The sequence below is a fragment of the Pollicipes pollicipes genome, unplaced genomic scaffold, assembly GCF_011947565.3.
Source record: "Pollicipes pollicipes isolate AB1234 unplaced genomic scaffold, Ppol_2.1 Scaffold_3447;HRSCAF=4054_pilon_pilon_pilon, whole genome shotgun sequence".
Taxonomy (NCBI): Eukaryota; Metazoa; Arthropoda; class Thecostraca; order Pollicipedomorpha; family Pollicipedidae; genus Pollicipes; species Pollicipes pollicipes.
The window spans coordinates 38440506-38511377 of NW_023596297.1; the positions used below are offsets into that span (position 1 = coordinate 38440506).

At 52.9% G+C, this 70872-nt stretch overlaps 3 protein-coding genes across 4 annotated transcripts; 2 read left to right on the forward strand and 1 right to left on the reverse strand.

Moving 5' to 3' along the window:
- Nucleotides 1-7229: 7229 nt before the first annotated feature.
- Ilk (integrin linked kinase) lies at nt 7230-19699 on the forward strand. 2 transcript variants are annotated; one of them, XM_037214562.1, is made up of 10 exons: nt 7230-7316; nt 7811-7916; nt 9768-9933; nt 10748-10889; nt 11739-11870; nt 12478-12673; nt 13302-13545; nt 14075-14174; nt 16374-16496; nt 17680-19699. In XM_037214562.1, exons 2-10 carry the CDS (start codon nt 7828-7830, stop codon nt 17835-17837), a joined length of 1350 nt encoding a protein of 449 aa, XP_037070457.1. In that variant the 5' UTR covers nt 7230-7316; nt 7811-7827; the 3' UTR covers nt 17838-19699. The 2 variants fall into 2 exon arrangements, with proteins under 2 accessions (XP_037070457.1, XP_037070458.1); XM_037214563.1 differs by having other exon boundaries at nt 7234-7296.
- A 1416-nt stretch (nt 19700-21115) lies between these two features.
- On the reverse strand, nt 21116-41816 carry Nrt (Neurotactin). The gene is made up of 9 exons (XM_037215622.1): nt 41619-41816; nt 37723-37812; nt 28533-28655; nt 27398-27557; nt 27027-27186; nt 24586-25364; nt 23276-23526; nt 22676-22847; nt 21116-22040 (listed from the first exon to the last, which is right to left on the reverse strand). Exons 2-9 carry the CDS (start codon nt 37810-37812, stop codon nt 21772-21774), a joined length of 2004 nt encoding a protein of 667 aa, XP_037071517.1. The 5' UTR covers nt 41619-41816; the 3' UTR covers nt 21116-21771.
- Nucleotides 41817-62528: 20712 nt separating this feature from the next.
- LOC119092526 (uncharacterized protein K02A2.6-like) lies at nt 62529-64923 on the forward strand. The gene is made up of 3 exons (XM_037215486.1): nt 62529-63221; nt 63744-64383; nt 64853-64923. Exons 1-3 carry the CDS (start codon nt 62529-62531, stop codon nt 64921-64923), a joined length of 1404 nt encoding a protein of 467 aa, XP_037071381.1.
- The last annotated feature ends 5949 nt before the right edge of the window (nt 64924-70872 follow it).

Here is a 70872-nt window from a genome sequence, read left to right on the forward strand (position 1 = left end):
GGATCGACACTGTGCTTTGCGACATGGGCAGCTCTGGATCACCACTTGTACTTTAATGTTTTTCCTTTTTGTATCAAGTAACGCTGGAAACTATCAGCTGTCCTTTTTCGGTACACGGTAACGCTGTACACGGTGAGTGCAACAAAACCCTTCCTTTCAAGGACGCTTTTGGTCACACTGTGGGGTTCTGCAGCTTTTCTCAGACTCACTCCCCCTTCTACAACATCTTTGACAGCCAGCAGCATTGAATCATGAGATATGTCCGTGTACCCCATTTCTTTTCTAACATATACACGTGGCATGGTTCTGAAAGAAGAAGAAAAAGGCGAGTAAGTTTCAATAAAAACAGCTATATTAATTTATAGGTATGCATAGTATTATGCACGAGTGACATTAATGGTTCCTGCAGGAGAATTGGGACATCTGCATGGCAATAGGGGTGGGTGTCCCGATTCTCCCGCAGCGGACGCTGGCTGCTAGACGAGTTCTTCGCCGTTCGGCAATTGGCTTATATAATTTCAAATGCAAGCAAGAAAATTAACATTATGTGAGCTTACAATGTGAAACAGTTAAAAGAAAAGATGGTTTGACATGAACAGCACACACAACTTGAAATAACACTCGAAAAGTATAGTTTTGTGGCACTCACCGTGTACAGCGTTACCGTGTACCGGAAAAGGACAGTTGATAGTTTCCAGCGTTACTTGATACAAAAAGGAAAATCATTAAAGTACAAGTGGTGATCCAGAGCTGCCATGTCTAAGATATTTGCGTGTCCCTATTCTCCTTCGTCCCAATTCTCCCGTCTCTCCCCTACATAGGTACATATGCACCCATATATATATATATATATATATATATATATATATATATATATATATATATATATATATTACGTATAATTTACTTTGAAACGTAATGACAGAAGTGCAAGGATATTTTCGGAGGGGGCCCCACAATGTTGCGTGTAACCCCCCCCCCCCCTTGACGAAATCCTGAATCCGCCTCTCAGGCTATGTACGCTTTCCTTTGGGCCCCATGTGCCCGGGTGCGCTCAATTACTCAGGGGCCCTTCATATTGGTCTCGGGTTCTTTCCACTTGCTCGGAGGGCCTTGTACTATTGCTGGGGCCAGTACGTCAGGCACTGAGCCACTCGATGCTCAGGGGCCCTCTCCACTGATCTAGGGTTTTTCCCCTTGATCTCGTTCGCGAAGTACGCTTCGCTCCAATTGCGGCATTTATATTCACTCCATTAACCCGCCCGGGTACTCTTTATCGCACAAGGGCATTCATACACGCCCACTGGTCTTGGGTGCGCATACGCACACTGAGCACTTTGCTCAACGGGTCCTATGCTCCACCGAGGCCATATGTTAGCCTGCCGGGGCATATCCGATCGTTCGGGGGCCTAGCACGTTGGTCTTAGGTTCTTCCCGCTTGCTTTGAGGACTTGCTCTGAGGACAAAACCCACACTTGTTGGCGCAAGCCTCTTCGTTGGCCTGCCGCGGCACCCATGATCGGTCAGGTTTCGTCGCTGTTGGCCTTGGTGCCTTTGCCTTAGAGCGGTAGTCGGACATGCGCCGATGAATTTGTACGCGCAACTGTCGAGCATAATGCTACATGCTGCCAAGGTCGTCTGTGATATTTCGGTTGGTTATTGCATTTGTTACACCGTGCATCACACTCTTATCCATTTCATAAAATGCATTTTAGTGCTGGGATATTTTGTACTCCTTCAGAACAACGAAAGCAAAAACTCTGGGTTAGTCATCAGCCATCAGCTGATCACATCGACCAGCCGGCTAGCGGTAAGCATGCTAGGAAATAAGTTTGTGCCTGTTTATTATGGTATCTAGCAGCCAACTGAAGCTTGTTTTGCAAAGTCTTTCCGGAAAGCTCACCCTCGAAATGATGAGATTCACCATGGTCTGGAACAAATGAATAAGCTCCCTGTATGTTCATACGTAGCACGTCTAATTTTCTAGGGATGCGCACAGTAAGATGGGTTTCCGGATACAAATAGCATACTAAGAATCTTTAAAGTCGATGGCCGAGCTTCGAGATTTTTGGGGGGATCCTAAACTCTATGGGAGGCTCCACAATGTTGTGTGCCTCCCCCCCCCCCCCCCAGACGAAATCTTGGATCCACCTATGGACATTGCACTGTGGCACGTGCATTTCAATTCAATATTAGCTTGTACTTTCCCTTTACGAAATGTTTTATACTCATAGGCTGCAGACACGTGATGGCCCAATCACCTCCTAATCCGGCTTTGAGCCCCAGGCACGGAGGCATTGAATGTGCTCGAGCAGTAGTGGGAATATCGCCGAGCGGTCTTTTGAAGTCCCAGGAGCATCGTACCAGCTTTGTAACAATGTAATTCAACCGATGTGGGACCACTTAATTACGGCAAAAATTGGGAGGCCCTTTAATGAAAATTTACGTACACAGTATATTTATTCTGCCAAGAAGGCTGCTGGAATAAGAGGGACTGACCTTAACCTTATCCGACCATAGATGGGGTGTCCTCCCTCCCCCCCCCCCCCCCTCCACCCCCGGTGGCGTCGCCCCTGCTCAGGCCCATGCCGACACCATGCCGACTGTGCGTTACGGGTGGTGTATGACCGACATATCGGCCGCTATCAACTCAGGAGACCCCTGATCAGCGCACAAGGCCTTCTGACTGGCATTGGAGTGTCCGGCCCTGCGGGTCGGTGTCTCTGAACGCAACTTCCAGCGGGCCTTTCGGGCCCTCAATCGCATGCATCGATAGGCCCGAAGGATCCCTTGGACGTGCCCTCGTGCCCCACTGGGCGCACGTGCCTCCCGGACCTCCCGTCTGCGCTACTGGATGAAGACAGGTGTGGCTCTAGAAGTGACAGGCCCAGAGACCGATTTTTCAGATAAAGAACTCTCGACCGTCACGACAGCATGTCGGTTCATCGAGTGACGTCAGAGAAGAGCGCGGAGCGTCAGTGCTTCAAGCGTTTGAATATTTTGACTTAAAACGCTAATTTTAGGCAAAAATAATTTGTCTGAAATAGAATCTATGCCTTAAGCTGGTATGCATGGCTGCTTATTTTCACTCACTTATTTCTTTCATCCAACCACATTTTAATATGGTTCTATTTAATCCCATATAGTGGTATGATTTGATGCAGTTTAATATGGCGCTATTCAGACATGCTGTATCGCGCGGGGTGATGCCATCAAAAGTTAGGGCGAGCCAGGGCACTGGTCCAGTGAATTGGGCGAATTGAAACATTTTTGGGTGGTCCGGTGGTCCTTAGTGTTCTGTCGGAAGGTGGGTACCCGAAGTTGCATTTAAGATGTTATGGCTTGTTAGTTCTTGCAGCCATAACTGTCTGGTGCATGTTGATTCCAGTATTGCATGGTGTGCGTACAATATTTGATAATTCAGGTCAGGAGCATAGTTTCCTTTCCAGCGCGGGGGGAGGGTTGTTCAACCCTACCAACATGGGTTTCAGTCTGCCCCTCCTAAATTTTTGAAGAAAGGGGGCAGTGTGTGTGTGTGTGTAGAAACCTATTTGTTGGTGTGTTTTGGAGGCAGGCTATCATTTTTCCACTGTACCCCCCCCCCCCAACTCACTTTATGAAATAGTACGCCTGCTTTAGGCTGCTTCAGTAGGTGTGAGGCTTACACCAGTGATGCTGTAGCTTGCACCCCAGCTGATTGGGGTTTCAAGTTCTTTATGACCTTTTGGAGCCTGTTACATTGGTTTCCTCCCTTCATGTTTTGCCATTGTGCATTTAAGTTTTCTGGCTAGGTAGTATGTACAGATGATTTATTTTAGGGTGGTTCCTGCTTCTTTTTATACCAAAGCAATACCAGGATCATATTTTACATATTCCCCTTACTTGTATACATTTTTTATAGTTGCAGAAAGAGGCAAGGTAGTAGTGGCGAGGGAACAATCATTTTGATGACTCATCTAGATAATTACTTGGTATTCATGCCTTTATTCCTCAACATTGATGCTAATGGTGGGGATAATGCATGCAAGCATAACACTGATATAAGCAATTAATGCTCAAAAGTAAAGGATGGTAAGGACATGTTAATTACTTAATTAAAAAAGCAGTTGCCAATTCAGATTAGTGATATAAAATAATAACCCATGGTGTATTGTTGAACATTGAATTCAACACCAGTGGCATTTGGCATTCACTGGTGAATTGTTTGAAGTGGTTTCAATGCTTATATATATTTAGATATATTGATATGCATATATTTATGTACATCTTATATTAGCCTGTGATGTGTTGCACAGGTAACAATGGCAGGATTGTCAGGCAAAAAACATGCATGTGCATTGAACATCACAATGGTTTAATGCATACACAACACACATATTGAACACACCAGACAATTCCAAGCAATAATGCATGGCCCACCCCCAATACCACATACATATGTTGTGTTATTGCACTCTCTAATGTGTAAGGTGAAGATATGTTATTAAGCACAGTATGTCTCTTGGAAATGCTTAAATACCAGAATTTTTAAATAAAGAATGAATATGTCTAACCCAACATGCTGCAATTGAAAGCCAAAGCCATAGGTTCCACACTTGGAGCTTGTACAGTTGCATTCAGCGACATTTAGATAAATATATCCAGATGGAAAAATTCCTTGTAAAACCTGACTTCTCAGTCATATGAGATCATTGATATGCATATGACAGTGAAATTTTGGCTTTCAATTTTAGTATCTTGGCAGAGCAAAGTTCTCATCTCCTTTGAAGATCTAAGAGTCTTGACACATTTGCAATAAGCTTCCAGTGCTAATTAGCATCACCTCATCATATACATTGAATATTGTGAAAAATCAAAGTTGTCTATATTACTGGAGTGGGTCATGTGTCATTGCATGTGCTTGTGTGGTATTTCAATTTGATTGTGTTATGTACATGTGTCAACCCATCATGATGTTCATTGTACATTTGTTTTTTTCCTGATGATACAGCTGTTTACAGCCACAGCCTATGGTTTGTTTGGAGGAACACGGAGCATTGCATGACCTCATGTTAAGCTTACTATCCTAAAGTGTCTGGGTAAGAATTGATATGACTGGGGCTTTTTCTTCTTGACTTATCATTTGTGTTCACAGCTTGAAGACATTGTGCATTTGGCTCATGGCAGGGTGGGTGTGGTCCCCATCAGATGAACATCTTGCTGTCATTTCAGTGACCCCTTTATCCACCCTACAGGATGATTATCCCGGTGCGGTGCTTCACCTGCGGAAAGGTGGTCGGCAACAAGTGGGAGGCATACCTGGGCCTTCTGCAGGCAGAATACACAGAGGGGTGAGATTTGTGCTTGTGGGAGGATAGAGATACATAAATAGCTTGATAGATTGATGCACATGTGTATATGTATGTATATATATATATATATATATATATATATATACATATATATATATATATATATATATATATATATATATCTATCTATCTATCTATCTATCTATATATATGTATGTATATACAAAAGATAGATAGATGATTAGAAGCTTCCACAATGTAGAATTTTGAGCTCTGCATCAATGTACATGCAATAGTCATAACAACAGCAATATGCTATGCTCCCAGAGCACCTCAGGTGGGCCTTTCTATCCCTGTGGATGAGCCCTATGCATGGAAATTTTGCCATCTGTTTGATTTACTTGTTTGCTGTAAACTAACAATGTTCTGGTGCAAGGGCTATGAATACATTGTTGAAAACATTATTTGAAGACAATTGAAAAGCACGACCTATTCTTGTGTGGCATAGTTTTTACGCATATTTGTTTGGACAATCTCCAGTAATCTTTCTTCCTTGTAGCAAAAGTCCTTGTGGTGTGGCGAAGGGAGGGGCGAAGGCTCCCCACTTTTTTCACCGTCAGGCATTAATCCTCCGAAGATGCGTGGCGGGAATGGACGTCAGATGTCTTTTCCACCTACCCCCCCCCCCCCCCCGTTCCACATACGCACTTTCCCGAATCATTCCCGCGCCTGTGTTGGCCATGCAGTACATACGATGTACACGTTGGAGAAAGCTCCGATTTCGACTTTTTCGGTCACATTTTACATTCCGTACCAAAATATTTAGGTACCGTGAGCCGTCTCTAGATGCAATTCTGCAACAGAAGCTGACGACTTTGGTCGTTGATGTGCAGCACCGGCAAACACCGTGATTGATGCCTGTTTTCTTTGCCGTCATTGCAGCGATGCATTGGACGCGCTCGGTCTGCGCAAGTACTGCTGCCGCCGGATGCTGCTGGGTCATGTGGACCTAATCGAGAAGCTTCTCAACTATGCCCCGCTGGAAAAGTCATGATTCCGTGACTTCTGCGTTTTACGTCACAAGCGTCCGCATTGGAGGAGGTCCAAGGTGTCTGTCTCGCTCATCTCATCGCCAATAAATGACTGTGTAATGGTTCACCCTTTCCTGGTGGAAAGAACGGTACAAGAAGAGGTCGAAGCTGCGCACCGTCAGAATTAATGGCGCGGTAACCATAGAGGGTTGCGGGAGACTACCCCCCCCCCCCCCCCCCCCCCTATAGAGAAAGTGTGTGAGCTCGCACTCTCCGCCATTCCCTGTTTCTTTTCCCTTTCTTCCGGCTTAGCCCGGCAGCCAAGCGGGCTATCGGTATAGGGGTGTAGTGAGGAAGAGAAGCTCTCCTTGCTCTTGCTTATGGACACCAAATCAGCGTTTGTCTTGGGTCCCGCTGTGAATTTCGAACATCCCAAAAAAGGAAAGTGGTTGTCACCATCTCCGCCCCTTTCTCCGAACGCACACAGGGACGCTCACAGGATTTTGCTGTGCGGGTGAGGCACAACTCTTAGTTTTTGCCGAAAAATGTATAAGAGCGCTGAAGGTGCTCCAAGTTCGTCGCAACATGGGCAGCTAACCACAACTTCGTTTGATTGCAGGTTATTTATTTTGCGTCTGCCATAATTTTCCATTGCACGTTTACCCGCATGCATATCGATTCATGCAAAAATTTAACAGGGCTTTATATGCACCGTTCCCCCCGAAAACGCCGCACATGCATGACCCATCCTGCAGCTCTTGCAGCCCCACACTCATCCCACATGTATGTCTAGATGACCCACGACATCTATCCGCGTGCTTTATGACAGAGATGTGGGGTTCTTGCTAGAGGAAGAGTATATAAATGCCACATGCGTCACATTTGTAGAGTATCGTAAGTGTTATGCAGAACAGGCAGTCCGCGGACTGTGCCCCGCCCTTGGCTCGCGCTGGGCGATTGTGAATTTGACACCTGTTAGTTTTAGGTTCCCTAGGTCCGTGCTGGTGCCGCATGCATGAAGTTGAACACTTAGGAATGAACATCGTGATGTGGATACCCATTTACTTGAAGGCTACTGTGCTCGGGAGAAAATAATGGTTTTCTTGTGCATGTGTTGAGTTGTCTTTGCATAAATGGCTTACAGCTTTCTGCTTTAGAATTAAATGATTTTTTTGTAGATAGAAATTAAATCATGAATGTATTCGGTCGGTCCTCATGCTGACTCTATTTGATTCATATCAACTTCATAGGGGTTATGTATCATGTCATGATTTATCTTTACTTTGGTGTACAAAAGAATCAACTTAGTTGTGACTCATTGAAATGATGTGACTTCTGACCTAATTTATGTTAAATTAAATACAGGCCTCCCCAGGACTACTCAGTCATTGCTTGTTCTAGCATGGCAAATTAGACACCAGGTCATAAGTGTACTTAATGCAAGTTTCCCCATCTTATGCATTGCAACATATTGGTTTTTGTTGACAGGTTTCAAGACTGAAGAAATGGATGACATATTTCAATATGTGAGGGAGGGCAATCCCTTCCATGTTCGAGTATGGCTTGATGATACAGAGCATGACATGAATGAGGGGTAAGATGTGACTTATCTTTATCTTATTGGTATATTTGTATATTTTAGTGTTAGTGTGCTTGTGTTTGCATGAAATTGCCATGGCACGTTTGATTTTTTCTAGCATGAGTGGTTTATTGTGCTGTGAAGGCATGCTTTGTTAAAACCTGATAGTTTTAATTGCATTTGGGTTTGTCAATTACAAGTTAAGCTTGTATGTGGACTTGAGCTCCCCATAAGTTGAGAATGTGTCCATGCCTTGAGATGCTGTTTCAAATTGTTCTTAATTATGTCTATTCCATATGGTTTATTCCAGGTTTGTAGGATATCAGGGGTGTGGTTTCCTTTTTGGTCGGGAGGGCTTTAGGTGAAACCCCCCTGTTTTGGTTTCAGCCTTCCCCTAACTTTGGGAGGAAAGTAGGCAATATCTTGGGATTAGCCAGCTTTTTGGTGTAATTTTGGTGTAGACTGGGTCATTTTTTACTTGCCAGTCCCCCCCCCCCCTATCTTATTTTGTGACACTATGCCCCTTTATGATATGCACCATTATAGGGGGGCTTTATGTATTAGTGCCTGCCTTAATTATGCTCGGAAAGCTTAGGATTAATCGAACAAGTGCACAATGTGTTGCAATGGCATCAGTTTTGTAACCTAAACAGTTATGGGTTCACACTGTGTTTACATACATATGTATCCATGAGAAACCAAGCAAAGTGATAAATTTGACAAGGAGCTCAGACTAAATTTATAGGATGGTCTCTTATATATTGATAGATTTAACACCAAAACATGACATTATAGCACAAAGAGAGAAAGCTTTATTAGAAAAGGGATGCTAATGGAATTGGAGGCTTAGCCATGCCTTTCTGTGCATTTAGCTAAAACACCAATGTTTTCATTGATCCTGATCCCTTGAACCTGTAACAATAGGGAGTTAAGATGAATGTTCCCTCCCGAGCAGTATTTTGGGGACTAGAATGATGATCAAGGGTAGAGGTATGACATTTGACATGTCTGATTGCAATTTCTTGGATATGCTGTGAAAACAAAAGCAGTCAAACCCAAGTCATGCCTGGTCACAGACCCATGGCATCCTTTTTGAAGGCTTCCAAAGCCTTTGTGCTCACAATTGTCAGCTTTTGCGATTCCTCAGTAGCAACTGGTACATAAGTGTCATTGGAGTTATATGGATGGTAGTCTGCAAATGTGTGAACCAATTGGTAGGCCAGCAATTGTTTCAAGTATTGGTGAGACAAAGGATTTATGATAACTGTCTTTATATTGACTTAGTTTTAAATCATTTCCTACAATAAAGCATATTCCAAAGGTTTTGCATATCCATTTTATAGAATAGAATCAGTCTGTACTCCATTAACAAATTTGTTACTTTGTGGTCCTTAGTATCATATATGTAGCAAGGTTTATCTTATGTAGATAGTTACTGGTCAATCCTAAGCAGCCAATCTAGATTCATTAATAACTAGCTTATTCACAGGTTTGTGTTTCACAGCTCTGACCCAGTTTGGGGTCAGATGGTGCAAGCTGCTCATCACCCTCTTGCCAGCTACACAATTGAAAGTGGCCCTCACCTAGCAAAGGTTAACACATGGACTGGCTGGATGTGAAGCCAAATTTTGCAGGCTTTTGGAACTACTGTTGCCAGTGCAGGGATTTACTTATTTTTCTGGTTACATTCCACTGGTGCAATTACTTGGGCAGTCAGCTGCCATTGATATGTCACATGCAGATGATGTGGCTCTTGTGGTGCTAATTATGGTATTTTCCATGTGTTGGGATGTTCATGGTGTTTGGCCCTGCATGTCATGTGGCAGCATGCTGACAGCCACCCCCTCCCCCCTCCCCCACCGCCAGTGATGACCACGGCTTCAGTCCCCTGCACTGGGCAGCCAAGTACGGCCACGTCGGCATCGTGGAGATGCTGATCCAGCGGGGTGCGCGCATCGGCGCCACCAACATGGGCGACGACACGCCGCTCCACCTGGCGGCGGCGCACGGCCACCGGCCCGTCGTGCAGCTGGTGAGCGGACACCGCCTGCCGCGGCCGGCGCGGCCACCGGCCGAGCTCTGCGCTACCAGAAAAATCAACTGTCTGTCTCCTTGTCAGTTTACTCACGTTCTGGCGCGACTTTATTTGATATTGAATCTCTAGCTCATTTTTGACAACTGAAGCCTGCATCCAAGTCGACGTGATATTGTGCTAATGGGTATTGTGGGATATGGCATGTGTAGGCTTGTGTTTTAAGAACTCTTTTAAACCCCAAAGTTTGTTTTTGTTGGTTTTCACAGTTTTGTAATTCTCTAGTGCAGGAGTGTGAACAAAACAGTAAATACTCATGCTGGCTGCTGTCAAGCCAGCATGCTCCAACTGGTAAATGGTTGTCCTGGCTAATTAAGACTACCTTTGCTTGTTACATGCTATGTCACAGCTGTCATGTGAGCTCTGTACTGTGCCACCTCAAAATACTCATTCATCGAGCTTATGTGGGCCAGATTGGCATTGTGAAAGCATGTGGGAGAAATCAGAATGTCTGTTTTTAATTTTGGTTCATCTATTTCTTGGTGAAATGATTATGTTCATAACTGTTGATGTTTATCAAGATCATGGCATTGCAGAGGCGTTTGCAGGTTGTGACTCCAGTATTGGTTTGATCTGACATATTTACTGCCTGTGGCCTCTTCTTCATCTTTCATGGCTACATTTTTGATCACTTACCTAAAAAGCACAGCACCAGGAATCGTGCCCAGACGCATTTTTCTCTCGCCGCGCGGGTGCTGCCCGGCCACCTGGCGGCGGTCGTGTCTACCCGTCATCACCTGCTCTGTCCCGACAGCTTCTGCGCTCCAAGGCTGATGTCAACCTGACCAATGAGCATGGCAACACGCCGCTGCACTACGCCTGCTTCTGGAGCTACCAGGGCATCGCCGACGACCTGATCCAGGCCGGCGCGCTCGTCACCATCGCCAACCGATTCGGTACGGAGCCGCCGCCTCGTTCGCCGCGTGGGCCGGCCTCGGGGCGTGGCCTGCTCGGTGTCATTGCACCCATCAGTGCTCAGTGTCCCTGGCATGGACAGTTTGGAGAATGACACCTATTTCGACGAACCAGATGTAAAGCTGACATTATTGAGCTCTATCATTTCATGACAGTTAACGGCCTATGGCCGATTCTGTATGCTGTCGCATTCCATAGACACTAAGCACGTGACAGTTGGTGCCTTGTCTAATGTTCACAAACACGGCGGCGAACCATGATGCATGTATTCATGCCAAGTGGCAACCGCCCTGAACCGAGGATGGACATCTGGTGTACCCATCCCAAGGGGTGAGGCGACTGGAAGAGCTGGAATTGGGAGGACGCCCCCACCCTTTTGGTCCTGGCAACACAGCTTTCAGGAGTTTTCTGACTTCAAATGCTCACTTTTGACCCCTCCCCATGTGTAAAATGTGTGAACTTCAATGCAAGTGTTCAAGTGTTCCAAACAAGAGAGACCAGCATTGACCACGGGCTCCCTGTGGAAGCTATGACCGAACGGTGCCGGTGGCGCGGAGCGTGTCAAGGGTCCTGTGAAGCAAACATAGCTGGTCATCTCCAAAGGGTCATGCTGGTGACAAGTCCAATAGTCGTGCATTGAATGTTGCACTCACGCGTGTGGCACGTCTGTACGGCGCGTATAGAAGACCTTTACTTGTTTCCAGCTAGTGTCTGGAGACAAGGCTTATGGTATTGTTATGTTTGATATGTCCCTGTGATGCAGTGGAGGTTCTCACGCTGTAGATCAATGGCACCAAACCGGAGTCTCTAAAAGCCGTCCGGCTTTGCAGGCAAGATGCCGCTAGACTGCTGCAAGGGCTCGATGGCGACCCGTCTTCACGAGCTGGCCGTGCAGACTGGCCAGGAGCTGCGCCGGATCGAGTACAAGGACCAGAGCTGGCTGGGCATGAAGACCAGGAGCCGTGAGTTATCGTCGCCGAATCTGCGCTGTCTCACCGCCGCGTGGCTTATTCTGCCGCGCACTGCCCCGCTCTCCAGATGTCTGGTAATCTGTCATATTTATCTGTATGTTCCTCTGCATTCCTTCCCCTGGGTCAGGACGTGGACAATGGGGTGTACGAATGCCACATTCACAGCTGTTTGTAGTGACCCGACCTGACAATGCTATTGGATCACTCAGCATCCATGAATGGCAGTAGTCGGTGTCGAAGTGTTTGAGGCTGCGCCCCTGGGTTGCACTAAACACTGCCTCGGCACGTGTTCTGAGTGGCGGCTGGCGTCACCCCTCCCGGCTGACGGCGCCACCTGCCCCTGGCCCGTACTGAACACCCTTCGGCACGTGTTCTGAGCGGCGGCTGGCGTCACCCCTCGCGGCTGACGGCGCCACCTGCCCCTGGCCCGTACTGAACACCCCTCGGCCCGTGTCCTGAGCGGCGGCTGGCGCCACCCCTCCCGGCTGACGGCGCCACCTGCCCCTGGCCCGTACTGAACACCCCTCGGCACGTGTCCCGAGCGGCGGCTGGCGTCACCCCTCCCGGCTGACGGCGCCACCTGCCTGCCTGCCGCCAGGCGACGCCACACTCTCGCGCCACAAGGGCATCGCCATCAACGACCTCAATCTGCACGTGAAGATCGCCACGTCGCCGACGGGCGAGACGTGGCGCGGCAAATGGCAGGGCAATGAGATCTGCGCCAAGATCCTGGCGCTGCGCGAGTGCACGGCACGCATCAGCCGTGACTTCAACGACGAGTTCCCCCGCCTCCGGTGAGCCGGCGCCGCACGCTCGGGGGTGTGTCGGCCGACGTGGACAGCCAGCCGCACGGGATCTGTGGGTGGTAAACGCATCGCGTGACTGACGCGTCCTTGTCTGTGCGGTGTCTTGAAAAGCGCCCGATGTGTGCCAATTAGTGATTGCTCTGGTCAAGGGCTGTGGTCCTAAAGCACTGGCGCAGTGTCTGGCGAAAATGGCTTCACTCAAGTCGATACCGGTGTAATGTGAGTCAGTTTTCCCTGTGCCGTGCCATTACACTTATTTGTGGATCATCGCCTGTGAACTCGTTAACCTTGGTTGGCCTGCGTGGTCTGTTTCGTTATTGCATTGATGCCTCGCGATCGTGCCTCGCGGTCGTCGGCGTTCTTCCAGCGCGTTTAGTGCACCCCTTCTGACCTTGGCCCGTGTCTTGCATACTGGTTGACCTCGTTGCATTCTATGCCTTTGCCTGTTCTGAGTGACCTTAGTGGTCTTCGGGTGTGTGTGGGGGGGGGGAAGGGGGGGGGAGGCGTACGGACCCCTGCTGGTACGTGGCTCTTGGGGTGCCACTCTTGGCCACCATCAGCATTCACGTCCGTCTGTTCCCGTCGCACACGACCATCGCCATGTCGCCGCCGCCAGGATCTTCTCGCACCCGAACATCCAGCCAGTTCTGGGCTGCTCCAACTCGCCTCCCAGCCTGGTGGTGGTGAACCAGCTGATGCCGCACGGCAGCCTGTACGACGTGCTGCACCGGCGCACCAACATCGTGGTGGACACGGCGCAGGCGCTGCGCTTCGCTCTGGACGTGGCACGCGGCATGTGCTTCCTGCACAGCCTCGAGCGCAACGTGCCCAACTTTCACCTGAGCAGCCGACACGTTATGGTAGGCGGCCGGCGGTGACGGCGACTGGACTGGAACGGTGACAGGAGACTGGGCTGGGAGGTGGCGGGCGGTGACGGGTTACTGGACTGGAACGGTGACAGGAGACTGGGCTAGGAGGTGGCGGGCGGTGACGGGTTACTGGAATGTTTGCTTTCTGCGGAAGGCAAAAGTAGTCATGATCAGTGCTGATCCCGTACTCCTTGTTTTTACGGGGCTGCATACTGGAGCAAGGCTCAACGCATTGTGTAGCGTGAATGCTGTTAACTTGGGATGTCCTGAATGTCCGACGTAATCTGATGTGCTGAGGACTATTGTTTTTGGTGGGATTACGCCTTTCCTAGGTGCCGCGCAAATAGGATTGATTTGAAGAGATCGATAAATTCTATCGCGTTCCCGCGTGTGCCCACGCCTTTTCAAAACCGGTTGGGAGCGATTCCAACCCTCGTTCAACTTCCTCACCCCTCCCGGCGCCGGCGTCTAAGTGCGGAGGACTCTGTGTCCCGCCCCTGACCGGCTGTCCCCGCTACAGATTGACGAGGACATGACCGCGCTGCTGAATATGGCCGACGCCGAGTTCAGCTTCCAGAACAAGGGCAAGGTGTACTACCCGCAGTGGTATGCGCCCGAGGGTGAGTCTGCGGCCGCCGATGCGGTCACCGGCCGGGCCTGGGGACGGTCATCGGCAGGGCCTGGGAACGGTCACCGGCCGGGCCTGGGAACGGTCATCGGTAGGGCCTGGGGACGGTCACCGGCCGGGCCTGGGAACGGTCATCGGTAGGGCCTGGGGACGGTCATCGGCAGGGTCTGGGGACGGTCATCGGTAGGGCCTGGGGACGGTCATCGGCAGGGTCTGGGGACGGTCATCGGCAGGGCCTGGGAACGGTCATCGGTAGGGCCTGGGGACAGTCATCGGCAGGGCCTGGGGACGGTCATCGGCAGGGCCTGGGGACGGTCATCGGCAGGGTCTGGAGGCTGTCATCGGTAGGGCCTGGGGACGGTCATCGGCAGGGCCTGGGGACGGTCACCGGCAGGGTCTGGGGACGGTCATCGGCAGGGTCTGGAGGCTGTCATGGGCAGGGTCTGGGGGCGGTCATCGGCAGGGTCTGGGGACGGTCATCGGCAGGGCCTGGGGACGGTCATCGGCAGGGCCTGGGGACGGTCATCGGCAGGGCCTGGGGACGGTCATCGGCAGGGTCTGGAGGCTGTCATGGGCAGGGTCTGGGGACGGTCATCGGCAGGGCCTGGGGACGGTCATCGGCAGGGTCTGGGGACGGTCATCGGCAGGGTCTGGGGACGGTCATCGGCAGGGCCCGGGGACGGTCATCGGCAGGGCCTGGGGACGGTCATGGGCAGGGTTTGGAGGCTGTCATGGGCAGGGTCTGGGGACGGTCATCGGCAGGGCCTGGGGACGGTCATCGGCAGGGTCTGGGGACGGTCATCGGCAGGGTCTGGAGGCTGTCATGGGCAGGGTCTGGGGACGGTCATCGGCAGGGCCTGGGGACGGTCATCGGCAGGGTCTGGGGACGGTCATCGGCAGGGTCTGGAGGCTGTCATCGGCAGGGTCTGGGGACGGTCATCGGCAGGGCCTGGGGACGGTCATCGGCAGGGTCTGGGGACGGTCATCGGCAGGGTCTGGAGGCTGTCATGGGCAGGGTCTGGGGACGGTCATCGGCAGGGCCTGGGGACGGTCATCGGCAGGGCCTGGGGACGGTCATCGGCAGGGTCTGGGGACGGTCATCGGCAGGGTCTGGGGACGGTCATCGGCAGGGCCTGGGGACGGTCATCGGCAGGGTCTGGGGACGGTCATCGGCAGGGTCTGGGGACGGTCATCGGCAGGGTCTGGAGGCTGTCATGGGCAGGGTCTGGGGACGGTCATGGGCAGGGTCTGGGGACGGTCATCGGCAGGGCCTGGGGACGGTCATGGGCAGGGTCTGGAGGCTGTCATCGGCAGGGTCTGGGGACGGTCATCGGCAGGGCCTGGGGACGGTCATCGGCAGGGTCTGGAGGCTGTCATGGGCAGGGTCTGGGGACGGTCATCGGCGGCGGCTGCCAGTGGGCAGATTGCCACGGTGGTATACATGGTTGGCTGTGGAATGGGCGTTATTCCGCGTGTGGCCACAACTCCGTGTTGTGGCTGGAGGTCTTTCAGCATCATTGTAGCGTGAGATTGGGTAAGTGTACTAACGGCTTCAGGCCGGTGCCTATGTCAGTGTACTAACGGATTCAGGCCGGTACCTATGTCAGTGTACTAACGGCTTCAGGCCGGTGTCTATGTCAGTGTGCTAACGGTTTCAGGCCGGTACCTATGTCAGTGTGCTAACGGTTTCAGGCCGGTACCTATGTCAGTGTGCTAACGGTTTCAGGCCGGTACCTATGTCAGTGTACTAACGGCTTCAGGCCGGTGCCTATGTCAGTGTACTAACGGCTTCAGGCCGGTGTCTATGTCAGTGTGCTAACGGTTTCAGGCCGGTACCTATGTCAGTGTGCTAACTGCTTCAAGTCGGTGCCTGTGTCACAAAGTCGTCCGTAGGTTGACGTCCTTACGTTTGTAATTCAGGGGTGTGAGCCGGCACAGAGGCAGCGTCCCCAGCAGAGTGAGCACTGGCGCTGCTGCTCCGTATCGTTTCGAGGTGGCACTTACTCTGCATCGGGCTCAAATCGGGCCCGACCGGTTGTGATCGAGCTCGATTTGAGCCCACCGTGCAGCCCGATTGTGTGCTACGCCATATGTTGGCGCTGTCAGCAGACTTGACCTGACCTGACCTGACCCAGCCTGCGTTGGCGTGCCCCGGCTGTCCTGACCACACGGCGTCGCCGTCCGCCGACAGCTCTGCTCAAGAGTCCGTCGCAGATCAACCGCCACGCGGCCGACATGTGGAGCTTCGCCGTGCTGCTGTGGGAGATGGCCACGCGGGACGTGCCGTTCGCCGAGTACTCGGCCATGGAAATCGGTGAGTGGTGGGGAGCCGCCGAGCCTGGGCAGGCCAGGTCGCCGGGCCAGATCAGATCAGGCCGTCGAACCGGATCAGGTCAGGCCGCCAGGCCAAACCAGGTCAGGCCGCCGAGCCCGGGCAGGCCAGGTCGCCGGACCAGGCCAGGTCAAGCCGCCGGGCCGGATCAGGTCAGGCCGCCAGGCCGGACCAGGTCAGGGCGCCAGGCCGAATCAGGTCAGGCCGTCGAACCGGACCAGGTCAGGCTGCGGAGCCGGATCAGGTCAGGCCGCCGGGTTGCCGGTAGTGTAGTGGTCGATGCATCTGCGCTAACCAATGCGCGTCTGGAAAACCAGAGGTACGGGGTTCGATTCCCCGCGGTGCCCGCCCTTCCTGTCGGGGTGAGAGGTAGGCGACGCCATATAGCCTCAGCAGCTGAGTGCGTCGTAAAGCCCCAATGGCATGACATGGCAGGTCAGGCCGCCAGGCTGGATCAGGTCAGGCCGCCGGGCCTGATCAGGTCAGGCCTTTAGGCCGGATCAGGTCAGGCCGCAGGTCAGGCCGCGGGGCCGGATCAGGTCAGGCTGCCAGGCTGGACCAGGTCAGGCCGCCAGGCCGGACCAGATCAGGGCGCCAGGTCGAACCAGGTCAGGCCGTCGAACCGGACCAGGTCAGGCCGCGGAGCCGGATCAGGTCAGGCCGCCAGGCCGGACCAAATCAGAGCTGAGGCTACTGGGTGGCAGCTGGGCTCAGCTGGGCCCTTTACCGCAGACAGTGCTCATGTGGCAAAGTCACGTTTACCGCATTCAGTCCTGATGCCACAATACATTGTGGAAGGTAACGCGGGCTAGAGCAGGTTTATTTCCATCAGCTGAAATATAATCCCCTTCACTTACTCGCTTGCAGTCGCCATTTTTTAACTGTGCAAGGCCGGGGTGCCATTTTATTTCGCATACCATTAAGGCGCAGTCCTGGACATAGTTGGGTACTTCGGTGTGAATGATGCTGTGTTTACTTTTGTATAACGACTTGCACCATATTACCCAGTTTATGTGGAAATGCCAGAGTTGTGGCTTTTTTCTGGCATCCATTGTACCATGTGAATGCTGCAGCACGTGACTGGCGCTTGGCCAGTGTGTTGCTCCCTGCACACCCGTGTTGTGCGTGCGGTGCAGGCGCGCTGACGGTAGGTCCGACGCCACAGGCATGAAGGTGGCCACGGAGGGTCTGCGCCTGGTGACGCCGCCCGGCATCTCGGCCCATATTGCACGCCTCATCACAATCTGCATGAACGAGGACCCCAAGAAGCGACCCAACTTCGACCAGATTGTGCCCATCTTGGAGAAAATGGTCGACAAATAGGACGGGGACTCCGTGGTGGCGGGACCGGGCGCCCGCGGCCTGAGCTCCGCGTCAGCCGCTCTCCTCCCCTGCCCTCTCCAGCCGGGCACCTGAGCCTCCCTCGCGCACACACTGCCGACGACCACGGCTCGCTTGCCGAACTCCCAGGACTTCCGGTCCCCTCCCGTCGGCCCTGCGGGAATCCTGCCTGCTCCTCCTGTCGGCCCTGCGGACCTCCTGCCTCCTCCTCCCGTCGGCCCTGCGGACCTCCTGTCTCCTCCTCCCGTCGGCCCTGCGGACCTGCCTCCTCCTCCCGTCGGCCCTGCGGACCTCCTGCCTCCTCCTCCCGTCGGCCCTGCGGACCTCCTGCCTCCTCCTCCCGTCGGCCCTGCGGACCTCCTGTCTCCTCCTCCCGTCGGCCCTGCGGACCTCCTGTCTCCTCCTCCCGTCGGCCCTGCGGACCTCCTGCCTCCTCCTCCCGTCGGCCCTGCGGACCTCCTGCCTCCTCCTCCCGTCGGCCCTGCGGACCTCCTGCCTCCTCCTCCCGTCGGCCCTGCGGACCTCCTGTCTCCTCCTCCCGTCGGCCCTGCGGACCTCCTGTCTCCTCCTCCCGTCGGCCCTGCGGACCTGCCTCCTCCTCCCGTCGGCTTTGCGGACCTCCTGTCTCCTCCTCCCGTCGGCCCTGCGGACCTCCTGTCTCCTCCTCCCGTCGGCCCCGCGGACCTCCTGTCTCCTCCTCCCGTTGGCCCCGCGGACCTCCCGTCTCCTCCCGTCGGCCCTGCGGACCTCCTGTCTCCTCCTCCCGTCGGCCCTGCGGACCTCCTGTCTCCTCCTCCCGTCGGCCCTGCGGACCTCCTGTCTCCTCCTCCCGTCGGCCCTGCGGACCTCCTGTCTCCTCCCGTCGGCCCCTCGGATCTCCTGCACATGTTAGGTTGTCCGCATACACGGCTGTAGCATATCTCGCTGGTTGAGTGGTTCAGCTGCCCATCATAGATCGCTCCCGGAGCTCCCTTTCGCATCACAATGTTCACGGGCCGGGACCGGCCCGCGCCTCTTGTCGGCGTCCTGAGCTCCCAGCGACCGTCTTCCCTTGAGGCCTCTTTTTCAGTAACCCGAGCGTGTGGTGCTTTGCGGTGCACCTGTTCGGCGTCCAGGGCTTGCGCCACGTGTCTCGAGATTGCTGTCCGGGCCCCGACTGCGGCGGTGCCTCGGAACCTCCTGCCACGTCACCCGCCACGAACCTGTTTGGTAGCCCCACATTTTGGCTAACATTGCATGCCATGTCGACGAAGCAATCCTGCTGAAGAATGAAGTAGCCCAACACATGTTTTACCACTTTATGTTAATATCGTTCCTTGGAGTTTGGCGGCCAAGGACTAACCGAAGATAATAATTCGTCTGATGACATGGCCGAAATGTGCTGCCATAGCTGCATGATATTGGCGCTGGCTAGTTTGATTATATATACATATATATATATATATATATATATATATATATATATATATATATATATGTATATATAGTGTATGTGTGTGTGGTCGCTGACTACGTACTATCATCGTCGCCGTTGTGTTACTTTGAATGTCACCATTGTCTCGAGCATAACCTAGAAATCGTGCAGACTTACGGTTTCTGGAGAAGGAAAAGCGGAATCTCTCGTGCTTCTTTGGCAACCAATTTAAAGGTTTGCAAGGATCCGAATGCGTGTTTCAAATTGATATTCTGTCATCCATTGTCCATTGCGTCATAGTCGTCAAGCTGCGGTCGGTAGTTGTGTGGTGGCTTGTGTGTATGCTTGCATGTGTAAGATGGTGCTAACTGTGTGCCTTTGATAAAGGTAAGGAGTCAAAACAGACCTTAATAAAAATGGTACTAACAATGGTTTTCAAATGCCAGCACTGGGGCTGCCCTCCCGTTGTTCGTGACGCGGTGCGGACCGAGGCCTGAGAACTTCTTACGAGCGTGATCGTAGCTCTTCGCAGCTCACACGCTCATCACACACCGAAAACTACTGAAAACCAGCCAACCAGAATATTGGCGTCTCGCGCGGCATGGTACTAACGAGGCCTTACAATGAGAGTGCACAGCTGTGCACGCTCACCACAAAGACGGCATGTCGCGACAGCCTGCAGGGTCGCCGAGAGAAGAGACTACAAGCGCCGAGTCTCCCAAGAATGAGATTGGCGGTAGAGCGCGGCCTGCGACACGACCACTCGGCCCTATGGGTCTTCAAAACACGACCTTGTGCTGACCTAAACGCCATAACTCGAGGAGGCTATGGGTCCCGCCATATCCATACCCACCTGTTGTCTCGCTAGGTCGTCGCCGTTGTACTTGCTAATTCTGGTAGTATTACTGTGGCCGAATACACTTGAATACACCCTGCAGGAAAACATGTGGGAGTTTTCAGCTGGTGATAAGGTGATGATGTTTTAGGTGATAAGAACCGATGCCAATAGGCGGGCTCAATGCATCTGTAAATCGTCCGTCCTGAGAATTGAGCCGGCCAGCGTCCCGTGGTTGCTTCCATCCTCGCGTAACTTCACAAATTGGAGTGCTTCGAAACCGGCCGGTAACGAGTCGGCCGGGCCTGGAGATTTAGGGGGGCGTTGACACGGCAGCCTGCCTGGAATGTTGAAAAACTTCCGAATCGCGCTTGCAGCGCGCACAAGGAGAATCATCAGATAACTGCACGTGCCGAGGGAGAGTTGAGCATAATTTTCAGAGGATGGTCAGGACCTTAGTCCCGTATATTATGGTCCAGACAAAGGAACTTCCGCCATGCCTAGCTATCGCCGCTGACTGCTTGGCGCCTGCGAGGCGAAGTTGGGGGATATTTTGAACCCGGCGAGCGTAAATGGAGAATTTCTGTGAATGATCATCGGATAGGCCATCATTTGTGTAATAACTTCCTCTTGGCCCAACGCGCACTTATCGGCGAAGTCGACGATTTTGCAACTATTTTTGGCTTTGAAAATGGAGAAGGTAGCGCGAAAAAGTGTTTTCTCGATCGCCCGAAATGCACCACGCATGTGCGCTGGCCACAGTCCGGTCCAGCTTAGGCAACAGTGTACTGAATTCAAGGTCGGTTCGGACCGTGCCTGAGCAACTTGCGTGCAACACCTAAATATTTGCGCAGCACAACTTCTAAACCGTTGCGCGTCTTGGCGGTGAAAACTACTTGAACCAGATATCAGTGGTCACAGAAATATTAGCTTCCAGAAGTCGTGGCTAGTCCAAGTAAGACGCACTCAGCTCACGGCTCCGGTGGTAATGACGGCTGGACAGACACCAGAACATCGCGATCGTGTATGTACACTCGGGCACGACGTCCCAGACCCAGGAACAGCGGCGTTGAGTGCAGAACATCGAAGTGGTCGGTATAAGCCCCGCTGCCTCCGCAGCCTGACGCACATACTATTCGGCGGCACTCTATCTTGCCCGTCGGGGGGGGGGGGGGGGGCAGCGGCACTACATCCTGCCGGGTGGCACTGCAGGCTGACGGGTGGACAGTCAGGCGGCACTGCAGTCGGTCAGGCGGACCGCCAGGTGCAGTCTGGCGGACGAATAAGCAACGGGCGTAGGACGGCGGTGAAGTCTGGCAGGTGGCGTCTAGCTCCTGCTGCCATCGGTCGGCCTTCCGCATCCTATGTTAACGAGCAGGCGTGGCTGACCCGAGCCTCGTATAATACCATTTGCAGTATTGTAGCAATGACTAATTTGCCACAACATCCAAGTATTCAAGGATATATGCGCAAGGAAGAAGATACTCATAGAACGATTCGCTTGCCAGTCTCCAGTGTGCGGCGGGCCCACCGCTGCCGTCCCCGGCGGCCGACCGCCGTCGCGCCCGCGGCCGGCGCGACGGCTAGCCACCGAGTCCGTCCGCACGCCGCACCACACGCGCACACACAGCCAGCGAGCGGTCGTGCCTGCCGACCCGAGCGGCGGCTCAGTCGCGACGCGCGTACTGCGGGTACAACCCGCTCTGGTCCCACAGCCGGCAGCTCGGGTGGCCATCCACCGTGCCGATGCCGTCGTCGACGACGTACATCTTGCTGCCGGCCGTGGCGTCCAGCGGTAGCCGGCCCTCGCGCACGAACCGGTAGAACATGCTCTGCATGTTGTCGACGAAGCGGCGCTGCTCTGCCGTGGCCGGCCGGTACACGCCCAAGATGGCCTCGATGTCGGACCTGCTGTCGGCAATGTAGCCCGTGCTGCCTGCCGGCGACGTCACAGGGGGGGGGGGGAAGGGTCAGGGGTGGGGTCATGGCCGTGTTGAGTCTCAACGGCAGGCTCGGGGGCAGGTGCTGGCATGTGGACACATGAGACTTACGGTCAGGGACAGCCGCTAGGACGCCGGACCTGTCACGTGATCGGGTGTGTACTTCAGGCGCACCCAACACGCATGTAGCTACCGGTGTGCCGTGAGCATACATCAGACGTTTCGGCCACCACGGAAGGAAAGACAAGAATCGCCATATAAGGATGCTAGACAAGTTATTTTGAGTAAGACAGCGCACAATAAAAGCGTCATGGGATAACGCCAAGCGTCATCCCATTCCGCATCAGGAAGTCTGGCTTTTAGAACAACTCAGAATGAAGTGCGTGACACCAATGAGCCCTCGGTCAGATAGTGCGTCATCCATGTGATTAAATGATCACAGCCAACATAGTCATCTTCCACGTCAAGGATTCGTGATATGGAGCCGTCTTGATTTCTATGCGGTCTTTCGATGGGATTTTGGGATCTCCATTTATACCACTCACACAAGCAATCAGCGATGAGCACCCAGGGACACGAGCACTCAGTCCGGCGGTCCGCCGCCCAACCCGACCCCGGCGTGCCACCATACCGAGCCGTTTCTGGGCCGCCAGATAGAAGTAGACGCGGTTGGTGAAGTGGCTGGAGGCCTGGCGCGCGGCCGCCAGCAGAGGACACACGGTCCTGACGTCGCTGACCATAGTGGCGATCTGGCTCCAGGGGTCGGTGCCCGGCCGCAGGTAAAGGGCCGTGGCGCGGCTCCGCTGCCGACAAAGGTCGCGTCAGGACGCGGCCGACACCAGGACCGCGCCGGACACCTGAAGCCCTGACGCCCTGACCCCTGACGCCCGGACCACGCCGGACACGTGACGCCCTGACCCCTGACACCCTGACGCCAGGGCACGGCGCTCTATCAGGGAGGTCTGACCACAGCATGACATGCCCGTATATGCTTTGCATGTACAAATCATACTGCATATGCACTTGGTACAACACAGACCATCCAAATTATTGATCTGCAAGCTAAGCGTCATTTCATTTTTACAACCGTTCCCGCCAGGAATGTACTTATGACAGTATTCCAGGTCAGGGTTTGAAGACAGGAAACTCCCGGGGATGACAGACGTGTGCCCAGACTGGCTCGCCCGAGCGTCTCGCAGTCTGTTCACACCGCTCCGGCCACCTAGCTCACCAGCCCTCCGGGGAAGGTGCCGAGCGTGGTGGCCACGTAAGACTCGGCCACCGAGCTGACGTTCCAGTCGCGCACGGCGAAAAGGTCGTCAGCGCCGTCCTGCTGCGCGTTGGCGCCGATGACGATCAGGGGATCGGGCAGCGCAGGCCGACGCCGCTGCGACTCGGCCCAGGCGTCCGTCACGCTCTCGCGCACCAGGTAGCCGTCGCGCACCAGCCAGTTGTGGCGCGGCTCGTTCAGACGCGGCAGACCTGGTGCGGCGCGGCCGGCTCTGTTAGCTCTCCGGTCACGAGCGGGCAGCGTGCGGGGAACGATCGACTCCGGTCCCGAGCGCGGGCAGCGTGGGGGGAACGATCGACTCACTCCGGTCACGAGCGCGGGCAGCGTGCGGGGAACGATCGACTCACATATTTGAGGAGTGGACTTCAACGCATCGCCGAAACCAATACAGTGAAGCAAGTTGCTCATTATAGGTGGCGGTAAATGAAGCACGAGGGTGAATAGCATACAGAACATTAAAGCTGTGTGAATGCCGTCGCGCTTTTCGGGCCTCTAGGTATCACGCGATCTCTTTGAAAAAACGTGCAGCAGCAAGGCAGGAATGTCCAAGCCGTGCGAAGCATATTCAGCACCACTGGCCATCGGCTGGCGGGCAACGGTCCACCGGCCACCGGCTGGCGGGCAGCGGTCCGGCTGCACTAGCATGACATTTTCAACAATAAATCTACCGCTACGGAGTGCGGCAGGCGCAACACAAGCGCATAAGATATTGGCACAAAAGAGTCTTATTATTCGCACCCGCCTGGGAGACGATTCGCCAGAACCCGGGCAAGGCCATTACAAGATAGCATTCGCCAGAACCCCGGCAAGGCGGCTTAGGAGTCCCTGCCGGTTCACTTGGTAGCAGACACCACGGTAAGATTTCCTTTACACAACACTCTCGCTCTCCAAGGAGCTTTGCCCACACCCATCCGCCACCCGTTTCTAGCCACTTGCGCCCACTCGTTCACATATATCCAGTCATTTGATTTCAAACTATGGAAGAGTTTTCGGAGAAAGTGTAAGCACAAAGTAATCTGCTTGCAATGTGAACTGCAACAGTAGAGTGACGAGCTAATTGTGGCAAAAAAAAAAACGCAAGCAGTCACATTTCGTACAATTTTCTTAAGTATCTGCTAGATACATCATAAACGTCTTAACCATACCTGTAATTTCCCACAATCTGTGCCCAACCTACCCCGTCACGTATTCCATATGGTACCCATGGTTTTACCCAGCCCATGAATTCCTCCGCCAGGTGTCGCCCTCACCCGTGGGGATGCGGTGCCACACCCTGGGAACGGCCGTCAGTAGCTCCTGCACCGTCTTGTTGCGCAGACAGCGCGCATCTTCGCAGCCAACGTACGACAGGAACTGGGCGTTGTTTTCCGATGCCATGGCCAAGTCGGGCATGGTGAAGTTGTCGAGGTAGCCGGAGCCGCCCGTCAGCCACATGTTCGTGTAGAGCGACTTGGTGCGCGACATGGTGGTGAGCAGCGTCATCAGCGTGGCGCCCGACTGGTGCCCGAGCAGCGTCACCAGCGCCGGCGAGCCACCGAAGTGCTCGGCGTTCAGGTTGAGCCACTCGAGCGCCGTCACCAGGTCGGAGAGGCCGTAGTTGCCCGAGGCGTGCGGGTGCGAGGAGCGCGACAGCACGTCCGACGCCAGGAAGCCGAGCACGCCGCGGCGCACGCGCACCAGCACGAACACCACGCCCTGCTGGCGCGCCAGCCGCGCCGATGGCTGCAGCGTGTCCGGCGTCTGGCTGCTGAGCGTGTCGCCGCCGACGTACACCACCACCGGTAGCGGCGCGTCGAAGCTGACGCGTGGCGTGAAGATGTCGACGGTGAGGCAGTCCTCCGGGCCGCCGGCCGGCGAGCCGTCGGAGGCCAGGTGCGGACACGCGCCGGCCGGCCCGTCGGCTGCCAGCACGCCGCTCCAGCAGCTGGAGAGCGCGCGCGGCGGCTCGGCCAGCTGGAAGCGGCGCCGGCCCAGCGGCGGCAGTGCGTACGGCACGCCGCGGAACACGAACGCCTCCTCCTCCACCCGGCTGAGGGGAGGTGGAGGGAGAGGAGGTCAGATCGGGACGTCCGTGCCGCAACGGTGACGCAGACAAGATTTCGACGCCGGAGAACCAGTCAAAAGAATGACTCCAAAGCCGAGACAGTGAGTCAAATCGGGCATTTAATAACGTGCCTAGAGGCCAGGTGGATGACTTCAACAACAGGAGGTACATCTATCAGGCATTCCAATGTCGTGATGGCGTAAAACAATGACCGCAATGCCGGGATAGCAAGGCAAATGGAGGATTTCAATGTCAGAACAACAACTACAATTACTGCAATGTTGGGATATCGTGCCAAATGGCGAAATCTAGTACTACGTCGGCGAGAAAAAAGAATGAAACGCAGTGCCAAGACAACAAGCATGCAACAGTGCAACGAAACTATGGCATATGAGGGCTGCTTTAGAGATAGCATATAATTGCGTCAGAACAGAGTTACATATAATTGTGTCCTGACTATTCAGGACAACGTGCCTGACAACAGACAACTGTGGACGGCCAGGAGAAACCTACAAATGCGCATCAAACGTCAGCATCAGGGGGTTACTCAAGTGCACCAAACCTCATCAGGACACCTCTCAAGCCTGAACGCCAGGCACTGGGCAAGTAGGCGGCCGCCGTTGGCCGCACAGCGGCCACTCGCCCCGGCCGACCGTCTGCTCACCCTCGGACCCGGCCGTCTGCTCACCCTCGGACCCGACCGTCTGCTCACCCTCGGACCCGGCCGTCTGCTCACCCTCAGACCCGGCCGTCTGCTCACCCTCGGACCCGGCCGTCTGCTCACCCGCGGACCCGGCCGTCTGCTCACCCTCGGACCCGGCCGTCTGCTCACCCTCGGACCCGACCGTCTGCTCACCCTCAGACCCGGCCGTCTGCTCACCCTCGGACCCGGCCGTCTGCTCACCCTCGGACCCGGCTGTCTGCTCACCCTCGGACCCGACCGTCTGCTCACCCTCGGACCCGGCCGTCTGCTCACCCGCGGACCCGGCCGTCTGCCCACCCTCGGACCCGGCCGTCTGCTCACCCTCGGACCCGGCCGTCTGCTCACCCTCGGACCCGGCCGTCTGCTCACCCGCGGACCCGGCCGTCTGCTCACCCTCAGACCCGACCGTCTGCTCACCCTCGGACCCGGCCGTCTGCTCACCCTCGGACCCGACCGTCTGCTCACCCTCGGACCCGACCGTCTGCTCACCCTCGGACCCGACCGTCTGCTCACCCTCGGACCCGGCCGTCTGCTCACCCTCGGACCCGACCGTCTGCTCACCCTCAGACCCGGCCGTCTGTTCACCCTCGGACCCGACCGTCTGCTCACCCCCGGACCCGACCGTCTGCTCACCCTCGGACCCGACCGTCTGCTCACCCTCGGACCCGACCGTCTGCTCACCCTCGGACCCGGCCGTCTGCTCACCCTCGGACCCGGCCGTCTGCTCACCCTCAGACCCGGCCGTCTGCTCACCCTCGGACCCGACCGTCTGCTCACCCTCGGACCCGGCCGTCTGCTCACCCTCAGACCGGCCGTCTGCTCACCCGCGGACCCGACCGTCTGCTCACCCTCGGACCCGACCGTCTGCTCACCCTCGGACCCGGCCGTCTGCTCACCCTCAGACCCGGCCGTCTGCTCACCCTCGGACCCGACCGTCTGCTCACCCTCGGACCCGACCGCAGGAGGCCATCGTCTCCACGTGCTCGCCATCGACGATGCTGGCCGTGGCGTCCCAGAGGAAGCGGGGTCGATTGCTTTCCACCGTCACGTGGCGCGCCACCGAGGCGACCACGATCACGAGGAACGTAACCAACGCCACCAGAGCTGTAACGGGAACTCGTTACCAGGCGCGCAGCCGCAGGAGCATTCCCTGTGTATACGTAATGATTTATCTCAACAGTTCTAAACGACCTATATCGATATGGTGATACCAGGTAGACAATGCTCGTATCCGCACCAGCACGAATACGACACGTGTTGACGTGTTACACAGCACACGCTTGCCTGCTGTGCGCGCGTCGCCGCCCCGCCTCACCTATGATGATCTTCGTCTTGGAGAGTCTGCAGAGGGGCCGGCTGGACGCGTCGCCGGCGCGCTCGGGGTCCGCCTCGCCGGTCCGCGCCGGCTGCGGCGCTCCGACCAGCGCCACCATGCGCTGAGACTCACTCGTCGTCTCCACCGTGTGCTGCCGCTCCTGTCGGCACAGGAGGACAGTCAAGGCGCTGCGGCATCGGGCGCGGGCTGCCGCTCCTGTCGGCACAGGAGGACAGTCAGGGCGCTGCGGCATCGGGCGCGGGCTCGCCGGCGGAGGATGTCGGGGGGGGGGGGGGGGGGCACCGACGGCCGGAGCGCGGAGCGACGGAGAGCGGCGCTCAGCCGTTCAGCGGAGCTATATCCTGAACTGCACTGCTTCGCAGAGCCATCTCCTGAACTGCATGACTTCGCGGAGCTGTTTCGTGAACTGCACTGCGCAGCGCAGCATTATCTAATTTGGGGAAAAATTATGCTTGGCTAGGCACTTTCGAGTTTAACCTCGCTCTCGAAACACTATAAGGTGAGAATTGTGCCTAATCGGCGACACACAACGCGTTCCCAGGCTCCGCGTGCATCCGACCTTCCTGTTTGGCGGTCTCAGGGTGTAAGCCGGCGTGGTCGATCTCGCATTATCCCATGGAGGTGGACAGAAGCGTGTTTTTACTCCGGTCAGTTTTACTCTGCAGACAAATATGCGGCCTTGTGCAGACGGCAAAAAGCGGTTTGACCTCGTAAGAACCAAACTGACATGTCGACTTAAGAGGTGCTGCAAATTGGCTTGGTAAAAACGGTAGATTATAAAAGGGATCATCATATTTTGAATCTGTGCATGGGACGAGAGCATGAAATCGGCACCGCGCTTACGAGCCAACGCCCGGTCAGCGCGCACTACCGTCTGCCGGCGACGGTTATGGAGCTTCGCTGCATGCGACGCCAAACCATGTTGAATTCCGCGGAAGCTGGGGAGACTTACTCCCAAGTTCCCTTTGATGATAAGCGTATTACAATTCACGCAGCTGACAACATAAAAGTCGAATCAGTAAACACGAATACAGACAGCACGACACGACCCGGTAGCACCAGAAAGCTGCGAAAAACCAGCCAGCTCAAGCCAGAGCTCACAAATCCTACTCACCACCACTTTTTTCCTGGTCGGTGCGAACATGGCGGCCAGCCGATCGGCCAGACGCCGGACGGCGGGGCTGGCGGAGGGGCGGGAGCCGGACACAGCGCCGGCCGCCGCCGGTGCAAACACAGCCTGCAACACACCCGGCCGTCACATCGGCGCCCTGCACTAAAACATGGCCGGAAGAACGGCCACACCTTGCAACGGACCAGACCGTCTGTCGAGGGCTCTGCACTGGCAGCACCACCGGGCAAACGGCGACAATCTGCAACAGACCAGGCTGTCACTAATAACAATGGCAGCCCACACTGCTAACATGGCCCTCGCGCTGTGCAGATGTTACCAGCACCATGCATGAGACGGGGAAATCGTGCTGGCGCGATCAGATCCATAATATTCCCCAAGTGCTAGCAGCTCAGAAACGATTTTAAAACACCAGAGACCACTTAACAGGAGACTGACCCACGGCCTGCACATGCGGCACCCCACACGCGGCACACGGTACTCCCATCCGCCTCGAAAGCACGACTCTCAGTCGCTGATTTGCCGCTGGTTTTACGGCGCTGAGCTGGGACACCTGGGAGCACGGAGGGTGCCCTGCGGAGTCGGCTTATTTGCTGGGACGGTAACTGGCCCGGCTCTGCAGCCCGGGCCCAACACGACCCGCTCCCAGCGTTCAGGACGAGCACCGGCGGCGGCACGAGTGCGGCAGACCCGGTCCGTGTCGTCCCGACCCACCGACCGCCACCAACACTACTGGCGCAGCACGGCACCGTGGCCCGGCAGAGTCAGCCCATGTTGCTCAGACGGACCAGCCTAGCCAGAGCACCGCAGCCCAGCCAGAGCACCGCAACACCAGAGCACGGTAGCACCAGAGCACGGCAGGGCGGCAGAGTCAGCCCGTGTCGCTCAGACGGACCAGCCCAGTCATAGTACCGTAGCACCAGGGCACCGCAGCACCAGAGCACGGCAGCACCAGAGGCCTCCAGAGCGGCGGTTGTTACGGCCCGCACCACCCCCGATGGCTGACCACTGCTCAGCACCGGGCCGCTTACAATGTGCTGCGATGGGCCGTCCAGTTACGTCAAGTAATACCATCCGACATCCGATGCAAACTACAAACAGATGTCACACGTAAATCCTGATATTTAGCTCAGATTTTTACCGCTAGAGGCGGATTGGCATGACTCTGACAAAATGCTGAGAACAGCATATCAGCGTATAATTTTCCAGGGAACAATCTATAGTGCCGCGGACGAGGTGGAAGACATAGTCCGCTGATGCCATCGCTATGGTAATATCTCGCATCGTACCAGCAAGCCAGTCTCGCCTTCGCGTGATGCAAGTCGGCGCCTGGCTGCTGCATCCTGATGGGCGTCCGCAGTAGGTGCGTGTCCCGCGGCCGTGACCCGGGTCACCGCCAGCCGCCAGCTGGACGTGCGGCCGTACACCTGATGGGCTGAGCGTGCGCCGGTGCGGCCGCTCGGTCGGCTCTCCTCATTAGCGTGGTATGGGCCGCCTCCACCGAAACGACCTCGTACATCATGTCGGCATTCCCGGCGCGTCAGTGTGACGTGCAACACTGCCGCCACCTGACGGTATGGCCAGCAAAGCAGTGGCCTGCCTCCTGAACTCGGGAACTGTCTCTTGAACTCATGATCTGCCTCCTGAACTCGAGACCCGCCTCGCGAACTCCAGACCTGCCTGCTGAACTCATGACCTGCCTTCTGAACACAGCCACCTGATTCAGTGGTGTGTGGGCGGGGATGATTTGCTCCAGTCACAAGTGTCTAACAGTGAATGTGGTGGGCACAGGACATGAATCATTTTCAAGTTCTAGGCGTTTGTTTTTGCCGAACAAACAGGGTCCAAAATTTAACCAATGTCAACCAAACCTAAGATGAAAGAGCAGCCCAACATATCGGCATCAGCATTCCAACTGGCATTTGCGTCAGACGCTTTGCTCCAAGCGTTGATATAGGGAACATCAAACTGAGAGTAAAGGGGGTTTTACGACGCTCTTGGCTGCTGATGTTATATGCTTGAGGCAAAGGAACTGCAGGTCACGCGACCATTCATAACGTCAACAGATCATTTCCTTTACCTTTAAGTGTGTCTCGAGCATAGACGCAGTAAGTATGATCCAACAACAACATTGGTTTTTCCGAATAACACGTTCTCCTAGTCTCCTGCATGCCCAACGGTTGCTGCAAACCTCCATGTGGGAATAACGATCTCTCTCCACCAAACAGCCCGCGATTTAATAACACTCAGCCTTAAGGGGCACGCCAATGAGCAGCAGCAGTGCCGCGCATCATTTGTTCGACCTGACGGGCTGTAGGCTCAAATTTATGCCTTGTAGTTGGCCTGCACCATGCCACAGTCACGTCTGTAGCCCGGCCGGCCGGGCCGGGCCACAAAGACACCCGAGCCAGCCACGGGGCGCAGCACGACACCAAGCTGCGGTCGGATCGGTGCCTGACACTCCGCACTATCTCCAACCGGCGAGTCACGAGCGCCCGGCCGCGTCGTCGCCACGAGGGCACCACTAGTCGCCAGCAGGGGGGGGGGGGGGGACGGCGACATCCGGTGCCGTGTTGCACCGGCGGCGGCGGCGGCGGCGGCGGCGGACAGACCTGCGGCGGCGGGCGCCGGTGGCGGCCTCGGACGCCCCCGGCCCGGCAGCACCGGGCAGCGTCGGGCAGCGCAGCGCAGGGGAGGTGCACGCGCGTCGGCCGACCGCACCGCTCTGGAGAGCCGGCCGCGGTCGGCAGGCGTCAGGCCCGGCCGGCAGCTGGGCCGGCGTCGCAGTTGGGCTGCGGTGTGTGACGGCTGCTGTCGCCTTCTGCCGTTGGCTCCAGCCCCCGCCGCTAGCCCGTGGCGCGGCCCCTTCACAGTCGTGAGCCCAGCCTACTGAACACATCTTCGCCTCCACAGCCCTTCTCCGAACCCTGATCTTAGCAGGCTACAAGTCTATGATAGCAACAAGTAAACTCAAGTGTAGGTTGGCTGCCTTTTTCTTGTGCGATGAGCGTCAAGCAAATCCAAGGATGACTTCGGCCAAACGTGGTAGTGCAACACATATTGTAAGGCCGCAGAATTATTGATGTGGATTGAAAGTCCGTCCGCTGTCAGCTCAACAGATTAACAGACCAACAACTGCTACGTTGTCATCTACAAGCAGCTCCCTGAGTTGTGCTAGCTCTTCGAATCTCGTCGAAGACGAACTTTGACTGACCATTGGAATCCAGGGCTGGCGTCGCCTAACAAACGACTGAACCGCGCTAATTTCCCAGCGCGACCCACTCCATAAGCACTGCCGGCGGCGGCACGTCAGCGCTGGGCCCGCGGACATCGAGCAGACATTAACGGCGCGCTGCAGACGGGAGCGGTGCGGCGGTATTCCTGGCGATTAGCGGGTGCGGCCAGCGACGCCGGCGGCTCGGACCGCGGCGGCGGCGGTGGCGGCGGCAGCGGCGGCCGACCCGGTTGACCCCAGCGGTGCACCGACCGGCGATTCGGCCCGGGTCACAACGCCCGGCACGGCTGGTCCGCGAACTCCACTCTGCGGAATGGGGAGGGAGGAGAAGAGAAGAAAGGACCAGAGGGGAGGGTGAAGGAGAGAGGGTAGAGAGAGGGGTGATGGGCGAAAGGGGAACCTTTGTTTTGGGTTGTGACCAGAAGTGGGCCAAAATTCGACCAGATTTTCTAGGACAGTTAATTTCAAGAATATACCTGAGGACATCCAGCGGAAAGAAGCGCACTAAGAATTTGATCGTCTCCCCTTCTCCCCGTAGGATTTCGAGGTATGCACGAAAGCGCCAGCGGCTGCAGCCTATCGGCAGGGGTCACAATCCACCGGCCGGGGTCACCACATCCACTCGCTTGCTGCCCTTTGTCCCGACCGTTTAGTCTACTCGAATGCGTGCAGCGATTTTTATGTTTCGTTTTATGATCGGTTTAGCGGTGCCCTCGGTTGATCGGCTGCGAGAAACACGCGAGTGCGCCCGGGGCGCGTCGTAAGTCACGCCGCGCTCCGACCGACATCTTCCCAACTTCCGCCGCGCTCCGGCCGACATCTTCCCAACTTCCGCCGCGCTCCGACCGACATCTTCCCAACTTCCGCCGCGCTCCGACCGACATCTTCCCAACTTCCGCCGCGCTCCGACCGACATCTTCCCAACTTCCGCCGCGCTCCGGCCGACATCTTCCCAACTTCCGCCGCGCTCCGACCGACATCTTCCCAACTTCCGCCGCGCTCCGACCGACATCTTCCCAACTTCCGCCGCGCTCCGGCCGACATCTTCCCAACTTCCGCCGCGCTCCGACCGACATCTTCCCAAATTCCGTCGCGCTCGGACGGACTAACTCGGTCAAAAACCTTGAGAGAATTGGATGGGAGGATGAGTAAGTGGCGTCGCGCGCATACGCCACGCCACATGACCGCTCGCTGTACCTTGCCTATGTTTTTGAGCATTTGGGGGCACGCCGCATCATGAGGCTGCCCATCACGCTCCCCTGCCGACACTGTGCCGCAAGGCAGCGGCGTCAGCTGCTGTCTGCGTCCTTCCCCCCCCCCCGCCCCTCTGCTCTCTCCCCCGCATCAGATCCGGTGGGGCGCCACGCTGAAAGCTGATCGGACCGGGCAGCAGCTGCCGGCGGGGCACGTGCCGCGCCGCCCTCAGCCGACCGAGGGGCCGGGCCGCCCGTGACCCGATTGGGACCACCTCGGATAAAGGGCTGACCAGCTGCACCGCGACGGCAGTCTCTCCGCTGTTTGGCAGGCGGCGAACGGAGCAGGTGGCGGGCACGTGTCAGGGACGCGGCCCGCGGCGGCAAGGCGCTGGCGCCGGGACGTGCGGGCTGTGACGGGGGCGACGGCATCACCCGGGCCCCGGCAACAGCTCACCGGACGCCAGCGCCGGCGCGGCGGCCGCTGGTCACGGCTGATTGGCTGGTGGCGGTGCGCCACGCATCACACGTCAGCTCAGCACGGCCCAACAGCGGAGTCGGAGGACACTTATTTAGCACACATTGCAGTTACCACGCATTGGATGAATATTCCCTGCCGCAGTTCCACGCTGCGTTGTCAGGACCAGGCGCACAGGCAGAGGAAGGAACACGGGGTACACGCCCTGTCCCACTGGGTCCCGAGGGATCCCAAAGGCTCTTCGGGACCGAAAATCAAGGGCCCAGTAGGCCCAGCCTGTAGAGCTGGCCGAAGGTCGCATCAAAGGACCACAGCCCTTATGGCCGGGGCCTCAAATGTCCGTCAGAGGGCCTCTTGCAGCGATCGCCGCCCCCCTGGGATTGACATCTTTATGTTGGTCCGAGGCTAGAACGCCGAGCGGCCGGCTCCGTGTCGGTATGAGCCCTTAGGACCCATTTTCCAAATAGGGGCCAGGTCTTGGCCCACGGGTGTCACCGATGACCACTTGGATTTGTCGGGGTCCCTGGAACAATGACGGGTCCATGTGGGTCAAGAGCCCACAGTGTGTAACAAGTAATCCTGTGTCATAAGGGGCCCCGAATCGGTCAAGGAATCGGTTGCGCTATGGTTGGTTACAAATGCTGAAAAAGTTAGGGACAAGACCCTGAATGCGAGAGGGCCTCTTGCATTGGTCGGGGCCCCCTGACAATGAGAGAAGACATGATAAATGGCAATGAAAAGTTGCATTATGACACAATGGAAGGCCTCAAGTCTCAGTCAGGGGCCTCAGGGCGGAACTGGAACCCTCCGCCTTGTTTCGACTTGGGGCCTGATAAGCCGGAATTTGGTCTTGTGCCGATCATTGAACCCCTGCTCCAGTAAAGGGTAATTTTGCGTTAGTGAGTGCCCCTGCGTCATTTCGGGGCCAAATGCCACGGTCAGGGGCCTTCTGTATCCGGGAGAGGGGACCGGTGTGTGGTGTATGGGTGTCCGGATCGACCAGCGGGTCCCAGCCCCAGTTTCGCCAGAATGGCACCCGATGTGGACCCCGCGCTGGGACGGAATAAACCTTCAGCCCCTAACTGAGAAAGATGATGAGCTCCATAGTACCCATGTGGCTCCCTGTCCAGCAAAAGGTAAGGAGTCTTTTTAATGTCCAAAAAGGTGGCATGGACGAAGGGGCCAAAACTTGCATCAACGTGCCCAAAACATGTTTTCCTGAAGACTTCCATCGTTTTAAAAATAGCATCAGCGAATCGAAATCACCATTGTTAGGGAAAACATACGGGTATTATACGTCCGTTTCATCCACTGGCCTCCCAATGTCTATGCAAAAGCCGCCAAAAGCCGGCAGTGCCCGATTGTTGCTGGTTTAAAAGAGGCGGAATGAGCCAATGTAAAGTGAGTAGTGCTTACGGTATATTCGCCGTTCACATCATTCGTGGTTTATTCGCTTCACTAACTCCTAAAAATTGGCAGAATGGCATCTTCTCATAACTTCTAACTTATGGTCGAGTTCTAGAAACCAAAAAAACAAAAGCAAGAAAATTGGCTCCTCGAGGTAAAGCGAGTCGGATACGACAAACTTTTTTTTGGGGGGGGCAGATTTTTGAAAGCAGGTCTTTCGCCCAATGCCGTGCGCCGTTATTAACAAAACTTTGGCTGCGACCGCAGTCATGAAGGAGCCAATAAGAAGCCCGACGGACTATATGACTGCTTGCAAACAACAGTTAGGCGCAGGCGATGATGCGCTTGCTGACTGAGTGAGCCTCTTATCATTTTCTTGCATTATGTTACGTTACTCGACGCCATTGCTCCACCTCACCTGCAGTCGGCTTAGAAGTCATGATGAGGAAAAATTGGGCGATACATATCCAGGTCTACATGAGCATTGACAACAGAAGTAGAGTTTAAAGCGGCGTGAAGGCATAGAGCGTAACGGACCACTGCAGTATGTGGCAGCAGAGAAGAGGATAACCAGAGGAGAGTGAGAAGAGAGAGGGAGAGCTAGAGAGAGAGAGAGAGCTAGAGAGAGAGAGAGAGCTAGAGAGAGAGAGAGGAGAGAGAGAGAGAGATAAAGAGAGAGAGAAGAGAGCTAAAGAGAGAGAGAGAGCTAGAGAGAGAGAGAGCTAGAGAGAGAGAGAGAGCTAGAGAGAGAGCTAGAGAGAGAGAGAGAGAGAGAGAGAGAGAGCAGAGAGAGAGAGAGAGAGAGGAGAGAGAGAGAGAGATAGAGAGAGCTAGAGAGAGAGAGAGCTAGAGAGAGAGAGATAGAGCTAGAGAGCAGAGAGAGCTAGGAGAGCGGTATGAGAGCTACGGAAGTGAGCTAGGGAGAGCTAGGAGAGAGCTTAGAGAGCATAGAGGAGACTAGAGAGCTAGAGAGCTAGAGAGCTATAGAAGCTAGAGAGTAGAGAGATCGAGAGCTAGAGAGCGAGAGAGCGAAGAGAGCGATGAGCAGCGAGAGAGCGAGAGAGCTAGAGAGCTAGAGAGCTAGAGAGCTAGAGAGCTAGAGAGCTAGAGAGCTAGAGAGCTAGAGAGCTAGAGAGCTAGAGAGCTAGAGAGCTAGAGAGCTAGAGAGCTAGAGAGCTAGAGAGCTAGAGAGCTAGAGAGAGAGAGAGAGAGAGAGAGAGCGAGGAGAGGATGAATCGAGAGAGAGGAGGAGCTGAGAGAGATGAGGAGAGAGAGAGAGAGGGAGAGGAGAAGGAGGATGAGAGAGACGAGAAGATGAGGAGAGGAGAGAGGAGGGAGGACGGAGAGAGAGAGAGAGAGGAGGGGAGGGAGAGAGACTTGATTGCATTTTCCAAATCACGTGCATTCTGGTGAGCATAGTCCGTCATTTTTAATTGCATTTCGTGTATTTGCAATGTGATTGCTGTAAGCGGGCGGATAATTTTCAGTCAGGGACGTAGCCAGCGGAGCCGAGTAGGTGGACGGTGATCTGTATTAAAATTACACGGGCAAATGCGCCGATTTTAAAAACCCTGCTCCCAGTTTTAACCTACTGATTGCTTCATGCCTGCGAGCATCTTTTCCACTGTCTTATTGTTTACTTCGACATGTTAATGATAGTGGATCGCGTATATTTAGGATGGGCATATCTCCGACCAAAGACTGAGGAGATGCTGCAAAGCTGGGTGCGAGGGCGGGTGAGGATGTACAGCAGAGCATCGTAGCCAAAGAAGTCTGCGCATTTGGCCTTATGTGTTTTACTTAACTCTCCCCAAGCCTCAAAATGTAGGTAATGTTGGCATTTCCTCGAATTCCTTATCAGGGTCTCTGGGAATGGCAACAAATGATGATGCAGAAATTACACAGTATCGGGTCCCATGAGCATTACCCAGCCAAGCCTTGTTATGGGGATGCAAGGAAATAACTGACTTCAAAAAGGTATGCAGTCATTATTTTAATCACACCAGATTGGTGCATGAAGTCCTTAATTGCACAGCCAATGATATTCCAAGCATGACAGGTTTGCGTCTTCCATTACTTCGGCATTATAAACCGATGGTGTAACTGCTGTTGTGTCTGCCACTGCTACTAGGCTGTTCATGATAGCATATCTATCCATGGCAGCACCAGTGGCCGTGACTGAGCACCGGCTGACAGGCGGCCGTCCCTCCACCAGTGGCGGTGACTGAGCACCGGCTGACAGGCGGCCTTCCCTTCACCAGTGCCGGTGACTGAGCACCGGCTGACAGGCGGCCTTCCCTCCACCAGTGGCGGTGACTGAGCACCGGCTGACAGGCGGCCTTCTCGCCACCAGTGCCGGTGACTGAGCACCGGCTGACAGGCGGCATTCCCTCCACCAGTGGCGGTGACTGAGCACCGGCTGACAGGCGGCTTTCCCTCCACCAGTGGCGGTGACTGGGCACTGCCTGACAGACGGCATTCCCTCCACCAGTGCCGGTGACTGAGCACCGGCTGACAGGCGGTCGTCGCTCCACCAGTGGCGGTGACTGGGCACTGCCTGACAGGCGGCTTTCCCTCCACCAGTGCCGGCGACTGAGCACCGGCCGACAGGCGGTCGTCGCTCCGCCGACAGCACCGGCCGATAGGGGGCCGTGGCTCCGCCGACAGCGCCGGCCGACAGCGCCGGCCGACAGGCGGCCGTGGCTCCGCCGACAGCACCGGCCGACAGGCGGCCGTGGCTCCGCCGACAGCACCGGCCGACAGGGGGCCGTGGCTCCGCCGACAGCACCGGCCGACAGGCGGCCGTGGCTCCGCCGACAGCACCGGTCGACAGGGGGTCGTGGCTCCGCCAACAGCACTCACCGGCGCGGCTGCCTGCTCCGGGGTGTCGGCTGATGCCGGCGACTCAGCGCCCACCGGGTCGGTGCGCACGTTCTGGTCGGCATCGGCCATCTGCGGCACAGGGCACACTGATCGTCAGTCGTGCAGAGGGCGCCGGCGCTGGGGACGAACACGCCGGCGCTGGGTACGAACACGGCGGCGCTGGGGACGAACACGGCGGCACTGGGGACGAACACGCCGGCGCTGGGGACGAACACGGCGGCGCTGGGGACGAACACAGCGGCGCTGGGGACGAACACGGCGGCGCTGGGGACGAACACGGCGGCGCTGGGGACGAACACGCCGGCGCTGGGGACAAACACGGCGGCACTGGGGACGAACACGCCGGCTCTGGGGACGAACACGGCGGCACTGGGACGAACACGGCGGCGCTAGGGACGAACACGGCGGCGCTGGAGACGAACACAGCGGCGCTGGGGACGAACACGGCGGCGCTGGGGACGAACACAGCGGCGCAGGGGACGAACACAGCGGCGCAGGGGACGAACACAGCGGCGCAGGGCCGACCCGCGCACAGCGACCAGAACGCCCCGTACCGGTGTGCAATCAGGATTTCAGAATATTGCAAGCGGTATTCAGCTATGCACTGCAATATAAAGCAGAACGCGCGTCGCATGCTGCGTTAAAAAAACTTGAAGATTCCAGTGGTTATGCGATGGCTCTCAGTGGTATATGCTTACATGCATGTCTCGGCATGGTTGCGAGCTGCATTAAAATGTCTTCATTGTAGTTATTTCAGTTCAAAACTCAATAACAATTGAAATAATCCTTTATATATTGTTGGGTATGACAAATAAATGCTGGGTATCACCAAGTCCGCACATAATAACGTGGAAATCGCGAAAATGTTGAGTCGCTACAAATATAGCTATGAAATGATCTTTTCCACGTAAAAAATATTTTATATCAATTAATTATGAAAATATACATTGCTTATGAATGTGTATATGCGCTTGTGGTTTGTTTCCACGATGACTGTAGCTATTTTATCCTTGGTAGAGTCATTTTTATCCTGACCTGTTTTAAACTTTGTGCATGATGACGCTAACCCTGGAAAGCCACGCAGCATGGATGGGTTGAAGATTGAATACAATACAATATAATACAAGAAATTGCGCGAGCCTGTGGCGGTCCAAATCTTTTCAACTGAAATTATAAGCTGAGTTCCACGTTCAGAAATCCTACATACACCCCCGCTCAGATGTGCCGTTCACTTTTGGTTGCTGCAGGCTGTGGGCTTATGGCTGAGCCCATAGTGGGCTGCATGGGAGCCGAGGTCTCGCTGATCACGCCAGCCCATAGTGGGCTGCATGGGAGCCGAGGTCTCGCTGATCACACCAGCCCACAGTGGGCTGCATGGAGTCGAGGTCTCGCTGATCACGCCAGCCCACAGTGGGCTGCATGGGAGCCGAGGTTTCGCTGATCACGCCAGCCCACAGTGAACTGCATGGGAGCCGAGGTCCCGCTGACCATACCAGCCCACAGCGGGCTGCATGGAAGCCGAGGTCCCGCTGACCATACCAGCCCACAATGGGCTGCATGGGAGCCGAGGTCCCGCTGACCATACCAGCCCACAATGGGCTGCATGGGAGCCGAGGTCCCGCTGACCATGCCAGGCCAACCATCCTGTTCACGTTGACGGACAAACTCCTGAACTCCTGACTTGAAGCCAAAAAGTCATCTAACTCCCGTGCTTCTTCCTGGCGTAATGTGCTAATAGTTCATTTCACAAGCCTGTCTGGGCATCTGCAGGCCCTCTGGATTGTGCCAGGCGCAACTGGACTCCTAGAAGCTGACCTTTCGACCTGTTTGTCGGCCATTTCTAAAACACGAGCCGTCTCTGGGGCGCTGAAACTTGGGGGGCCAGGGAGGTCAATTCGGCTGTGTGACAGGATGCGACGCTGTGTCCTAACATCGGCAACAGCAATAGGCTTTGAGACATAACACAGCCGACATTATTAGCTGTCGCGAAGACAGTGTGTGACCGTTGAGCGCTTGGGTCTGGACCGCTACCCTCCCAAATCATAGCTAGGCCAAAATCACATTTAGCTGAACGGCCAAAACAAAGATCACACACGAACTAAAGTTACTCTTTTGTGGCGGTGTCAGTATCTGAGCAACAAACAACATTTGGTAACCATTCTGGTTGCAAAGCCAGAATGTCCGTCCCGGTGGCGCAGCCAGTTAGATCGCCTGTCTTCCGATGCGCCCACCCGTGGCGGGGTGGATTCGAGTCGCTTTAGGGCGCTCGCTATTTGCCCTTGACAGGTATGGCCTGCGGCCGGTGGCAGCGGTCGCGCTGAAGGTCAGTTGACGTCAGAGGGCAGGACGGACCGTGCCGAGCATTGCGGCACGTTAAGCTTTCGCCACCAAACTTTGCCGTTGACATGGAATTGAGCGATCGGATGGTAGGGGTCAGGGCTCACACAACAAGCACTGCTTAGCGTGAGCTCTGATCCCGGAAATCCATCCATTCAAAATGTTCGGATCAAATCTTAAAAAGCCTTAAGAAGTCGCTGTATGGTATCCAATCACATTTAATATAGGAATGACGTCTACCAAATAAAATGGAACAAAGGGCTAACGACTGTCTCGAAGTACTAAATGCATATTAATCTACGCATTGAACTCAGCAGGCATTTCTCGGTGGCCATTCTGACAGCTCTGAACAACAAGGAAGATATACGCAGTTTAAGAGGACCGTTTATATAGCCAAGCATCCACGTAATGTTTCAGAAACGAAGAAAATCTAAAGCCTCTTCAATACGCCAACAATCATAATCACACATGTTTAGTGTTTTGGAGTTCTGCAAGGGATGCTGATGACCAGGTACCGACGCCAACTAAAATGTGACAGCCATGGAAAGCGAACACTTGGCAAAAAATGTAAGGTAGTAACGAGACACAACTTAGCGCATTGCAATCAACAGTTAAGTTTGAGCAGGACCAATGCCTCTGATGTGACACCTGGCGGCCATTCCATTCCATTCCCCGACCGTAAAGATACGTTGGGCCCCGTACATTCATATCAGTGTGTGCACAACACCAATTCGCCCAAAGCAGTGGACGGATATTCGAACCACGGTACAAGCAGTGGACGGATATTCGAACCACGGTACAAGCAGTGGACGGATATTCGAACCACGGTACAAGCAGTGGACGGATATTCGAACCACGGTACAAGCAGCGGACGGATATTCGAACCACGGTACAACACAATGATTCTGCTGAACTCTTACGTCACTGGATGCGTAAGCTGAGAGACATTGACGTCATTATATTTCCGCTAATCTAGGAAAACTCGGTAAGTCTTAATGATGATCCGATGATGAACCTTGCCATCACGGGACGCCGGTGGACTACATGGGCACGAGACTGCAAAGCAACAGTGTCCACGGGCGTCCCATGCACGCGGGCCGCGCCGCGTCCGCGCGCCGCCCATGCAGGCAGCGCCCGCGCGTCGGACGCCAGATTACGGCAGTCACACCACATATTGCTTACGCCTGTCAATGTAGCTTTTTCATAAAGAAGTCATTCAATCTCCTCTGCAATCTCCTCTGTCGTTTGGAGATCATGCGTCTCGAAGATTGGCACCCAGCGGCACGCTCCAAGGCGCGAGTCTTCAAAATTACACAGCGCTATGAATTCGCCGCGGTTCTCTTGCACCGTTCCTTAACAACATTGTGGGGAAAGATGAAGCAAGAACCGGCCAACACAAGCAACACCTTGATCCAGTGATGACTGACTCTCTGCTAGGCGATGATAGCCTTGGGCGGGCTCACACTCAAACATACACCGGCCGCTGATGTCGCGCTCGCCGTAATTCACACCCTCGCCGTCTCGCGCGGCTGACATACCTCGCGTGCTCTTTCCTCTGGCTTATCTGGTTTCCAGTGACAGTGCACTAGTATTTCATTCTGGTGTCACATGCGGGTACACGCACGCGCCCAGCAAAAACTCGCTGGCTTCTGGCGCACGTGACGGCGGCGGGCGGCGCCCCTTTCGCAAGGCTAGAGGAACAGACTCCTCCCCCTGTACACTCTCTGGCAGACGTCCGACGTTTCCGAGGGCCTTACGACTACTGGCTGCCCCTGATCAGGTTAGTAGTGCCAAGCCGGGCAAACATTACCGTTAAAATATTTTTCGGCAGTAGCCCGCCTCGCTGAATGGGTGGAGCCTTTCCAATGTTTAGGATATTAGCACCCCAAGTTACTAAGCACTTGTTGGCACTACATGCCAGGTGAAATAACGAATGCCTGGTAATTTGAAATTATGTTTAGCACTAAGTGAAACCGTAGGCCTCTGGCTGTCTTATTCCACTACATGTATATACGTATATATATATATATATATATATATATATATATATATATATATATATATATATATCCATCTTCATGCCCCGCCCCTGGACCACGGACGTCACACATCGTTCGCTTGGTGATAAACTGCGGCTAGAACGGACAGGGCGGATCCAGGATTTCGTCAAGGAGGGCGCCGCGCCACATTGTGAGGCCCCCTAAAGCTTAGGGCCCCCCGCAAAAGGATATCATTGCATTTCAGTCATTGTATTGTAAGACAAATGGTATGCAATATACATATATATATATATATATATATGCATTTACTTATTTCACACACACGGAAATCCATCTTACTGTACACAGCCCTATAAAGCATAGGCGTGCTACGCATCCATACACATAGAGACCACTCATTTTCTACAGATCATTTAAATGCTGTGATTTTGAGGCTAAGTGTTGCGGAACAAAAAGCAAAATAAACTTGAGTTGGCTGCCAATTAACATCAAAACCAAGCATGAACTTGATTCCCAGCTAATGAATTTACGGCTAGCCGGCTGGGCGACGTAATCAGCTGATGGCTGATAACTAATACATGATTTTTTTCTTGTTATAAAGGAGTACAACATATCCCAGCAAACAGCAAAACAAAACAAAATGAAAAGCCTAAACAAACATATCCAAAAGCATATACAAGTTCGAAACATATTTTGAAATATGTTTCGAACATGATGCACTAGCATAATAAGCGTCACACACTCAAGAGCCAATGAAAATAACACATACGACGTCGGCGGCATGTAAAATTACGTACAATTGCGCGTAAAAAATCATCGGCGCATATTCGACTGCTGTTCTAAGGCGAAGGTACCAAGGCCAATAGGGACGGAACCTGAGCGATCATGGGTGCCGCAGGAGGCCAACAAAGGGGCTCCCGTCAACAAGAATGGGGCTCTCAGAGCAAGAAAGAAAGGACCGAAGACTAACGTGGTGGGCCCCTAAACGATCGGTGGTGCCCCGGCAGGCTGACATGTAAGGCCCCGGCCATAGCACTGGACCCCTCGAGCAAAGGGGAATTACCCTAGACCATAACTTAATGCCCCTGTGCGATCAAGAGTGCACGGGTAGGTTAACAACGTGAGCATCGATAGGAGTGAATAGTTCTCCGCAAATGAGACCAAAGTGAGAGCCCTCGATCAAAGAAGAGGGCCTCTGAACATCGTGTGTCTCCGTGCCCTACCTTATAAGAGCCTTCGCAACAACACAAGGCCCTCCAAGGAAGTGGAAATAACCCAAGACTTATGTGAGGGATCCCGGAGGAACTGATTATACCCTGGCATATGGGACCCCGGAAAAAGTGTGAAGAACCTTTCGGGCGAATGGGAAGAATCCGTGGAGAAAAACCTGATCGATCAACAGTGCTCAGGCATGGAGGCAGATAGCGCCCCACCAGCACAATGGGCCTTACGAGATAATGCAGAGATTAAGGGCAATGTGTAAAGCTCCTTAGCGATCAGATTGACCCGGCAAGTGCCCCCAGCAACACCTTCTCAATCAGTGACGAATGAACTTTGTTTACTTATGAGCTCTTTACTTTTGCTTATAATGGTTCTTGGTCGTCTGTAGGGCTAAAGGAATCCAATTTTGTTGTGCTTTTGTTGTCAGGAAACTGCGTCTGTCCGGCTGGTTATGGGCCCCTTCGGAGCCTTTAGCTCCCCTCGGCATGGTCCCGTGCCTTTCCTCCTCCCCCCCGGTCCTCTGCATCCGCCACCGGTCCAAGCAACTGAACAGATGGGGCCCGCCAAACACACAGGGCCATCTATTCAAATAAGGAACACTAAAGACGCAAGGTGTAGGGCTCCGAGTAATCGAGCGCGCATGGGCAGATTAACATAAAGGGACACGTCAAGAGTGTGGGGGCCTCCATTGAAATAAGAAGTACCAAGACCCAATGTAGAGGGCCCCCGAATGATCGGATGTGCCCGAGCGGGTTAACAGATCAGGTTCCCAAGAAGAGCGTAGGGCTCTCCATTCAAATAGGAAGCATTCAAGACCCAATGCAGAGAACCCCAAATGATCCAGCGCGTCAGAGCAGGTTAACAATAGGGCCCCGTCAAGAGCGTAGGGGTCTCCATTCAAATGGAAAGCACTGAAGACCCCATGTAAATGCCCCCGGAAGGATGGGATGTGCCCAAGCAGCTTATCAGAAGGGGCCAACAAGAGCGTAGGGCCATCCACTCAAATACAAAGTACTCAAAACCCAGTGCGGAAGGCCCCGAAAGACGGAGTATACCCGAGCAGATTATCAGGTGACCTGGACAGGAATGTAGGGCCCTAAATTCAAACACCAAGACCCAGTATATAGGGCCCCGAACAGTACAGTCTGGCGGAAGCGGCAAACAGATAGGTTCCCCGACAAGTGCGTAGGGCCTTCCATTCAAAAGGGAAGTACCCAGGACGCAATGTAGAGGGCTCCGAATAATCGAGAGCGCGTGGTCAGAGCAGGTTAACAGATAGGGCCGCCGAAAAAGCGGGGTTATCCGCTCAAAAAGCAAGTGCCGAAAACCAGATGTAGAGGTCCCCCACGTTCGAATGGGGCCGAGCATCTTATAAGAAAGGGCGCCAACAGGAGCGTAATGCCCTCCATTCAAATAAGAATTATTCAAAACCCGGTACGGAGGGCCCCCGAAAGATGGAGTGTACTCGAACAGGTTATCAGACGACTCCGATGAGAGCAGAAAGCCCTAAATTCAAACAACAAGAACCAATACGCAGGGCCCCGAGCAATATAGTGTGGCCGAGGAGGCAAACAAAGTGACCGCCGACAAGTGTGTAAGGCCCCATTAAAATAGCACGCGCCCAAGGCCCAATGCAGAGGGCCCCCGAACGATCGAATGTGCCTGAAGAGGTGACCAGATAGGCCCCCACGAGAGCGTAGGGCCCCCTTCAGAAAAGAGGTACCCAAGACCCAGTGTGGAGGGTCCCCGAATGACTGGGTGTGCCCAAGTAGGCCATCAGGTGGGCCCCCCACAAGAGTGTAGGACCCCAAGCAAGAGACAGAGAATTGGAAACGCCCTAGAATAATGCAGAGGCCTATGAGCATACCGCAAGTGTGTCGGCGAGTTAACCGAAACCCCCGTAAAGGGGCCCCAAGCAACCGAGAATGCCCGGCAGGTTAAGATATTTGACCCCATCTATAGCTCACAGAGCCTTTCTGGCGAATGGAAAGAATCTGTGGAAGGGCCCATGATTGACAAGAGCACCCCGGCAAGCTAACATGAACGGCCCCAACAACAGCGCATGGCCCTCCGAACAAATGCAAAGAAATGCAGGTCAACGTGGAATGCTCCTTAACGATCATAATGATTCTGCAAGGGGGCATATAGGTTCACCGGAAACAGCATGGGCCCCTAGACAGTGTAACGTGGCTTCAAATTTCTCCTTCGCAATTTTTCCAATCAGTGATTTTTTAAAATTTCTTATACGCTCTTTACTTACGCTTGTAACTGTTCTTGGTCGCCTGGACATCCAGAGATATTTGTGGTGTTTTGTGTTAAAAAAACTGCACCTGTTCGGCCGGCTACGGGCCTTCTCGCAGCCAATGGGCCCTTTCGGGGCCCAAGGGCGGCTATGGCTCCGTGCCCCCCCCCCCCCCCCTCTGGATTCGCCGCTGAGAACGGAGTTAGACCAGGTGTGAGTGGGGGAATATCTGGGAACTGGGGCAGGAAATTTGACCGAATATGGAGGCATTCCATCCACACTTAACACGTTAAGAAGACTCCAGCACATGCTGAGATTGCACCACGTGCATCAGACGACATGGGACACAATAAAGGGCTTCAGCTGGGGGGCGGGGGCATAAACATCCCGACTTGGGCCCAGCCCCTTCCCGCAACTTTGAGACGAACGTGGGCTGTCTCCGTGCAGGATCGTGAGAAATCCGGGGAGAATCCCGCTTAGTGCTGAGTTTTATTGCGACGAAGTATAGATTGCATGGTAATTATCGCATGAATTAATCTAGGATTATGTCTCGCAGTAAGTGAGACTGTTGGCAGGTATATATATATATATATATATATATATATATATATATATATATATATATATATATATATATATGTGTGTGTGTGTGTGTGTGTGTGTGTGTGTGTGTGTGTGTGTGTGTGTGTGTGTGTGTGTGTGTGTGTGTGTGTGTGTGTGTGTGTGTGTGCGTGTGTGTGTGTGTGTGTGTGTGTGTGTATATATATTTGCGCCTTGCTTGGACCATAGGTCTCGCACCCTTACGCTTATCGATGAAACAGGGCTAGAACAGTTGCGAGCATGAGGAATATTTGGTTACTGGGGAAGAAAATGTGACCGAATATGGGAAATTTTTACCTTACTAAATATGTTAAAAAAGGCCCCGGCACTCACTGTGACTGGGCCATGTGTCTGGGCCACTACAAGGCCACAAAAATGCGTGCCCCATCACCAGAGGCGAACGCACGCAGTAGCCCTTGGAGGCCCGTACTTTTCCTATCTCACCAAATCTATGCAACTTTTTGACGCATCCATGAAAAATGTTGACTTAAAATTTCAGGTGGACACGCGAAAACAGGATCGAGAGCCTGCGACGACGTTTTACGACGCGCAAGAAATTGCAGGTGCGGGTGACGCACTGAATTCGGTTTTCAGTGAAAATGTTTGGTTGTCTCCCATTGCCCAAATTTGTGTGCCTACAGCCCTGTTCACCACATTGTGCGGACGGAAAATACTCTATCATGTTCAGAAATGAAAATTTTGCTAATCGCCAATATCACTGCGCCAAAAATAGCAATGCGCGTTTGCGCACTTGGTGCTAGCAGCAAATCAAATGGCGGCCTTGCAGTCTCCGAGACGTCACTCGCATTGCTGAGGCTGGGCGTACGATACTAAAAACGGAACAGCATCAGTTCTAAAAGCCCCTTACAAGATGTTGGGAGCACGCTAACCCACTGCATCTCCCCGCCCCCTTCTTTCCCCCTTCCCTGTTGCGAATGCATTGGGTCGCTATGGGCTACCCGGACAAAAAAATGTGCCCGGACACCAGTCTGACAAGGGCTGTGCTAGGTTTTCACGCCAGCTCCGCGTGCATCGTTCAATGTCAGAGGCTGTACTCCCGGCAGCTGCTCGGATTCCGTTCTATTGTGGCTGCCCGAACGGCGAGCTGGTCCCCATTGAAACCCGGCCGGCGCGACTGCCGAGGACAGGCGAATCGGCAATCACGCACACCTGGGCCTGCCTCGGCTCAGGGTCGGCCCAGCCGCCGCCGTCCGGCGCGGCGGCCCGACGCGGGTCGGCAGTGGGACCGGACACTCGCTCAGATTCGATCGCAGGCCGGTGGACACATGGAACCGGACATCTGGCGTTTATAAACAGACCCCCGACCGTCACTGGAGCTCCATGTGCTGCCCCCTCCCGCAGTTCCCTTCCCTCGCCTCACACCGAGCCACCGGGCACCGCTCCTGCCGGAAGTGGGCTATTATTGTGGTGGCTGAATGATCGAAGGGAGAGCCGGGCCAGAGGTACGGGCACGGGACGGGCGACCGCACCCACGCACCCCACTGCGTCCGCCGCGAGCCCGGTGGTGGTCACTGCGGGGCCTTGGACGGCACACCCGTTCACAGCGCTGTGTTCGTGGGGCCCACCCATTGAACTGCTTTGTACCAGCTGGTTGTCAGTACGAGCACCGTGGGAAAGGCACGGTTGAAAATCACTGATTGAAGTCACGACAGCACAAAGCGCGTTGAACCAGTCCCACGTTGAAGCCCAGCACTGTCCGACGGGTCAAACGTGATAGCTGTTGAGCACCGACCGTGCCTCCAGTCCAGCAGGCCTTCCAAGTTTCCCGGATATTTTGGATATCGATTCAAGAACTTCTCATTTAACACAATAAATCTGTTGAGGCAGTGTGGATGTTTTCTGCGTTATCGTGATTATCACAACTTAGCTTCCATATTAAACACAAGACGGTGAGCGTGAGCCAGTTTGTCGTACCTCCTCATCGATAGGGTGTGTTCTGAAAATAAAACACCGCTTTTCTGGCTGTTTGGCTCAAAGCGTCCAGTGACTAGTGTTGATATAAAGTCGCCAATAGCCTTGCTGCAAGGACGGCACCACTTAGCGATATCTGTGTGAAACAGTTCCTGTGTTTTAGGTAGTTCTTTCCTTGCGGCTTCACTGATATTTTTCATGTTTTCACTGATAACAAGTATGAGCATTTAACATGTACGCGACATAAACGTTATGGCGTTAGGCTGCTTCATTATTTGACACGATTGACTGCTGAGCTCGAGAATCACGAAGCTCACGTCTTTTGTCTCATTTTGGTCACAGAAAGCAGCACGTAGATAACTCACTTCCGCACATCGACATTACAGAAACCGTTGCGATCATTGAACCACTTTGTAGCCCACTCAAAGGTACCTATGTGGTTTCTCTGATTTGTGTCACATCTTGTTACTTTGTAATGGAATTCTTGTGTTGCTTTCAAATTTCAGGGTATCTCCTTCCAGCCAGACTTTTCCAGGACAGCCCAATCAGAAATACTCGAAATGTTCTCCCCGAAATACTCACCCCATTTTTGGCGGCCGTGTAGCTTAGAGACTTCAGGGGGTCTCGACTTAGGGACTACAGGGGGTCTCGACGTCGGGACTACAGTGGGTCTCGACTTAAAGACTACAGGGGGTTTAGACTTTAAGAAGGGCAGTGCTGCGAGCCCCACAGAAAGGTTTTGAAAATGACTATAACGATTCAAAATCCTGTATAGATGTCGAACACTCATTTTCAGTGACGAACAGTTTTTCACTCTACGGATACACAATGTTCCGTTCTTAAGGCTATCTCTTTTAAAATTTTAACTTTGATGGCTTTTGGCCGCTATACTACGAATTGACAATCAGAATGGCCAATCTAATGTTAGCTTTCGGTTAGCCGGCTAGCCGCGGAGAGCGATTAGCTGGGCGTGGGGGAGAATATTGTTGACAAATTAATGCCCAATGATTAAACTGTGCATTTGGGACGAATAAATTCCTAGACCATAGTCGTACATCCGGCGGTGACGACCTAAGCTTTTTCATTTTTTCATCACATTAAAAACTTGAGGTAACATGTGGAACCTGAAATCGCCGTTCTTGGTGTCTTGTTTGTGCATTTTTAGGCACATTTATCAGATTTGAATAACCAACCGATCTTACAGAACACGTAGCCAGCATGTGGACCATATATTCGTGTTTTCACTTCTATATGTAACGCCGGATTCGGGAAAATAATATCAAGTTTAGCCAAACCGTAACAGATACATAACCTTCTGTCTTCCTCACTCTCTGGCAGGTAAGGTACTTTCAAGACACTTGAGAACTTGTGCCGGCCTTGTGAAATCAGCATTATTCTTGATGTCTTGCGGTATATTTAAATTGCTCATTATTTCTTGAGGAAGGCGGAAATCCCAGTTTCAATCCGCAGTCAGGAGAAAAAAAACATTTTGTTCAATTTGGACATCCCTGATTATCTATCAAAGCCTAGGCTCATCTAACGAAAGGGTGAACCTAAACCTATGAGCAGGATACGAGCCGATTTCATTTTATTTTTCGAGCCTTGGGGCGTCCAGAGCTAACATTTTACACCATTTTCAACCCTTCCTCCTGCTGGCTGTGCACTGGTTACGATGGGAAACCCCCTGCCTCTGATTACGCTATATCAAGCGTAACGTCCGAAACGGTAACGTCCGTTTGACGTCTTACCAGGAGCGGCACTTTTCAAATAAGTTGGGACATTACCCGAGAAGACTGACCTAATCCTTGTCTAAAATCTGATTTCTCCCGTATTTTATCCATTTGAATTTGCAATGCGGATGTCAAGAGGATGTCTATGAAGACATACATATATATACATATATATATATATATATATATATATATATATATATATATATATTTACGTGTGTGTGTATACACATACGCATATATAAGCACCTACATTTGAATATAGTTATGAAAACTTGCTTTACGAAAGCATGTCATTCATTTCAAGCCTCTGTGAAATTGTAGCGTTGTGAGAAGCTTAGAATTGAATGTAATTAACAAGATATATATTTATAAAACGGTCCAATCTGATCGTCAGAGATAGGTCTAGTTTATTGTTTATCAAAGGTGGTCCGAGACGCGAAAAAGTATTTCTATGCAGAATGGGGCGGCCTGACGTGTGCGGACTACAAAAGAGTGCATGTGTTACATATGGTACATTTTCCGTGGAGAGACTACAGGAAATGTGTTATGCGCATTGTTAGGAAACACCTACACCAAAAAGTAAAATTGAATGCGCATGGCCTCAACACTTACTGATATGTCAACAGCTAGAGCGCCAGAGTAGATAAAGGCTAGTGACCGGGCGGGTCACCAAAATCGCTGTCTTAGCCCCACTCCCAAAAGCCCCACATAAATGCCCCACATATATTTATCAGGTATATTAACTGAATATGTATAAATACATACATATATATATATATATATATGTATATATATATAATAAATAATATAAAACAAATCGAATATATATTAACTGAAATAGCCGTCTTGAAGGCCTCTTGGTGAGGTTCACAACCCCGCCCCGCTTACGACCTAAACCCATAGATGTAGGAATGTTTCAAAAAGTGTGTGTTAGGGAGGGGAGGCTCTGGGTATAATTCAGGAACTTTTCCTAGAAGGCAAGCCCGGTGACCAGGGGGTTTGAGATGGAGACTATTGTCCACTCTCAATTCACCTAACATGTTTTCGAAATAACTTGATGTCATTGCTGGCTAGATATACATCTAAAGATGCTTCGCATTGATGTACAATCTTGACTATTCTACTCATCTATGTCATTCAGTAAAGAAGGCTATCCAGCTTCCCACAACTATTCGTCCATTTCAGCATTGCTTTCCCTGGGGACGCGAAATTCCACGACCGCGTAGGCATTTTGGGTCAATGAGGAGGCATCTATCTCCACAGGGCAGGGCCTCGACATAGGCTGGTCAGAATTTTTAGTGCGAATCGATGACCCATAGTGTGTTTGAACTTCCATGAGCCTTGATTCTCCGGGCTACTTTGTTAGAGATGAGTTTTGTCCCAGCATTTTGGGCGAAAAAATTCAAAGGCTTCAAATACTAACTGCCAGAAACAGCGCAACAAAAACCATAAAACCATCGTTTAAAAAAAAAAACAGGTCACAAAATGAATGCTCTTCTGTCATGTATGTCTGACCTGAAGCCTGCTCTCATCCGCCGTCGGTAGCCGATTTCCTGGTCCGGCTGCCCCCACCCGCCCTCCAGGACTGACTGCGAACTGACCGTATGTTAGCTCTGCTGCATATTTATGGAGCAGCATTAATACTTATTGGTATATTAAACATATATTGCACATTCGCAACAGGAGCTTTTTTCCGAGTTATCTTCCCTCATACCGCACCACCGCAGAAAAGCTTTCGGGAAGCTGTCTGCCTTAGCCATGAATGGGTCCAACGGACATTCAATTGCCCCTCATTCAACGTAGCCGGCTTGATCTACTTTTGTATGCAGGCAGGGGCGTGCCAGAGACTTCCCAAGGGGACACAGGGTTAACAAAAGTCCCCCTAATGGCGAACCCCCCCCCAAAAAAAAAGATCGCCAGATATAGCTGATTTGCTAACAAGGGACGAGAACATCTTCGTTCTATTGTCATTTTTATATCATAACCAAAACAGAAACAGAAACCAGGAGCTAAAGCGATATCTATTCTGTATGTGTGTTGAAGTAAAAAAAAGTTCCGGAAATCAGGCGTTGAGCAACTGCGTGGAAAAACCACCGGCGCTGCTGATTTAAAATGGCTCAGTGAACTCTTCCTAAGCCGATAAGTTTAGAAGCTAAGTCAGATTTTTATATGGGTTTTATAGCCATATTAAGGATCCCGCGCAGGTAGATTGTGGACAGAAATGTGTAATAAACGTGCATTAGCATGGCCAATCCATTTTTGTGTGGAAATGGTCAACATTCAGTCAGTACCGATCAGCGACGCAAATTAGGTAACGTAGTTTTGAACATGCACGCTCCCAAATCTTAGCAGCAAAAGCCTCGATGACAGGCGTTGCAGTCTCCCTAGGCCGCGCGGCGTCGGCCCAATTGCCAATACTGAGCTGTGGCCAATGGGGGGACGAACATGATGACACTTCTGAAAGAAGCATCTTTGAACACTTAAATCGATTAATGAAACAATGTATGTGCCGTACTTTTGCGCATGTGCGCACGCAAATCTTAGCAGCAGTAGCCTCGACTCCCGGCATTGCAGTCTCCACAGGCCGCTTGGCGTCAGCCTCGCGGCTGTGACGCTAAGTAATGACCAATGGGCAAACAAAAAAGGTGACGCTTTTTAAGGAAGAATACTGGGGAACTAGGTTAATCGGCATGCATGTTTATGGTCATACAAAAAAGAGCTAAACGCAACTTAAGTCTGAAAAAGTGTAGGGGAGGGGGCGGCAGTTAACATTGCTGCTAACACCTTGAAAAGTGGGGGCCATTGCCCCCCCCCCCCTCCCCGCCTATTGCTATACCTATGCCTAACCCCGTCTAGTTTCTTAACTTCACGCCCACGACGGTGGGGAAAGTATTTCGGGGAGTATTTCAAGGTCACCGTGGCGTTCATGGCGTCATAATAACGTCATGCAGATTTTGCCATTTCATAAGCCATACGGCGATCAAAACTGAAAAACTAGTATGGTTGAGTCGTTCATAGCTAGCGTTTTTAACGCGATTTCCAAATAAAAGGACAGTCAATTGGCTCTCAATCAAATTTGTGCAAGGTACGACGACGCAATCAAACAATGATGTGTCGAGCAGCGTATTTGCTAAACAGAGATATTGCAGTGGCCGGGGGAGTTGTTTCCATTTAAAAGTATACTAATAATTATAAGTGAGCCTGTTACATTATGTCCGATGATTGCATCAACTTCTTCAAATGTGAAACATTCCTTCGGATAAATAGAATGAACTGCGCTTTAATATGAGATTAAAGTTGATATAAAGAAGAAAGGCCTTGCGCTCGTAATGTTTCGTCATTACGGGTTGAGAGTTGGCTGAAAACTATTAACCGTCGGTTTGCGATGAGGTAAAGGGGAGTGGGATGAGTTTCATCATGACGAAATAGCATAAGAACAACTTATTCCAAATTTGTCCAAACCTGAATGAGTCTGATGTCAAACCAAATGAGTCTGAGTCCAAATCCAGATCCTGAGTCATTCAGATGGCGCACAGCAGCTCCATCTACCTTTCAGTGCACTTCCGGCCGCGCACGTCTTGTAATGAGAGCGACAAAGATTTATTTTGGATATCGTTAGCAGCTACAGCAATCGGTATAAGTTGTGTTTGAGGGCTTACGGCATGACTGGACCAATCTGAGCGTCGTACTGAGTGCTGGGACAATACATTTGTCAGATATACTGCCAAACATTTGGTTCTGCTTGCCCAAGGATTTTGGGATGTGCGAACTTTCTCCTAAGATGTCTGGGGGCACCCATTGTATCAGCTGTGCGTGGGGTATGTTGTTTCAGTGATGAAATGTACCGACAGTGTGTCATTGATTGACTTACTGTCAATGATTGAATGCTATCATTCCATCACATATTGTCATCCAGAAAACAAGTAAACATTTAATTACCTATGTGGACCAATGGTTTGTACCTAAGCGACCGAAGCCGAGGTGGCAGTGGCCGTTATACAAACACCGATTCATGAAAAGAGCAAAGTTTGCAGATAGATGAGATAGTATTGATAGCATTATTCCTCATAGAAAAACAAGGGGAAAGAGAGGTAGATATATATTATATTATATATATATATATATATATATATATATATAATGTTAACTGCCGCCCCCTCCCCTACACTTATAATATATATATATATATATATATATATATATATATATATATATATATATATATATATGTATAGAGTCTGAATTAGGTAGTTAACATTTTTGGGAGCATCACAATTTGAGCGGCAAAACGCGTGCTGAATTGTAAGATTTACCATCTACCGGTGACATCGATCGTCCCTAAATGAGTAGTGCAGGGTGACTGAGGGGTTGGTTTGCTTGTTTAGTTCTGGTGAGGATGCTTTGATCGTGACTGCCTCCAGAACATAAAGCTCCCTCTCGTTTCATGAGGATGTCATGATGGTAGTGTTTCTGGTGGATCGTCTCGGTTGATGTTTCGGCCGTGTTCTTTTCTCACGTGCTCCAAAAGAGCACGTGCGAGATAGATTAATGCCTTTATAGATGTTAGTCAGTAGATGTCATTTGCATAGACGTCAGTGACGAAAGCCAACTGATTGAACTAAAAAATCCAATGGAACAAGCTTCAGTTCTCCCATCCGCCTACGGACAAACGTCAATAACCGCATTCCATCTTTAGACATAGACATCGCTGCTGACCAACAACGATTCGTGACAATGTACAAAACTTTTGTACACTGTCGTCACGAATCTGTTGGCTTGAAGCCAACAGATGCTGGACGATGCCTCAGTGCAAAAAGGGAGTGCCCCGACCGGTGCAAGATCAGTGAAGTGCGCTCCTACCTCCGAAGAGCCTTCAAACTCTGCTCTGAATGGATGCAACTGCACAGTGTGCTGCAGCGCACCAAACAAGGCCTAGTAGATCAGGGCTACTCCAACAGTGCCATGGACCATGAGACTAGCAGTCTTATCCCACGACATCAGACAAAAACTGATGCTATCAAACATAAACCAAATGCAATCAAACTGTTTTATCAGAACCAAATATCTGATAGTTATACCACAGACGAGCGTATCCTCAACAAAATATTATCTGTAAACGTCAAGCCAGTCAACCACGGACGACCAGACAACGCTCACAATCTACTACAAAACAGAAAGGTCACACAACTCATCATGAGAAACAACCTCACAGCCAACTCTGACCCCTTGAAACGAACCAACGTCTTTTATCAATTTCGTTGTGACGTAGGAGATTGCAGGGTCCTAAGGCAATCAAACTACGTTGGTGTCACTACCACCACACTTTTAAGGTGGTTGGCATTGACACTTCGCTGACGGTGCTCCAAAAGAGCACGTACGAAAGAACACGGCCGAAACATCAACCGAGAAGACCTCACCAGAAATATTACCATCATAACATCATCATCATCAAACAGAAGAAAGCTTTATGTTCTGGGGGCTGTCACGATCAAAGCATCGTCACTGGAACAAAACAAGCTAACCAACCCCTCAGTCATCCTTCAACTCATTTAGGGACTATCGAAATCATCCGTAGATGGTATATCTTACTATTCAGCACGTTCTTCGCAACTTGAGTTGCTGTGCTCCCAAAAAAAGTCAGTCACCTAATTGTGGTGTATGGCAGTTGTTTAGGGCGCCTACGCGCCAGGCAAGTGCGGTTGTGCGAGAGGGTTGGCCTTGGGTGGTGGCGAGTGGCGGGGGCGAGACGTGTTCGGTCGCCTCGGACGTTATATTATTGCTATTTTTGTTATTACCGAGGTATTGGGCAAATATTCACGGAAACACCTGACTTAGTCGGTAATTTTTTACTTTGCTACCTGTCCCGCCCACAGAGGGAAGAGCTACGCTGGCTGCGGGGTTCGTGTACTGTCGTACTGGGGAAACGCTGTGAGGCATCAGCTGACATTGCGATGCCACTGAAAATGGTTTTGCATCGAGCGGGGTCGGTGTTCTTTTGGGCCGACTGAAGGCCATAAGGCTTTTGCTAGTGATATGATGTCACTGGTATCCGGCTGGGTATGTGACGTCACTGGTCGTGAGTTTTTAAGGCTCCTTTGGGTCCACTGAATGCCGCAAGGCATCAGCTGGCGATATGTCGTCACTGGTATTCGATTAAACATCAGGCGCGACCGGCCTCGTTCCATCTTTACTTTTCGCAGCTGTCTACTGTAAGCATTTGCGTGCCGCATAAAGGTTTGACCGAATCACCTCAATGTGTGACGTCACTAATCATCACTTCATACGAGTGCACTTAGGCCCCACGGCCACGGTGTGTCATGGTCCGCGAAGTACCACCGGATAACGTGATGTCACTGGTATTCAAATAAATACTGGGCAACAGGCCGTGCTTCATTTTTACCTTTGTACCTGTCTGTTGCAAGCATTGGCGTGCTGGATGAAAGCTGCCAAACTACCTGAGTGTGTGACGTCACTGGTCATGAGTGTCACTGGTGCTTTTGGGCCAACTGAAGGCCACAAGGTGCCAGCTAACGACGTCACTGCTATACGACTGATTGTAATACGCCAATGGCCGTGGGTTTTCACGGGCCCTTTAGGACCGACGAAGCGCCGTTATGCATCAGCTGGCGATATGACGTCACTGGCATTGGGCTGAACATCAGGCAACAGGCCATGCTCCATCTATACCTTTCGTTCATGTCTACTGCAAGTATTGGCGGATTTTTTTAGGCCAACTGAGGACCATAAAGCATCAGCTAACGGTGCGACGTCACTGGCATTCGACTGTGTGTGATGTCACTGGTCATGAGATTTTGCGGCCTCTTTTGGCCGACGAAACGTCATACGGCATTAACTGACGATGTGACGTCACTGGCATTCGAATAAACTTCAGGCGCGACAGGCCATGTTCCACCTTTACCTTTGGTACCTGTCCATTGCAAGCATTGGCATGCTGAAGTAAGGCCCTGCCGAATTACCTGAGTGTGCAACGTCGCTGACCATTAATTTGAATACTCTTTTGAGCCCACTATAGGCCACAAGACATCAGCTGACGATATGTCACTGCCCTTCGAATAGACATCCTGCGCAACAGGCTATGCTCTATCTTTACTTTTCGTACCTGTCTATTACAAACATTCGAGTGCTACATCAAGGCGACGCTGAATCATCCCAGTGTGTGACATCACTGGTCATGAGTTTACACTGGTTCACTTGGGCCGCCCAAGGCCACAAAGCATCATATCCCGTGGAGTATGACGGGAGGATATCACATCACTGGTATTCGGCTTAATATCAAGCGCAACAGGTCGTGCATCAGCTAACGATATGCATCAGCTAACGATATAACGTCACTGATGATCAATTTAACATCAGGCGCAACAGGTCATGTTCCATCTTTGCCTTTCGTACCTGTAAAAGTATTGGCGAGCGGAATGATGGCTCTGTCGAATCACCTGAGTATGACGTCTTGGGTTTTTACAGTTTATTTTTGGCTGAGTGAAAGCCATAAAGCATCAGCTAACGATTTGTCGTCACTGGTAGTCCACTGCATGTGTGACGTCACTGGCCATGAGTTTTCACGGGCCTTTTTGGACCGTAAAAACTCACTTTTTGCCTTATCGCACCTATCTACTGCAAGTATTCGCGCGACACATAGAGGCCATGCCAAATTACCTGAGCGTGTGGTGTAACTAGTTATGAGTTTACGCGGGTTTACTCGGGCTGACTGAAGGACATCAAGCATCATCTGACGATGTGACGCCACTGGTATTCAGCTAAACACCAAGCGCGACAGGCCATGTTCGTCTTTACCTTTCGCACCTGTCTATTGTAAGCATTGGCGTACTGAAGGAGGGCTCTGGAATCTCCTGGGTGTGTAATGTCACCGGTAATGAGATTTTTTCTGGCTCTTTGAAACCCCCAATAGGGTATAAGACATCAGCTGACGATTTGGCGTCACTGGTATTTGACTTAAACTCAGGCACGACAGGCCATGTTCCATTTTTACCTTTCGTACCTGGCTACTGCAAGTATTCGCGTGCTATATGAAGGCTTTGCCGATTCACCTGAGTATGTGTCGTCACTGATGACGAGTAAGTAGGTCACTTGGGCACCATAGGCTACAAGGCATGGTATCCCGGAAGCATCACCGGATAATATGACGTCAACGGCATGATACCAAATATGAGGCGCAACATGCCATGTACTATCTTTACCTTTCGTACCTGTCTACTGCAAGCATTCGCGTGCTATATCAAAACGATGCCGAATCATCTGAGTGTGTGATGTCACTGGTCCTGAGTTTGTACGGATTCTCTTGGGCCACCCAATACCACAAAACATCATATCCCGTGAAGCATCACGGGATGATATGACGTCACTGGTATTCGACTTCACATCAAGCACAACAGGCCATGTTCCATCTTTACCCTTCGTTCCTGTCTACTACAAGTATTGGCGTGCTGAATGAAGGCTCTGTCGAGCCTCCTGAGTGTGTAACGTCATTGGTCAAAAGTTTTTACGGGCTCATTTCAAGCCCTATACGGTATAATGCATCAGCTGACGATATGACGTCACCGGTTTCCGACTTAACACCAGGTGCAACAGGCCATGTTCCATCTTTACCTTTCGTACCAGTCTATTACAAGTATTGGCGTGCTGATTGAAGGGTCTGTCGAGTCTCCTGAGTGTGGGTGAATACTCAGGTGAATCGGCAGAGCCTTCATACAGCACGCGAATTCGTGCAGTAGCCAGGCACGAAAAGTAAAGATGGAACATGGCCTGTTGCACCTGAGGTTAAGTCAAATACCAGTGACGCCATATCGTCAGCTGATGCCTTTTACCCTATGGGAGGCTCAAAACAGCCCGTAAAAACTTATGACCAGTGACGTTACACACTCAAGAGACTTCACAGAGTCTTCCTTAAGCACGCCAATGCTTACAATAGACAGGTACGAAAGGTAAAGACGAACATGGCCTGTCGCGCCTGGTGTTTAGCTGAATACCAGTGACGTCACATCGTCAGATGATGTTTGATGTCCTTCAGTCAGCCCGAGTAAACCCGTGTAAATTCATGACCAGTTACATCACACGCTCAGGTGATAGGGCAGAGCCCTTATGTGGCGCGCGAATACTTGCAGTAGATAGGTGCGAAAGGTAAAGATGAAACATGGCTTATTGCACCTGATACTAAATTGAATACCAGTGACGTCATATCGCTGTCTGACGCCTAATGGCCTTAGGTCAGCCCAAAAAGGGCCCATAAAAACTCATGACCAGTGACGTCACACATTCAGTGGATTACCAGTGACGACATACCGTTAGCTGATGCCTTTTGGCTTTCATCCAGTCAAAAATAGCCTGTAAAAACTCATGACCACACACTCAGGTGATTCGGCAGAGCCATCATTCAGATCGTGAATTCTTTAACAGGTGCGAAAGGCAACGATGGAACATGACCTGTTGCGCCTAATGTTAAGTCGAACACCAGTGACGTCGTATCGTCAGCTGATGCATTATACCATATAGGGGGTTGGAAAAGCCCGTAAAAACTCCTAACCAGTAACGTTACACACTCAGGAGATTCGACAGAGTCTTCATTCAGCACGCCAATGCTTGTGAAAGACAGGTGCGAAAGGTGAAGATGGAACATGGGATGTTGCGCTTGATGTTGAGTGGAATACCAGTGACGTGATATCATCCTGCGATGCTTCACGGGATATGATGCTTTGTCACATTGGGCGGCCCAAGTGCACCTGTATAAACTCATGACCGGTGACATCACACACTCAGATGGTTCAGCATCGCCTTGATATAGCACGCGAATGCTTGCAGTAGACAGGTACGAAAGGCAATGATAGAACATGGCCTGTTACGCATGTCTAGTCGAAAACCAGTGACGTCATATGGTCAGCTGATTTAGGATGGCCTATAGTGGGTTAAAAACAGTCTATAAAAATTCATGGCCAGTGACGTTACACACTGAGGTAATTCGGCAGAGCCTTCCTTCAGCATGCCAATCATCGCAATGGACAGGTACCAAAGGAAAAAGTGGAGCATGGCCTGTCGCGCCTGGTTTATTCGAATACCAATGACGTCACATCGTCAGTTAATGCCGTATGACCTTTCGTCGGTCAAAAAGAGGCCGTCAAATCTCATGACCAGTGACATCACACACAGTCGAATGCCAGTGACGGCACAATGTTAGCTTATGCTGTATGGCCTTCAGTTGGTCCCCAACAATCCATAAAAACTGGTGACCAGTGGTGTCACACATACACAAGTCGTTCGGCAGAGCCTCCCTTCAGCATGCCAATGCTTGCGGCAGACAGGTACGAAAGGTATAGATGAAGCATGGCCTGTTGCCTGATGTTCAGCCAAATATCCGTGACGTCATACAGTCAGCTGATGCCTTACGGCATTCGGCCGGTCCAAAAGAGCCCGCAAAGCTGATACCATATGGTCTTCAGTGGGCCCAAAGACACCGGTGAAACTCATGACCAGTGACGTCACACGCTCAGGTGATTTGGTAGCTTTCATTCAGCACACCAATGCTTGCAGTAGACAGGTACGAAGGTAAGAATGGGGCATGACCTGCTGCGACCAATATTTAGTCGAAATCAGTGACGTCACGCTATCCGATGATACTTCACGAAACATGATACACCGTGGCCGTGGGGCCTAAGTGCACTCGCATCAAGTGGTAATTGGTGACATAACACATTCAGGTGATTCGGTCAAACCTTTATTCGGCACGCAAATGCTTGCAACAGACGGGTACGAAAGGTAAAGATGGATTGAGGGCTGTTGCGTCGGATGTTTAATCGAATACCAGTGACGGCATATCGTCAGCTGATGCCCTACGGCATTCATTTGACCCGAAAGAGCCCTAAAACCTCACGACGAGTGATGTCATATACCCAGTCGAATACCAGTGACATCATATCGCCAGCAAATGGCTTATGGCCTTCAGTCCACCCAAAAAAACCCGTTCGATGCAAAACCATTTTCAATGACGTCACGATGTCAGCTGACGCCTCATAGCATTTCCCCAGCACGACAGTACACGAACCCCGCAGCCAGCGTAGCTCTTCCCTCCGTCGGCCGTACAGGTACCTAAGTAAAAAAAGCCACTTAGTGTTTGGGCGGACAGCAAGAGCGGACCGGATGCTACATTTGGCGACGAATAGTGAACCACGTGGCCGACGCCATGGACAGCCTGCGTGCCCCGCCGCCATTTTCGATGTCCCCCGGCCGCCCTCAGCTACCATGGACCCAGTGGTTCAGGGAGTTCCTGATCTTCGTCGTGGCTACTGGGTGGGACCCTTGGTCTGAGGAGCGCCGGGAGGCCCTCATTCTGCACTGTGTGGGGCAGGACGCTCGCCGTCTCTACTTCGCGGCGGCGGACCCGGCGCAGCGGGCGGCGAACGGGACGCAGGAGGTGGCTACCGGGATTGAGGAGGGTACCGGCTTTAAAAGTGGAGCTGTCCCAACTTCAAAAGTAGAGGCAGTGTCTACAGTCTTCAAGAAGCCTTTCCCTGAGAAGAAGGCAGTACACACTGAGCGGATGTTGTTCCGAAGATGTGTTTAGGATCACCGGTCCCCAGGTGTGTACCTCGCTGACCTGCAGGCCCTGAGTGCCAGGTGTGGCTTCGGTGAGCTGCAGGAACAGTTTGTGGGGGAGCAGTTCCTGGAGGGCTGCAGTGACTCCCGGCTGCGGGAGCGCCCCTGCAGGGAGCCGACTCTCACCTCTGCACGTATCCTGGAGGTGGCTGAGATGCTGCAGATGGAGGCGGAACGTCAGGAGCTGGTTGGGGGAGCAGCTCGGAGCCAGACATCAGTGTCCTCACAGCTGGAGGTGGCTGCTGTAGATACTGCGAGACAGGGTGTTGGTTCCAAGCAGTGTTCCAACTGTGGTGGCCCTCATCAGGCAGCAGATCCAAGCTGTCCAGCTCGCTGGAGGAATTGCTTCAAGTGCCAAAAAAGGGCCACTATGGCAAGTTCTGCAAGAAGCGTGCCAAGAAGCAAGTGTAGAAGAACCAGAAGAAGGTCCAGGCGGTAGAAGTGCTGGCAGTTAACTCTGACAGCAAGCAAGGCTTGTGGACTGATGTGATGGTGAACAACCAGTGCCGCAGGATGTTGGCCGACACTGGCTCGGCTGTCAGCACCCTGCCACTGTCTGCCTACCAGCAGAGGTTCAAGCACCTGCCACTCCGGCCGACTGCTGTGCAGCTTGCAGCCTATGGAGGTTCAGTCCTTCCAGTGGAGGGTGTGGTGCAGGTGACAGTGCAGGCCCCAAACAGCAACAGCTCCCGCGTGACCCTGTACATGGTGGATGCTGGTGTGCTGCTCTTGGGTCGAGACCTGCAGGAGAAGCTGAAGCTGTCAGTGATCCATGGGGTAGCAGCGTGTGCTGTCCAGGAGAGGGAGCCAGAAGAACTTCCCAGTCTCAGTGGCTTCGTGCATCGAGTGAGGCTGAAGTCAGACCAGGGAGTGGCTCCAGTACAGCAACGCCTGCGGCCTCTGCCCTGTGCACTGAGGGAGGAGGTGCGGCAGCATCTCGAGAAGCTGCAACAAGCTGGAATAATCGAACCAGTGGACTCATCTCCCTGGATCTCGCCCATCGTGGTGGCAAGACGCCGGAATGGTCAGCTGAGGCTCTGCGTGGACCTCAAGGAAGTCAACAAGGCAGTGGAAGCGAGCGGACATCCACTACCCGACATGCAGGACCTGCTGGAGCAGCTGCAGGGAGCTACGGTGTTCAGCAGCCTGGATCTGAAGTCAGCATACTACCAACTGGAGCTGCACCCTGATTCGAGGTCGCTGATAACGTTCATTACCCATCAGGGCCTCATGCGGTATAAGAGGTGCCCGTGCGGATTGAAGAGCCTGCCGCAAGCCTTCCAGAAGGTGATGGAAGCTCTCCTCCGAGGCATCGATGGAGTGCAGGTGTATCTGGATGACGTCATCATCTTCGCTCGGACACCCAGTCATCACGAGGTGCAGCTGTCAGCCGTCATGGAGAGGCTCAGGCGACGTCGCATCACACCGAGCATGGACAAGTGCGGGATGCGCCAGCGAGAGGTGGAGTGTCTGGGCTTCATCGTCTCACAGCAGGGGGTGGCAGTCAACCCGACCCGGGTTCAGGCTCTCCGAGACCTGCCCCTACCCTCAGGGCTGAAGGATCTGCAGACCATGCTGGACCTATTCGGCTTCTACAGTCGGTTCGTCCCGAGCGACAGCACCCTGGTGGAGCCGCTGCGCCGTCTGCTGCGGAAGGGGGCGCCACCGTTCCTGTGGACGCCCATTCTGCAGGCGGTGATGGACGCAGTGCGGCAGGCCATCCTCAAGAGCCAGGCACTGGCGATGTACGACCCGTCTCTGCCAACGCTGGTCACCATAGACGCCAGCGAGGTGGGAGTCGGAGCAGTTCTCTCCTAACTCCACCCGCAGGGCGAGCGAGTGGTGAGCTTCGCCTCCTGCAGCCTCAACCCAGCCCAGAGACGCTACAGTGTAACGGAGCGTGAGGCTCTGGCCTGCGTCTGGGCTGTCGAGAAATGGAGGAAGTACCTGTAGGGGAAGCCGTTCTGTCTCCGGGTGGACCACGCCGCTCTCAGAACTCTGATGACGTCACCGGGGGTGGGCCGAACCGGTCTCCGGATCGCCCGGTGGGCGTCACGTCTGATGGCCTATGACTTCACCGTGGAACATGTGAAAGGCGGAGGCAACCCAGCTGACGGCCTGTCGAGACTTCCAGCGGGGGAGGAAGACGACGTGGAAGACGACGTCGTAGCTGCGGTGACCGCCCATCTCGAGGCGGTGCAGCGGGACGAGCTGCTGTCTGCGACCGGACGGGACCCGGCGCTACGTCAGCGGACGCGGCAGATTCCCCGACAGTGGCCGCGGAGGCGCCGGAACTGCTCGGGGGAATTGCAGCCGTTCTTCCACTACCGAGAGGAGCTGAGCCTGGTGGGCGACATGGTGGTGCGCGGCCAACGAGTGGTCGTGCCTGCCGCGCTGCGACCACGGATGGTAGCCCTGGCTCACGAAGGACATCAGGGAATCGTGCGGTCGAGGCAGCGAGCCAGAGACCTCTACTGGTGGCCGAAGATGGACGCCGAAATCGAAGATGCCGTGAAAAACTGCGAAGTGTGTGCGGCGCTGGACAAGTCGGCTAACACCCACAGCACGCCGCTCCAACCGGTGCCGCTGCCGGATGCAGCATGGGATAAAGTCAGGCTGGACTTTATCGGACCCATGGAGGCGCCGAGACAGCAGCGGTTCGCTGTCGTGCTCACCGACTACTACTCAGAGTGGATTGAGGTGGACTTCTGTGCCGAGCCCAGCACAGAGGCAGCGGTCCAATTTCTGGAGACGCTGGCCTCCCGGGACGGCTACCCGAGAGAGCTAGGATCGGATAACGGGAGCCATTTCGGCTCAGAAGGGTTCGAAGCCTACCTGCGGAGCGTGGGGACGCACCACATCCACGTCACGCCCTATCACCCGGCCGGGTCAGGGGCGGTGGAGCGGGCCAATCGGACGGTGAAGGCGGCACTCCAGGCGGCGGACAAGAGCGGCGAGGGAAGAGCGCGGTATTTGCAAAAGTTTTTGCAACAATACCGCAGCACGCCGCATGCAACGACCGGCGTCAGCCCGTCCGAGCTGCTGCACGGTCGACAGCTGCGGACAAAAATTGCACACCGTAGCTCTGAAAACGGAAAAGCAGGCCGTGTCGGAGTCAGAAGTGCGGAGACGGGTGGAGAACCGCCGGGCCTATCAAAAAGCCTACGCCGACGGACGGCGCGGGGCGCGCACGCCGCCATTCGACGTAGGGGACCAGGCGAGTGTCCGGCGAATGCCCCGGCCCCGTAAGGAGCGCCCACGCTTCTCTGAGCCACTCCGGATCGAGGCCCGCCTGGGACCGGTGAGCTACCGCCTGGAAGACGGCATTCGGGTGCACGGCGAACGGCTGACGGCGGCGCCGGCAGATCGCCTACAACGTGAGGAGCCGGGCGCGGCTGCACCGCTGCGGCCGCGACCGGCAGCGGCAGACTACGCCAGACCAGCTACGTCAGCACCCGAGTCGGACGGCTCGGTGGACCTGGACGCTGATTGACCGGCATCCGAGGCGGAGCAGTCCGAGGGGACGTCGGAGGCGGACCCGTCCGAGGAGACGCCTTCAGCGCACCAGCCAGCGACAACAGCTGCGGCCGCGGGCGGGCCGTCTGGTCCGAGTGCTGGCGGCGATCGAGCGTCAGGTGGCGCTAGTGGCCAGCGGCCAGAGGGCGCAGATGTACGCGGGGAGTCCAGCGGCGCTGTGCGTCGGAGTAACTGGAGTAAGAAACCACATGAGAGGTTGATTGAAATTATGTAAGGGGAAGCGTTCCTTCCAAGGGAGGAGGAATGTGGTGTGTGGCAGTTGTTTAGGGCGCCTACGCTCCAGGCAAGTGGCAGTTGCGCGAGAGAGTTGGCCTTGGGTGGTGGCGCGTGGCGGGGGCGTGACGTGTTCGGTCGCCTCGGACGTTATATTATTGCCTTTGTTGTTATTACCGAGGTATTGGGCAAATACTCACGGAAACACCTGACTTAGTGTTTGGACTGACAGCAAGAGCGGACCGGATACTACACTACTTTAGGCTCTATTCAAGTTAGCGAGTGAACTGAACTTGATGAAGCCTTATTGTTATACCTAACTGTAATATGTAATCATATATTCTTCACGCGTATGCTGTACGCATGCACCTTTGAAAATGAAATATGTCATTTCAAAACGTTAGTACAACTAATAGGTGTCAAACATCGGCGAGCTACTTTTAAGTCTCAATGATGAGCAGAGAGCCATAATAAGAAAACACGAGCAATCACAAAAAAAGGCTCATACGTGCACCTACGCCGAGGCCCTCAAAAACACTTGCATATATATATATATATATATATATATATATATATATATATATATATATATATATCTCTCTCTCTCTCTCTCTCTCTCTCTCTCTCTCTCTCTCTCTCTCTCTCTCTCTCTCTCTCTCTCTCTCTCTCTCTCTCTCTCTCTCTCTCTCTCTCTCTCTCTCTCTCTCTATCTATCTACCTATCTATCTATCTATCTATCTATCTATATATATATATATATATATATATATATATATATATATATATATATATATATGTACGTGTATACATATATTCTGTGTGTATATATCCTTTCTTCTAGTATCTATAGGAAGAATCAGGCTGGTAGTATCGTATCATCTAAATGCATAATGATCCTCCCAAACGCACAAACAACCTACATAGAAATTTGCTGTTTGCGGATATGAGAATCTTGCTTCTATTTTAAGTTTATATGGCAGGGGGAGCTCAGAGTAAAAACTAATACAACTATATCTCCTCCGCACATTACATCACTGATACAACACGCCCCATGCATAACTTAAACAGCATTTACCGTAAGAAATCTTGGAGAGACGGACGTCAGCATAAGGGGCCCAGGTCTCTGAAAGTATTTATTGTGACGCCTCTGGCTCCATCAAATACCCTATCCCCATGCTTGACATAATGTACGGAGGCCACTCATCGCTTATGGGCTATGACATTGATGAATAGGACACCCTGGCCATACTTTTTTCCATAAACTCATGCGACTCAAATCAGACCGTTAAAGCTGGTTTGTGTATTCATTTCATGAAATTATGTCCTGACCACAATGATCACAAAATCGGTCAGTCGGCCCTCCGCCTATATGGTAGCAAGCTGCCATTCTAAACTAATAGTTTACTATAGTGCCACTAGATGGCCGAAAAAGAATTTCGACGGAAACAAAGCCGCACGTTGAGCAGACGGAAAGGAATATTTCAAACGGAGAGTGTGCGGAAAGCATGTGAGGCCGGCGTGCTAGATTAAGAAAATTTCGCATCCATCTCTGACCTACGAGGCGGGACTGTTGTTGGGACATTAAGGCACTGCTGATCAGACGAATGACAGGTCCTCCAGACACTTACGTCCAGGACAGGGCTGCAGTTGCACATTAGAATACGGCCAGCAGCATTACAATGTCGGGGTCTCACAATTTCTTCCAGGGGCCTCCACATGCAGAAAGATGCGTCATGTCATACTGATTCACACCTATCACGGCCTATCGATGTGTTCAGTTGACAGTCGTCCGCTCAACGCTGCAGTATTTCCGCAGGATGTTGTGAACACTGGAGTATTAAACGTTAGGATCACTTGTGTGCACCAGCACGCGGCAGAATCTTATGCCATGCATTCTTATGCCAGCGCACCGAGCCGAAGCAAAGATGTTCATAGTTGACATGATTTCGTTGCTCTGCATTCGTTGGGTTTAAAGGTAACTGTTGAAATTGCGTTAGATAGTGGGGGAATCGTCTTCTTATTGTCCCAGTCATAATAAAACTCGTAAACATGTTTGGTAGACCCAACCGCTGTCTTGTACCCTTCTGTCATCGTTAACCTATAACTATTTGTACCACCACTTCTTTTACTACTTTTTTATAAAAACTATATTTACACGCATTTGCACGATGAAAACTGACACGCTTCACACCACCGACAACTTCACTTAATAGTTATGGAAGGTAACAGTAGAAAGGAGGGAAAGTCGCGTCCGTTTTTACTCTGAGCTCACCTGCTATGCCTAGTGAGAAAAGGGATTAGATCCCGATGTGTGCAGACAGGTATAACCTTCAACTTCGTAAACAACGGTAAAGTTGTGAAGAACACGTCTCAGCTTTCTTTGGTAAATGACTTCTAAATGACGTCCTCACAAATGAGACAAGTTGCCCCACACTGGGGTAAACTGTATCACAAAGCTGTCAAAGAGAAAGTTGCATCGCAAACAAGCTGGATGCGTTACAACATGCATACAAAATATGCTCGTTAACGTTATTTTGTAATTTGTCGTGATAGTAACATGACACATTTTGCCTTTTCATCAGTCAGTGTCTGCTTTACAACTACTGCCACCTCGGATTCAGTTGCTCGGGCAGAAATCATGGGACTACATAGCTAATGTACCTGTTGACATATGTCAACAGTATGACATAAATGACAGGCTGTCGCTACATTGTACCACCGATACAGCATGCTCCATGAGCAGCTGCTACAACATGAACCGCCCGCCATCTTGGGAGAAAGTTTGCGCAGCCCTGAAATCCTTGGCAAGCACGCATGAAATGTTTTGCTGTACATATGATAGGTGCACTTTCCACCACTCACCATAACATTCATATGAGTCGAATTATGCCATAAGCCCTTAATGGAAGTGCACTGACAAGTGGAGAGAGCTCCTGTGCGTCAGCTGAGTGACTCAAGACTGCCATCCATCGCATATGTTTGGAATAAATCGCCCTGATACTACTAGGACATGATACAACTCACCTCACTGTGCCTTAAGCACTAGACGCATGACGTGACTAGTGATGAATGGCAGCAGAACAAGTTTTACAGCCACATTGCTGTGATACCTATGCATCCGAAATTTGCCTTTGTCGCTTTCTCAAAATGACTGGGAGCTCCAACAGCAATTTTGGCCTTGCACATTGATCTTGTCATGCGTTACCATAAATCGGATGTGAAAAACTGAAATTCTGACCACCCACTCCACCCTGTGCCAAGCAACACTCCTGTTTAGGCCACCCGACAACACGAGCCGCGTGATTACCATCAGCACGTTTTTTTTCCGGCTGACATTGTTTGCTCAGGCGCACGGTCGGCCAGCACCGCTGCCAGGGGGTGCCGATCGCCTCCAGAAATCAGCCGCTACGTCACGGCACCGCGTCACCACCGCCGGCCGAAAACACGACCGAAAAACAGGCCGCTAAATAAGGCAGCGGGGCGGCCAAGGCCTCGCCGGGCCGGCCGCCGCCCGCCGCGCCGCCCACAGTCCCGCGTCATAGCCGGCCGCGCGGTGGGCGTTTACGGCCGGCGGCGAAATCAGCTGGTTAGACGGCGCTAGGTGCTTTTTAAGTGAATCCATCACGCGCCTGCCTGGCCAGCCCGAAAACGGAGCTGGGCTTGTTGTAACTGGGTCTGAGACGATGCATACAATCCAAGGCGCGACCATACGTCATGAGATGTTAATAGATTTTCAACTAACAACTCCAAGGATTGAGTGACACGGTTTGGTGATAATACAAGCTATGTTAAAAATATTACATCTTACTGGGGAGGTAGTTTCACATTCAGTTGGGAGGTTCCAGTGCCCCATTTTTGGAGGGAAGTGCCAAATCAGTGGAGAAACCCGTTTTTTAGTGCATTTAGGAGTATGTTTCGTCATTTTTCATTGCCCAGCCTAACTTCTGCGAAACTACACCCATGGCACCTACAATTATAAGGCATCCATTCAACAGATGAAACAGCACGAAGCATTAAGTGCACAGACTCAAACACTCACCCCCATTTGCCGCAATTTCAGTTATTGCAATTCCGTTATTTATTGCGCGGCGAACGTCGCATTCGTAGCTAAAGCACAGCCTCTCCGCAGCTCAGCCGATAGGGCGCTGTACACCTACCCATTAGGGCGGCGGGATGCGTGGGCGCATGTCTGAAAGCGCCACTAGGGCGGCGGAATACGTGGATGCATGCCTCAAAAGCCGCTAGGGCGGCGGAAAACGTGGGCGTGCATCTCATGTGCTCTTTTTGACTCGTCAAACACGGCCAACTGGCCATCAAAGGATGTCAATCCAGCCATGGGTGCCACGTCACGTGTTGCTCAGCATGCTAGGATTTTTTGGCCATCGTCATCCATTTAACTGGAGTTGTTCTCCTGGGTTGGTTGGGTTGGCCTCTGCAACAACTCACACATGGCCAGGATGCACGTCCTTAAGCCATCCGTGCACAACGTTCGATCTAATTTCTTTAAAAAGTTTTTAATTGATTTAAAAGAATCTGACAAGTCAGTCGTTTTGCGCATCACATTACCAAGTGTGACGCATGCCATGGTAGTGTGACAGGGTACGGCTTGCTGTGGTTTGATGGCCTCCCGTGCAGCTAGCACGTGCCATTGTAGTGTGACAGTGTGCGGCTTGCTGTGGTTTGATGGCCTCCCGTGCGGCCAGCACGTGCCATTGTAGTGTGACAGTGTGCGGCTTGCTGTGGTTTGATGGCCTCCCGTGCAGCCAGCGCATACCGTGGTAGTGTGACAGTGTGCGGCTTGCTGTGGTTTGATGGCCTCCCGTGCAGCCAGCGCATGCCGTGGTAGTGTGACAGTGTGCGGCTTGCTGTGGTTTGATGGCTTCCCGTGCAGCCAGACCACGCTATTAGGTTTCGCTAGATCACACATTGGCTTCATCGAGGCCATACACGTCAGTTTAGCTGACCAAAAACAAACCCTATCGCATCCGTGACATATCTAGAGCATTCCAGGCGTCCGCAGCTGAACGGAATTCATGGAACTGAGTCTGACAGAGTGACGTCTTAGCCCGTTTGTGTAAAGGGTACTGCTCAAACATCCACATAAAGGCAAGGGGCGAGCGCGGAGCGAATGAAGACAAGAGAAAATCGTGACGCAGGTTGAGGCACCTTTGTGCCACTTATGAGCATATCAATGGTCTCGTGGTGACCATCACTTCAATTTTGGAAAATATTTTCGACCATCGCAATCCATGCAGGTTTGGAATGTTCAGCAATCCGTAGTCCATTCAGCAATTGGAATGTGGAGTAAGGTAAGTGCGCTTTGCAATCATAGGGCGTATTCATCTATTTAAGTTGTGATAGTGGCTTTGGATCACTGATCTGATTGAAGGAATACCTGGTATGGCTGGCGGCTTCGCTGCACCCTCATGACCATGGTTTCGCGGTACTTTGGGCGGGTCCCTAAGCCGTTCTGCCAGCCATGACCTGCAGTCACCAGGACTAGCACCATCACGTTTCGGTGGCCCAATCGGCTGATGCATACGCGTCTGCAGACAAGAAGCCTTCGCTCAAACTTGATGTCGGAAGGCCTTTCGTCTACCGACCTCTCTCAGACGACAGTGGCAGCTGAAGAATGTCGCGAGATTAACGCTGTTGCCAGCTGTCACCAGCGTCCGTGGCACTGGGCGGGCAT

Coding starts and splice junctions, on each gene's coding strand:
- Ilk (XM_037214562.1), top strand. CDS start 7,828: ATGGATGACATATTTCAATATGTGAGGGAGGGCAATCCCTTCCATGTT. Junction 10,890..11,738: donor CACCATCGCCAACCGATTCG/GTACGGAGCCGC, acceptor CCGGCTTTGCAG/GCAAGATGCCGCTAGACTGC. Junction 13,546..14,074: donor TGAGCAGCCGACACGTTATG/GTAGGCGGCCGG, acceptor TCCCCGCTACAG/ATTGACGAGGACATGACCGC.
- Nrt (XM_037215622.1), bottom strand. CDS start 37,812: ATGGCCGATGCCGACCAGAACGTGCGCACCGACCCGGTGGGCGCTGAG. Junction 23,527..24,585: donor GTGGCACCGCATCCCCACGG/GTGAGGGCGACA, acceptor GCGCCGCACCAG/GTCTGCCGCGTCTGAACGAG. Junction 22,848..23,275: donor GCACCTTCCCCGGAGGGCTG/GTGAGCTAGGTG, acceptor CTTTGTCGGCAG/CGGAGCCGCGCCACGGCCCT.
- LOC119092526 (XM_037215486.1), top strand. CDS start 62,529: ATGCAGGACCTGCTGGAGCAGCTGCAGGGAGCTACGGTGTTCAGCAGC. Junction 63,222..63,743: donor TCACCATAGACGCCAGCGAG/GTGGGAGTCGGA, acceptor GGGGAATTGCAG/CCGTTCTTCCACTACCGAGA. Junction 64,384..64,852: donor CCAGGCGGCGGACAAGAGCG/GCGAGGGAAGAG, acceptor CGCGACCGGCAG/CGGCAGACTACGCCAGACCA.